The 72,089-nt window shown below is 38.2% G+C and overlaps 4 protein-coding genes across 5 annotated transcripts in view; 3 read left to right on the forward strand and 1 right to left on the reverse strand.

The window, feature by feature from the left end:
* Window positions 1–14,009: 14,009 nt before the first annotated feature.
* Window positions 14,010–45,690, reverse strand: LOC145787845 (methyltransferase HEMK2-like). The gene is made up of 5 exons (XM_082599679.1): window positions 45,566–45,690; window positions 29,022–29,108; window positions 28,369–28,459; window positions 15,659–15,843; window positions 14,010–14,160 (listed from the first exon to the last, which is right to left on the reverse strand). The coding sequence occupies exons 1-5, from the start codon at window positions 45,688–45,690 to the stop codon at window positions 14,010–14,012; spliced, it is 639 nt and encodes a 212-aa protein (XP_082455805.1).
* Window positions 45,691–65,754: 20,064 nt separating this feature from the next.
* Window positions 65,755–66,981, forward strand: LOC145787827 (serine/threonine-protein phosphatase PGAM5, mitochondrial-like). Its single transcript, XM_082599661.1, has one exon. It carries the CDS (start codon window positions 65,918–65,920, stop codon window positions 66,797–66,799), a length of 882 nt encoding a protein of 293 aa, XP_082455787.1. The 5' UTR covers window positions 65,755–65,917; the 3' UTR covers window positions 66,800–66,981.
* A 190-nt stretch (window positions 66,982–67,171) lies between these two features.
* Window positions 67,172–69,503, forward strand: LOC145787828 (U6 snRNA-associated Sm-like protein LSm6). The gene is made up of 2 exons (XM_082599662.1): window positions 67,172–68,309; window positions 68,758–69,503. Exons 1-2 carry the CDS (start codon window positions 68,219–68,221, stop codon window positions 68,913–68,915), a joined length of 249 nt encoding a protein of 82 aa, XP_082455788.1. The 5' UTR covers window positions 67,172–68,218; the 3' UTR covers window positions 68,916–69,503.
* The window catches only part of LOC145787826 (ribosome quality control complex subunit NEMF-like), an 18,568-nt gene continuing 15,980 nt past the window's right edge, over window positions 69,502–72,089 (forward strand). For both annotated transcript variants that reach the window (XR_014291456.1, XM_082599660.1), the window contains exons 1-5: window positions 69,502–69,617; window positions 69,921–69,989; window positions 70,771–70,873; window positions 71,177–71,302; window positions 71,774–71,869. Coding sequence is in view for 1 of the 2 variants with exons in the window: in XM_082599660.1 (XP_082455786.1) it covers window positions 69,559–69,617; window positions 69,921–69,989; window positions 70,771–70,873; window positions 71,177–71,302; window positions 71,774–71,869 (453 nt within the window). In the remaining variant the exon portion in view is untranslated. The remainder of the gene's footprint in view (window positions 69,618–69,920; window positions 69,990–70,770; window positions 70,874–71,176; window positions 71,303–71,773; window positions 71,870–72,089) is intronic.

Raw genomic sequence — 72,089 nt, forward strand, 5'->3', positions numbered from 1 at the left:
AAGACAAAGCAGCGCAGTGTCTTGGATATTCAATGACATGTGGCTTGCTCGTTCCACCAACACTTCAGGATTTGGTCAAGTCAACCGATGATGGGCAAGATGCCAGCAGGAAATTTGCTTCTGGCTGGCTCGATCTTAGCAAATGGCCGTCTTATATCAAAGTGCTGAGGATGCTTGATCACCTGAATATTGCATCGCTTTCAAAAACCGCCTACCGCAAAATGGGAAGGCAATACATACAACCAACCATATATCAACTGTGGCAGGCGAAGCAGCATAAAGTGCTCCAAGCGTTGGAAGATGATGGAGGTGACCTTTGTTTAGTTGGTGATAAAAGAGCCGACAGTCCTGGTCACTGTGCCAAATTCGGCACTTATACAGTGATGGACACACGGTTAAACAAAGTTGTTGATTTGCAACTTGTTCAGGCACTTCCACTGTATGATACTAGCTTTTCCTACCATACCTTATCTTGACATGAGCAACCTGAAAACTTGTTTTTCTGCAGATTTTCAATGTGTTTACTTTTTACACAGAGCAATGAAGTTGGAGGAAGCAATGCGATGGAGAAAGCTGGCCTGATCAGGTGCATGAAGTTCAGTGAAGATTGTGGGTTTGATGTGAGCACGTCCGTGACAACGAGCGAAACTGAGCATGTTTTTGACGTCTGGCATGTTGCTCAAGGTACACAAAGTCCCTTAGGATTAGGGTTATTGTCTTTATCATAAATAAATTATCGGCTTTGAATTGACCGCTTTGAATTATCGGCTTTGAATTGACGCGTAACCCTGACTATACGCATATTAATGTATCAGTTTTGTGTGGATGGAAAAATGACTCTACCGTTTTGTAATGCATTGTTTAATTGTAATAGAATCCGAGGCTTATGGCAACTTCGCTGAACTAGTTGACAACAAGCTTCATTTACGAGACATAAGGATGCTCAGTACTTTTCAGCACACATCAAGTCTCAAAGCCTTCCATAGCCTTTTGCTTCAATTTACACCAAAACTTAGAGCTTTCTCGTTTCGTGAAATGTTAGCTAGGTTTGTCCAATTTCAGTAGGTTTTGATTGTGTGCCCTGGAGTTATTAATTCTTGTCATGAGTTCATAGTTCTAGTGCGTTTGTTAACTGCTGTCACTGGTTGAAGTTACATTGTGTTAGGCCACATTAAAATGCAGTTATTGTTATGCAGGCAACGTTTGGCTGCAATACACTATAATGAAAACAGCGATCGATCTTCTGGCTTTGTGGTTTCGTTCCCAAAATTCAAACATAAAGGAGGCTTTTCTCTCAAAAAAAAAATCAGAACCTACATATCGTAAGTTATTCGTAGGTGCAACAAACTTCAATTTCCTACGTTTGAAAGTGTATATGAGGTACTTAGTGCCAATTAGCACAGATCATTTTCTCATTAAGATTGCTAGTTGAAGATGTTCACTTAACATTTTTGTTAAGGTTACGTTAAAAAGCTGCTGACAACGGATCCGGAGAATATGTCCACCAACCAAAGAAACTGGGAAGCTATTTCTGTTTCAGGGCATTTGTGTTCTGACTTTTCGTGGCCTGATCTTTCAGATGCTGCAGTCAGGGTTTTCTACCGAAATAAGCAGTTGATTTTTTTACACTGCTGTTCTGTGTTGCAGGCTTTGACCTTGTAACACCCAAAAATTTGCAAGAATTGTTAAGTTTCATTTTACAAGCATTCATCTAACAATACTTGTAAATTTTTAGATATTTGCAAGGTTGTAACTAAGCTATCATTAAGTTTTTATTTGAAAATGGCTGAATCTAATACAAGTTTTTCCTTCAAATCCGAAAAAGATCATGGCAGCGATAACGACTACAGTGCAGTACATCCGGAGTCACCTTACCTCTTTGAACCAGAATACATCGAAAGTGAACTTGCACAGCTTGATCTTGCTGACAACACCAAAGCTCCTGTCAATGATGATCATTTGAGAAATACCGAGTGGTAAGTAACTTTCAGTCAATTAAACTTGCTTATGCACTCGCTTATATGCGCAGAGGCCGATGCATACAAATGCTCGTTTTATCAACGCTGACGAATTGATTTAGCAATTTCAAATTTGCAGGTATTCGTGTTCACTGTTCAGGTTGTGTTGCAGGGAAGGAACAACCTGAAGCTGTCTGCTGCCACGAAATACAAACTGAGCGCATGGAAGCTATGCTTGGAGACGTATCTTGCATAGCACAGCATCCTGGATTTGAAGGAGTTTGTCTCAATCCGTGGGTGTTGGAGACCGCCCACATGGCTTATACGCAACATTACAATACTGCTACACAGCCCACGACCCAACACAGGTAACTAGTCATAGTCGATATCAAACAGTAAATAATGTAATTTCATTCAATGTCACAGTGGTAATCACTGTTTAACCTTTGTTGAATAGTCAAAGTTCTTTGTTAACGCAAGTTACTGCTGAAAAAACCTCTTGCTATTTTTGAATGCAAACACGAGGGAAAAAGTTTTATTTTTGCAGACAGTGCAGACACATTGCCTATAGGCAATTTGTTTGATGGGTATGGGGATATCTTGGTCAATCCATCCACGTTCCACTGCCATCATGTGTCGTCCACGCAATTCGCACAAAGTTTCCAAGCCAGAACGATGATTACGTCAGATTTATATTTCCTATTTTGAAATAAAAGTGGCTTTGTAACATCTCATCGCTTTTGTTTTTAAAACGGAATTCTGCAGATGTAGGTGGAGACAACATAGTAGCTATCCTGAAAGACAAACCAGCATCTCATAGGAAAGGAATCATGTACCTTGTGATGTCACCGCGTACAGCGTCACAGCTGGATGCACGCGTGGCCTCGCAAACAGGGATCAAACAAAAGCGGCCTTAGCGAGATGAGGGCAACAAGATCTGGACTTTTTTTTCTAAAACGCATTTTGTACACAATGACATCACGCTAAAACAAAAAAACTCGCAAAAAGTTAATTTGGGTTTCCCTGCCCTTTAAGTGCTCTGATAAATACGGTGATGAAGCAGTACTCATTATTATTGAAACATCATGCAAAATTCCATAAACATTGAACTGAAAAATAAACCAGTTCTGGCAGACTGCTTTGTCGTTACTTTCGTCGAACAACCGAAAAAACAATATTTAGACATCGCTGAAAAATGTGAAGATATTAAACGGCTACATAAAATCAAAGCCATCATTAAAGTGCAACTGCACGATGACTTTAACCACACTTTATCTGAAAGAGCATGTTTCCATCTATAAATACCAACCTCACCCTTACTTTTTAAGGCTATGTTTATTTCAATAAAAATTATCAAAAATATGGTTTTCCACGCGCTTGTATTTTTGGCCACGTTCCTGCAATGGCAGGTTGCATTGCGCAACACGCGGATTATGACGTCAGTTGGAGTCAGACCGAAGCGACAATTGCTTTTGCAAGTCCTTTACTCCTTTAGTTGTGTTTGTCTTAATTAAAGGAAGGAGGTTTTTTTGCTGCTTCGATCTTGTTGCACGTGCTGCTTCGATCTATGTGAAGGCAGGTAGTATAGACTCTTTGCAATCTCGAGTTTGAAAAAAATAAGCCAGGTCTGTTGACTTATCCATTGAAATTGTTAGTTAAGGGACAGCAGTGTGTAGGGGTGCTTAACAGCATGGCAGAGAGCACCTCTTATATCACTGTGTTGGAAGACTTCCATACAATGGTCAATCCAGCAGTCCTACAAACCTTCTTCAGGGTTGATAAGAAGAATTGGGAAAAAGATGGCAAGCCCAGAGGACACGATGGAAAGTTGTCAAATGAGTGAGTTTGCTTGAGCTTGTTTACTGTTCAACAGCCTTTCAAAAGCTGGTTGCGTAATTGTTGCATTCATTATTAAACGAAGCCGTTATATCTCCCAGGCAATTCAGGCTGGTCGCTTATAGGCACGAGCTGGAGTGGCTGTTGGATAGAGAAGTTGTGGGCAAGTCCAACAGAGTCGTGCTGCCATCTTGCATTGTCTCTTTCATCCGCAGAAAGTACCCCAAGACGATGGAGATTATACTGGGTTCCGAAGACCAGTGTTACCATTTTAGTCTTTTTAAAACCAAATCTGGTTTATATACAACCGTTTGGTTTTTTTTCGATTTGGTGTGTTTTTTTGGTTTGGTTTGTTTTCAATTTGTGTGTCGTCAGTATTGTATGTTGGTTTATTTTTTAGTTTATATCTGCTTCAATTTGGCTTATTCTGGTCTTTTTTGTTTAGCTTCATGTGTCGCAATGCGATTTTTCATCAGTATTGTATGTTGGTTTATTTATTAGTTTATTTCTGCTTCAATTTGGTTTATGCTGGTCTTTTTTTTTAGCTTCATCTAGATTATTTAAAAAAAAACTTAGATGTCAGCACTGCCAAAGACAGACCCAATGAATGCTAAAGCGTTATTGCATGATAGTCGACTGTACTATGCCCTACAATACAATACAAAATGTTTTCGATATAACCAACTTTGGCTGTTGTAATCTACGAAACTAGCCTTTGGCGATGGGCTTCGCAAACCACTCTTGGCACACAGGCATGAACAACTAAATTAGTATAATGCTGGCTGAAAGATGCGTCTTCATTATGGATGCCATATGAAGTTGCGCATTCACTAGCAACCAAGCCTATCTCGGCTCGTTTGGTCTCCACTAAGTTCGACTTCAACTGATGTCATATCACTAGGTGGCGTTGACGAGTTTGCCACTTCCAGGTAGCGTGAGAGAGAAGCGCTAGAGAGCGTGAGAAAAGGGTCGGTTTCTCGGCTGTGGGCATCAATTGTAAGGAAGTGAGTATTTTAACAGGTACCGGATGCTTGGCAATGGGTTCTAGCCAATGTTATTTCGATCGTGCAGTTGCACTTTAACATACAGAAATTGATTTGACCAACCACTTAGTATGTTTTATTTCTCCCACGTCATCAACAACCCCCGATTCACACTTTATTTCTTTTGACTAGGGTGTACCTTAAAAAAAGTTGGATAATTTTATGCTCTCACCCCCAACATTTGTGCCATTTGACCTAAAAACAATTTCTGTTAAATTTGAGACAGATCCATTGATATTTAGAGGTCAACCTCAACCTGGAACTTTGAATTTTCATACTATAATGTCATGGATGGACAATTGAACATGTACAAAGTAAATCATGACAATACAATTGATATGAATATTGACAATACAATTAATATGCACAAAATTCTTTGCAAAGAATGATTTTTAAAACGTTTGACCAAAATGTGAACAGAAGACGAAAACAACACCTAGGCTATAAAAAATTAAAGCAATGGCATTGAAGGATAGAAAAGCCTCTTGTAAGAAACTATACATAGAGTTGACGTATCAGGGTGTTGTTGTGGGCAGAAAGATGATCAATAAATGTCTTATAGAGCAAGGACTGAAAGCATACAGGCCGAGAAAGAAGCCTTGGTTAACACAGAAAATGAAGGATGAAAGATATCAATAGACAGTGCTGCATGAAAATTGGACATCAGAAGATTGGTCAAAGGTAATTAGATACATAGCCTACCCATAGGCGTCGAAATAGGGTGGGCTGTGCCCACCTTGCCATGAAACAAGGGTGGGCAAAATATGTTTCGCCCACCCTGTTTTCATGACACTTATGAAGTTTTTGTTACATTTATTTCCGTCTTTGTTAAACGCTGAATTATCCAACCAACCTGCAGCGTAACTTCTTGTTTTACGCTATGTCTCTCGCAAGGTATCCGACAGAACAAAGCAATTCCGCAACAATGCTGCGTTGAAAAAAGAGCGATACTCACTGCATTGTTGTTGCTATGGCAACTGCCACATGCTGGCAATTCTTGGTGAGAGAAAGCCACGTGTGATCTTTTCTCCCAATGGACTCACTTTCGTCACGTCACAATCAAACTTCAGTTCCCGGTCAGCGTAAGGGAATATAAATATGACATCATAATGAACATGACAATAAAATAACCGATACAAACTAAAGACGTACTGATTCTACTGAAACAATCGCTTGTTACAAATCTTTCCTCACAAACTTGTTGCTGGGTATAAATTGGGGCACCGCGCGATGTTGTCATTTCATTGTTGAAAAGTTAAACATGAAGCAAAGTCAAACATCTATTCATGCATTCTTAAAACCAGCTTCCAAAAGGCGTCATGATAACGCTGAAGAAGCCACGTCCAGTACGAATGAACGTACAGATGACATTGTTGAAGAAAGCAGTGCTTCAAGGATGGACAGTGGTGAAGTCAATGTCTCAGGCAATGCACCGGTAGTTGTAGAAGACAGCATGAGCCATGGAAATCTACCTGCTCCATTTGACGTTAGCATGCTGTCGGATCAGCTTCCGGCTCGGAAAGGTTCCGTCAGCACAGTCAGCAGTCACCTGTCCGAACATTTTGCGGCAAATCCGAAGGCGCCACTTTAAAGGTAACAGGTCACAAGTCAGTCACGCTTTTTTTAGGCCGCAAAGGAAAACATAAAAGAAGTTTGTTTAGTTTAGCAGCGCTCATAAGATCGCAAGGCGCAAGAAAGCTAACAACAAACCTAATAAAGCTTAATTGCTGCAGCGACGCTAAACGCAGTCTTTGTGAGCAAGACTAACCATTGCAAATTTGCGAACATACACATTCAATAAAATCTGTTTAAAAACTCTCGCCCACCCAGAATTCCTCTCTTCTAAGAAAAAATCGACGCCTATGAGCCTACCTAATAAAGATAAAAATGGATTGTTGAATGATTTTTTAATGCTTAAAAGCTTACCAAACAACATCCAGTTAATTTTCTCAACCAAAACTGTTCACTAGGGTACTTTGGGAACTACTGAAAACAAATAATGATGATTTTCCTTCTACCAAACCATTACTCATCATAATCATGAGTTTATTGCCTTGTTTCAGGTTATTTTTCGGATGAATCAACCATTGCTTAATGCTTAGGGTAGCGATAGTTCGCCGAAGGTCTGGTGAGGAGTTTCTACCACAGTATTTGAAGAAAACAATCAAATTTCCTGCCAAGATCATGGTTTGGGGAGCAATATCAGTTCATAGAACCAAAAAGAAAATCCGTAAAAATGTTAGAAGGACGTCTGTTACGACAAGTGAAAGAGTGGTTTCCCGGTGGAGACTTCATCTTTCAGCAGGATCATGCTCTATGCCACATTGATAAGATCTCGACGAAAGGGTTCAGAGATAACAAAATTATAGGGTTAACATGGCTTGAAGCCACTTGTCATTAGGGTGTAACGCTCCGACCAACTTACTTGTTGGCTAGTTATTGTGGTTTGCGAAATGACCTAACTTGATCAATGGAAAAAAAAATTTGGAAAAAAAATATTGTTTAAGCAGGCCACGCTCCCCGTTTTTGTTGCGAAATCCCCATTACCCCACAATTTGCTATATCTCGTATTCTGGTGGAGATAGAGAGCTGCTTTTGCCACCAAAAGATGCAGAATACCAAAGTTTCTATCCGACTTATGAACATGCTACAGCCCTAAAACCTTTACTTCTTTCTATAATTGAGAAAAACTGTTTTGAGAGTAAAATCTGTCATTTTTGAAGCAAAATGCTTGTATTTCAGATCTTGGCTTGCACGATTGTCATTCAGTCATTAAAAACATAACCTTTATAAATCAAACTTGTAAGCTGTATAAGAACAGTGATGTTTTATTCAATAATGAGGCAGGAAACAATCAACACAAAACTATACAATACATGCTAGACCAGTGGTTCTCAACCGGGGGTCCGCGAAAGTTTTCGAGTTTTCAGCATGATTGATAAATTACGAAATTTAAAAATTGTTTGTGCTTTGTTTATGTATCATATTAGCTTACAGTGATTCTCAAACTGTAAGTTGCAACCCACTGGTGCGTCGTTTAAAATTGCAAAGAACATTGCACAAAGGTTTGATTTTTTAACTAAAAAATATCATATAAATGACTTAAACCTTTTAATAAAGCAATGTTGGCTATGTTCAACTTAATTCTTTTGAGACAGCAGATTGTTGATCAATGATTAACTTGGAAATGCAACTCACATATTTTGCAATGACTGTGATTATAACGAATTAATATTGATTACAAATGAAAAAAGAGAGAAATTCTTTGTAACGGTCACAAGTATTCTATTAACTTTTAATAAAATTTATAGAAAAACATCCTCAGCATATAGATTACTGATGTTTGATCCTGTGTGCCAACAAATTATAGCTCATAAGTCATAACATAATTTCATCAATCGTCAAGTGCGTTGCGAATTCAGCAAATTCTTCTCAGTGTGTTCCTTCGAAACTTATATAACATATGATTCCATAAGGAGACGCGATATACCAAAATTTCAAATAGAAATTGTTAGGGGTCTGCGACTGCTTCGAAGGCACCAAAAGGGGTCCCACCAAGACAAAAAGGTTGAGAACCACTGTGCTGGACAAAGTACATTGTCCTGTTAATTTCTCATTGCGAATAGTATGCATTGTTAATGTAACTCTTTGTCTTTATGTCAACATCACTTGTGTCACGAATTTTTTGCTATTAATTGTTTCCTTCATGTGGCCTATCAATCGATCACAAGAAGTATTGTTGTTTCGAAACACTTCCTAATCATCCTTACTCCCTGGTGTCAGATATAGTGAAAATGCAGAAGTTGCATCCATAAATGCCGCCAGCGGACGGTTTGACCACAACAGAGCTTTGGTGTCTGCTTTATTTGCTGTTGAAATCCTAGATACATCAATGTTGGCATGCAGTGCACCCAACACAGCTGTCTTTGGGTTCAGCCATTTCTCACTGTGGTCAATGAAGCATTTCTTCGCTGGCTCAGAAGCATTACATGCTTTCATGAAGCTTCTCATTTTTAAGACAACTGATGAACCTTGTACGGCACTGGGATGCAAGTCTTTTGTCTGTTAATTTACAAACATTAGAACTCACAAGGTGTGATGATGTTGAAGCAATTTCCTCTTCACTGCCACTCATACACTCAAATTCACTGGATGATGACTTTGGCATTTCCTCTTCAAAAGATGTCTCTAATTCATCACTGTTACCAGTAAGATCAAAATCATCACTAGCGTGTTTATGGCAAGTTCTGAGAGTTCTGTTTTGTATTTGCTTCAAATGTATTTGCTTCAGACAGCCACATCAACACCACCAATCACCATGTTACGTTCTGAGCGCTGATCTAAAAGAAGTCTTAGCTCTTTTGGATGAACTCTTGAAGACATTGGACAAGAGCAAATAACCTTTGTTCTCCAATGGTCTGTGCACTGTGCAGGGGCGAAATGGCCTGTTTCGGCTAGTCCGATTCGGCTAGTCTAGTATATACATTTAAGTAATGCTGAAAGAGTTTCTATCACAGACATATTGCTGAGTATATTTTGATGTGATATTTAACACCAGCAGTTTTAAAACCTGAGGTAATTACTTAACCAGCTTAAAAAGCATTATTTTGGTGACCTGGGGAAAATTCATTATTCGACTTCTTACATCTTTGTAATCAATTTTGAGATAAACATCATAAAATTTTGTATACCAGTGCACAGTGCTGTATATTGGTGAAGGAAACTTGTAAAATTATACTGATTCAATTCTGTGAAAAAGTTTGAGAACAACAATACTGTCTTCTGTTCAATGACTGTACTAGTTACACAGTTGTGAGTTTGAATAAAGGCTATCTGTAATGGCTGAATGACATTCATCTAAGCCATGACCTTAAATACAAGCATTTGGTTACGAAAGATGCAAATTTTACTGTCAAAAACAGTTTTTCTCAATTATAGAAAAAACTAAAGGGTTTAGGGCTATGGTACATTCATAAGTTGGATATAAACTTTTGTATTCTGCATCTTTTGGTGGCAAAATTAGCTCTCTACCTCCATCGTGGGATGAAATATAGCAAATAGTGGGGTTGTTGGGGTTTCGCCACAAAAATGGGGAGCGTGGCCTGCTTAAATGATTTTTTTTTTTTTAAATTTTTTCCCCCTTGATCAAGTTAGGTAATTTTGCAAACCACAATAACTAGCCAGTAGCAATTTGTAAAAAAAGTGTGTAAAGTGTTACACCCTACTTGTCATGGTAGAAGTTCAATGCGGTTTGACTGTTCTGCAACTAAATCGTGTCAGACCAATCCTAAATTCATGCAACCCAACACTCGTGAAACAGGTATACAATACATGCCCATAATCTTTTATATTTGTTGTGTTTCTATGCCCAAAAGTGACAATTGTATCAGCATCAGCTGGGCTGTGTTATTACGATGTTACATTTTCACAAATAAGTTTCTGGGCAGCCGATTTGTAGCAAGAATTGACAACGATAGACATGTGTTTCGCCCATGAGGCTGGGCTCATCAGTATCGCACCGTATTCTTGCCACTTGGATAATTGACCGCCACTTTACCAGTCAGTTTAACTCTTATCTTTGTGGAAAGAAAAGAGCCAACAAAACCAGCAGGTTCTTCACATTTTCACAAATGTTACTTATATATACATTTGCTTTTAAAGGTGTATAGACATGGCCTTAACCAATGGATATATGCTGGGAAAGGTAGTGATATAACTCCTCTTTGGAGCCCAATTGAGGAGATTCCAAACAAATGTTAACACCCGTTAAACAAAATGCTTCTGCTGTGTTCAGCGTTCATGATGCAACTGTCCCTGATGATTATGACTCATCATGGCACTCTGTGACGTCACAACGGAGAGGTAAACTTAGTACATTTTCAAAAAAAAGTGCAGTTTTGGAAATAGTTTTGATAAATGTAGTGTACCGGTAATTCAGGACAAAATGTAACGTGTTTGCAATGTTTTCAATGAACATGTCTTTGAATTTTTTAAGAATTTTTCGATTATTTAGCGAGTGAAGATGTCAATGAAAACATCGTAGAGGAAGAAAAATACATTGTTTGTAAGAGCAAGCTACTTGCACTTTTCTGAAGCTGCAAGTGATGTTGCGAACCAACCAAAATGACGATGTCGCCTTGTGTTTGTGGAGGAGAAGCGATTGAAGTAACGCAATTGTGCGACTGCAGTTATGTCTATACACACAGCATTGATACAAACGCAGAACATGATACATGGCAGAACACCCACGTTTATTTCCTTACAGGCAGTATAGGTTAGTTGCCTACAGGCATGTATATTGGATTGGAGTGGCTACTACAAGGTGATGCTTTCGGAAGCAACTATCAGATTGTGCTGCCATCATGCGTCATGCATAGTGATTATGAATTATGATTCGATTCGTACGATTTCTACATTTTCACTTCAGTCATATTTTAGGTTTTGTAGGAACGCATCCAGTACAGTTTTATTAAACAGCAAAAAAACAATAAATCTTTGAAAAAAAGCAACCGCTTGACGACCAATTACTAGGGAACAAATTACTAGAAATCAACCAATTACTAGGAAACATTTGATGGCGATGGGTCTACTTGGAAACGTTTGTTTCATCCGTCACCAATGATGCTCACCCAGTATGATGCAACACCACCAAAGTCGTCCCAGAGCAGTGAAATATGGAGTATCACCCGTGGTGACGCTGCGGAGCAGTCATATGATATAAATTTCGCCCTAATCAGTCAAGCTTCAAGGTTACCGTAATTTTAAAAAGTTTGCTAAGCATAATTCTGCGCTAGAAAATGGTCAGGGGCACTTTCAGTACCCTCCAAAATAATGCCACTTAGAGTAAACAAATGTATTATGAAAAAATTGTCGGGTTGCCCCTCTAGGAACTCCCCGCTACCGGGAGTCTAACGAGCAATTTCCAAAATGCATGGGATTTCACACCTAACTTTTGAACCGGTGGTCACTGGTCATAGAAATCTGGGACTAGCCTCAAAAGTTTCATCATGAAAAGTTAAGATAGGAATGTAACAGTTTCAGAAGTGTGAGGCGTATCGTTTGGCCCGGACCGGCCCATTTTGTCCCAAAACGACCCATTTAGCCTAGGCTACCGCGATGATACAAAATCGAAAATTTGGCAATAATTGGCGTTAATAAGTTGAAAATGGGCCTAAAATTTTTGATTAATAAGCTATGATAGGGTTGTAATATTTTTGCATAAGTCATTATATATAATGCCTTTATGTTCAAATCGACATTACCCAAACCAACAATTCTCAGCTCGATGGATGCTTGCTTGCTTGAACAATGTAATGAAGTTAAGAGCTTACTTGCTCTTTTCTTTCAATCTTTTGCTAAAGGGTTGGCAAATCAAAAAGGGTCTTTGTTTGGTTTAGGTCCTTAAAATTAAGTGGAACAGTTACAAATAACCAGTTAGTGTAAAAATAATTGTTTTCTACAATCACCCTATCAATAACACCTAAAATCGCCTTATCATCCCCTTACTCAATATATCTCTGGTACCAACCAAATAAAAACATGAAATGGAAGTTTTAGTCTACTTTAGTCGATTTAGAAGTCAACTTGAATGAGTTGTGATAGTGGCGATGACGAATCTATGCCAAACGTCTAATATTATCTACTGTCACAAAAGTTCAAATTCTACACCATCACATGAGCTGTTTGCAAAAGGGGGTGGGCTTACAATCGAGCAAATATAGAATTATATATATAGTTCATAAACGTCTTTTTTCTGTTAATTATCATTTACGTTTAGATTATGAAGAGAAAATGATATATTCTAATCAAAAACCTGGTTCAGTGGCATGTTTAGTGAAGGTGTAATAATATAAAATTCAATATTGGCCATTTGACACTACTCTCACGACATACCACAAACCAGATCATGAAAAATATTTGCAGTTAACATTAAACACAATACAAGTACAATAGTACATGAGGTACCGTATTCATATTGCACTGCTGCCTTCAAGTAAATATTCAAGAATGCCTTGATGCAACTACATGATCATGAAATTTTAGAAGTAAAAACTATCCCTTCTGATCCCTAAGCAGATATGCGGTTTTGAACTTCAATTCACGATACACTTAGTTTTGTATTTTCACAACACCGCTATCCTTCTATGTGGGCCAGTGTCATTATTCCAGTAACAAAACATAACCAAGTTTGTTTGAGAAATTGGTACATCAGCATTAAAAATATGTTTATTTTCCTACCATTCCTTGCTCTTCAATCCACATGGTTCTGTCTTTGTTTCACATTTATACAAACTGACACAAAGATATTTCTCTGATAACAGAATGCTCATTTGCTCATATTCAATTGTCATATAGCTATCTTCCAACAGAAAGCAAAGGTACGAAACATTCCATTGTCCGCGGACTTTAAAGATTTTTCATTGTAACCCACTCTTATAGCCTGAAAGTGGAAAAGTAAGATATACAGTAGTAAGATCTGCTACTATTCAGAGAATCCGATTCGGAGAGTCCGATTAGGAGAATTTCCTATTCGGAGACAGCTTTTTTCGGAGAATTGTAAAATCACAGCGGCGTTTGTATATTGAAAGGAATTAGCTTACAATAGAGAAATAATGAATGAAATGAATGATTGTTAATGTTTGTAATGCATTGATGGATTGGATTGTTGTAAAGACCATCTGTATGCATAATAGGGTGGATCAAAAACGGTAAAAAAAAAAATTTCTCAATTTTAATTAGCTAGATATGGCAAAAGTTGCCAATATATCACCAAAACACAATTTAAAAAATTGAAGAGGTTTGAACAAGTTTTTGATCTCCCCCACGACATACAAATTTAGGCACTCTTACATACAATAACTGCATGGCAATTTTTTTTTTCTAGTTTAACTCGTTATGTAGACATGGCAAAAGGTTCTAATATAATACCAAATACAATAAAAATGTGTGTACTTAAAGAGTTTTGACTTCACCCTCTTTCAGCATATTAGTTTTAAAGTGACTTGGCGGATGGACCACCCGCGGTTCCAACAGGTAAACTCCTTAACATTCACCATCAGATGGCCGAGAATAAACTCACAAGCTTTAACTTTAACAGTTACCAAATAACAAAAATATTGTTACCTGTTCATCTTCATATCCGCATCTATGGATTGCAACTAAAAATGGCCACTCATATATATCTGAAAAACTTTATCACAGCCAAGTGTTCCGGACCAGCTTTTCTCTGTAGTATGATGGAACTTTGAAATCCATAGTTTTCGAAAAATTTTGAGATATCATGTGGCTTATTTTCTTTGACAACAACCAAGTAAAAAACGCCCCTTCAATAATACCAATGCCACGAATTAGGTAAAGCAATGCAACCAGTGACAGGCCACATTAAGAAACTTCCTATCAGGAATCAAACTTAAAGACTAGGATTTTTTAGTTGTGCAAAAGTGTCAGGATTAAGCTCTCAAAGAAGCTTTCTCAGACCAAGGATAAAAATTCCATAATTGATCAATCACTAATGATGCCATGGTTTTACATAGAAGTTGAAATCATGCAACCATCCAGCAACCAGGTATTGCAGGCAAATCTATCAAAGAACAAATAAAATCGCTGCTGATGGATAGTCTTGAAGAGTATTATAACATTGCGGATTACTTTATAGACACAAAACAAATCATGAGACTAGAGCATAAAAGCAAGTTAATCTACAAATTACAGTAATTCACTGTAAGAGCAAATGCGAAAATTTATGTACATCAGTTGGGCTTGTTATCAGGTAAAAAATGCTTAATGCAATTTGGGTAGAGAGGTAACTCTTTTAAACCATAAACAGACATAACTCAGCAACAACACTACATTTAACATTATAAAAACAAAAAACAAAAAGCAAAAATATAAGTTCACTTGCTCGCATGATGCGAGATCGTCACACATTGGTATGACCCTGGGTTTTTTTTTTTGGTCATTTATCGGTCATTGACCAATTTTTTAGCAAAATGTACGAAAAAAATGTAGTCAATTGGGTCAAAATGTCCGAAAAAATATATAGTCAATTGACTATTAATGACCGAAAATGATCGAAATAAATAAAAAATGACCGAATTTTTTCAAGTCATTTCGGACAAATGACCGAAAAGTCTCAGCAAAAAAAAAACCCAGGTATGACCACATGACATTTGGTGAGTGGTGACGAGAGTGGGAGAACATTTGAATTTAGCTAATTTTAATAAAAACAGTGCAATTAAAGACCATATTAGGAACTGGCAATCGTGCTCAAACAATATACCGTCATTGCAGTCTTTCAAAATTGTTCGTAAGTGTTTGTCTGAATTCGACACCAAGATTCACGAGGCATTGATCATCAAATCTTTAAACCCAGGGCTCAACAGGCAATTATTTGCTTGCGGAGCTTCTTACCTTTTAGCAGTTTTTTGATTGAATTATCACGTCTTGTGCTTCTCGCATTTACTTTGTTTTGTGCCACTATCTCTTGTGCTTCTGTCCTTCTTGCGTAATATGCCTCAGTCCTTGTCTGAACAATCAATTAATTTTACCTCTGAAATACTTGACCCGTTGCGCTGTGTAATTTTCAGTTATCATTTTGTGTGAGCGAGACAGTTCCTCAAATGTTTAGATTTGACCATATTTTTGCTGTGATACTATATGATTCTTTAGCATTTCTTTTAAAAATGTATTTTTCTTATAGGCTTGAAAAGGGCTATATGACTAACCGAAAACGTTCGCTTTTTGCTTTTTGTTTTTATAATGTTAAATGTAGTGTTGTTGCTGAGTTATGTCTGTTTATGGTTTAAAAAATGCTTAAATTACTTGTCTGATAACAGATGAGGTACAAGAGGAAAAAGACGATCCATAACTTCGCGACCCTGACACCCTCCAGCCCAAGCTAATGACAATCCCATTTGTCTAATTTCCTCAGATGGAGTAACAACATATGGAGGGTTGAATAACAGCACGTCAACTTTCTTGTCAAGTCTTGGACGAAGACATGAAACCTTGGATCACAAAAAAGTAAAGAATAAATTTTTAACAATATCCCATAGCTATATTATGTACAAGACAAATACATTGCAATGAATGCTTACAAGATACAGCACAAATGTGAAAAACATATAACAATGTTGTGCTACTTTGCTCAACCACCTATAGCCTTGTACGTCATGATTTATTAGGTAAAGATTAAAGAAAACCTTAATCACAAACCATCGATTGCGGTGTGGTATACACTTGACTATACTAGTTGATGTGGTATACACTTGACTATACTAGTTGATTTCTTTCATGCTTATGAACAGTAAGCTGCTCTAGAGAGAAACTGAATGGCCCGATTCGGTGAGTCCGACTTGGTGAGTTCCCTATTCGGTGAGAGCCTTTTTCGGAGAGTTCCCTATTTGGTGATTTTTTGAATTTTTTTTTAAATTATTGGGTATCGTAACCTAATTATCATTGCCATTTTAGGGTTAGGAGTAAGAGTTATGGTCTTATTTCAACGTTGAATCGCGACATTAAAACGACGTAAAAGCGGCAATGATAATTAGGCTACGGTCGGAATGGCTCGTTTCGGCGAGTCCGATTCGGAGAGTTCCCTATTCGGAGACAGCCTTTTTCGGAGAGTTCCCTATTCGGAAATTTAAAAAAAAAATTTTTTTAAATTATTGGGTACCGTAGCCTAATTATCATTGCCGTTTTTACATCGATTTAACGTCGCTAAACGTTGAAATCGTGCAGTAAAAAATAGAAATAAAATGTGTGAACAGTTAAATCGTCGTCGTCGTCGTGTGAAGCTCTGGGGCCGAGGGTTTATCCTTTTACCACCCCAGATTCATGGTGTTCCCGGACTACACTGGAAGGCTACCAGAGAGCAGCCAGTCTTTGGTTTCATCATCCATGACACGCAGACCTTCCACTCCGTTAGGTGACTTGAAGATGGAACAGTCATTGATAATGTGGTCTGCGGTCTGTTCCTCGGCACCACATTCACAGGAGAAGGAAGAGGCCATTCCCCATTGGTGTATGGTTGAGCGGAAAAGCCTGACGCCCGTACAAAGACGGTTGAGGCGCACCCATGCCTGTCTAGGTAGTGTTAGACCGATGGGGCGTGTGTCGGCGTCGGGGATGAACGAATGGAGTCTGGTGGCGGTTGACTTCCATTCAAAGCTCCATTTATGGTCCGCCCAAGTAGCCGCAGAGATGTCTTGTACATCAGCTTCGTTGATATGAAGTTGAGCGGCTGGCACGAATGGGTGTCTTGATTTCAGTCGACGGGGGTGCTCGTTTGGGAGAGCAGAGATCTTGTGGTGGAAAAGGTGGTTAGGCTCTGGTGCCCGTCGACCGAGGGACAAAGTGGCTTCTTCGCGACGAAGCTCAGCGGGTTGGATGCCAGCGAGAATGGGAAGATTGTCCAATGGTGTGGGACGCAGGCATCCGGTCACTGTGCGCAGGGCGCTGTTTATGGCAGTGTCGATGTTGTGGCAGTGAGCACTGCGGCACCAAACAGGTGCACAGTACTCTGCTGAAGAGTAGACAAGGGCTAAGGCTGCTATACACAAAGTGTCGGCCCTCGTCCCCCAGCTAGAGCCTGCCAGGCGCTTGAGTAGCGCAGCACGGGATGTGAGTTTCTTGCGCAGTGACACCAAATGGTGGCGGTATGTGAGCGATCTGTCCAGTGTTACCTCAAGATATCTTGGTTCGGGGCAGAAGGACAGAGATTTTCCGTTGTTCTGGACGTGTAGCTCACGATCAGCTTCCCGATTGTGGAGGTGGAAAGCTGCTGCCACAATTTTGGTTTCGCTGAGTTTCAGTCGCCAGTTCTGGAGATAGGCTGAGAGAGTTTTTATGTCCTGGCTCAAGGTGTCTTCTAGATTTTCCCACGACTTTGTGGAGTGGAGAATTGCCAGGTCGTCCGCATAAGCGTATTTTGCGGAGACCGTAGTTGGCAGGTCGTGGGTGTAGATGTTGAAAAGAAGTGGAGCCAGGACCAATCCCTGTGGGACGCCGTTTTTCAGGCGTCTCAGTCTGCTTCGCCGTGAGCTACCGGTGATGAGGGTGAAGCTTCGGTTCCTGACAAGTTCCATAATCATATGAACCATATGTCGGTCAGGAAGCAGGCAAAGCAGCTTGCAAGTAAGGCCGCGATGCCATACGGTGTCATAGGCAGCTGTGAGATCTAGAAAGACAGCGCCGGCCTTCTTTTTTGCCTCAAAGCAATCCTCGATGTCTTGGGTTAAGAGTGTGACTTGATCTACGGTGAATTTTCCGCGCCGAAACCCAGCTTGCTCTTTTGGAAGGAGCGGGTCGATGATTGGGTTGACGCGGGCATAGATCAGTCTTTCGAGGATCTTAAAAGGAACACAGAGGAGAGATATCGGACAATAACTCCTTGGGTCCTCTGGTGGCTTGTGAGGCTGAGGGATCGCAACTACTAAATCTCTTCTCCAGATTTTTGGGATTGTGATGTGGTGCAGGCAGGAAGAGAGGAATCTACGTAACCAGGACTGGCGGAGGCGAATTTGCTGGGTTTCACTAGGCGGAGGGCAGTGGCGAATTCCTCTGGAGTGAAGTCTCCAGAGATTGTTTCTTCTTGTGGTGTTTCCACTCGCCACAGGGCAGATACTTCCTTGGCAACAAGGCGGGATGCCTTGGGGTCCTTTGTCTTGTAGACTCGGTTCTGCACTAGCTGGGAAGCGATGGCATTAGCAGAAACGGGGCAATTAAATGAAAATTCGTCATGTCAGTTCAGTTGAATTGTTTTTATTTGTGACTATCATATCAAAAACAATACACGTCAACATAGCAAAGGTTGAGAAAAAGGTAGAAGTGACAAAACGCAAACGTTACTTGTGACCGAAGTAAGTGACAACACCTTCAGAAAAATTTAAGATATGAAGGGAAAATAAAAAAATAAAATGTTACAAAAAAAAAATCATGTATATGTCTATAAGTTAGTACTTTTAAATAGTTAAAATGATTACCGGTAGTTTGGATCAACAAATGTGTGGCCTACAGCTTGGATTGAAAGGAAATTATCGGGTACTGTAGCCTAGTTATCCCGATCAGTAAAAATTTGTTCCAAGAACCCAGTTCATTTTTACATTGTAGTAACAGATAACCAAATGTGTGGCCTATCGTTTTAACGTCGCTAAACGTTGAAATACCATAGCCTAGTTATCCCGACCAGCAGAAATTGCCATTACAACATCGTTTTAACGTCGCTAAACGTTGAAATCGTGTAGAAAAGAGAACTTTTGCTGACTAGGATACGCATACTAGGATATTCCACAATATCGTTTCTTTTATAGTTGAAATTCTCGAAGCTTTAGATGAGTGGGGTTTAGACCTAACCATTGAGATCTTAAGACTAAAAAGCAAATTAAATTTATTTTTAAACTATTAATGTTTGCTCAGATAAAATTGACATGTATCCTGCGTCGCCTTCTGCATGCAAACTTATAATATATTAGAATCCTCAACTATAACAAAATTCTAAATCCAACGACGCCTTCTGTTTATTTACAGTAGAGAATTTTGTATTCTATTCCACAATATTGTTTCTTTTATAGTTGTCATTCTCGAAGCTTTAGACCTAACCACTGAGATCTTAAATCATATTTATGACACCGGAAAGACCCTAGTGATATGGTACGTTCCATATTCATAACTTTACCAAAGAAAACCGGAGCAACAGAATGCTTCTTCTTCGTCGTATGAGCTGTTCTTCTGGACTATATGTTTGGGCATGATGTCATCAGCCACTCGACAGTCTCGTCATCCAGGGCCTTCAGTCCAGGCGCTCCATGTGGTGGTTGATGGATTGGGCAGTCATGGACGACATGATCTACTGTCTGGTCTGTGGCGCCACACTCGCATCCCGGTGAGGAAGCCAGGCCCCATTTGCACATGTCTGAACAAAAGCGACCGACGCCGGTTCGTAGGCGGTTAAGCCGGACCCACGCAAGTCTTGCGAGGGACATTCCCGGAGGGTGGGGATCGACGTCGGGTAGGAAATCACGGAGTCGGGAGGTGTTGTTTTGCCACTCCATGTTCCATGTGTAGTTCGTCCAGTGTGCCGCACTTATTCCAAGATCTTCAACGTTGTTCAGAAGCTGTCGTGCGGCGGGCACAAATGGGCGTCTTGATTTCAGTCGCTGCTGTCCTCCAGGTAGGCGTTGAAATGTACTGTGGAGGAGGTGGTCGGGGTCCAGTGCGCGACGAGCAAGGGAAATCATGGCTCCTTTACGGCGAAGCTCAGCAGGTTGGATGCCTGCAAGGATGGGAAGGCAGTCCGTTGGAGTGGGACGCAGGCATCCAGCCACAGTGCGTAGTGCGTCATTGATGGCGGTGTCAATGTGGTGGGTGTGAGAGCTGCGGCACCACACTGGTGCGCAGTACTCAGCAGTAGAATGGACAAGGGCCAAGGTAGCTGTGCGAAGGGTTTTCGCATCAGCTCCCCAACCGGAACCCGCCAGCCGCCTCAAAAGTGCAACGCGCGCAGATAGTTTTTTGCGCAGTGACTCCAGGTGTCGTCGGTACGTGAGTGACCTGTCCAGGGTTACGCCGAGGTAGGTGGGTTCGGCGCAGTAGGGGAGGTGTTCGTCATCGGTGGTAATGTTGATCTCACGTTTTGCTTCCTTGTTGTTTAGGTGGAAGGCCGCCGACACTGTCTTTGCCTTGCTGAGCTGTAGCTTCCATTTCTGGAGATATGTTGATATAGTTGACATGTCCTGGCTTAGGTTCCTCTCCATTGACTGCCAATCTCCGGCTGGATGCAGGAGAGCCAGATCGTCTGCATAAGCATACTTCCTGGAGATGGTGTCAGGCAGGTCATAGATGTAAGTGTTAAAGAGGAGGGGAGCCAGGACAGAGCCCTGTGGGACGCCGTTCCTGAGTCGACGTAGTCTACTTCGTCGGCCGCTACCGGTGGAAAGGGTAAAGCTGCGGTTTTGCACAAGTTCCATAATCATATGGACCATGTGCCTGTCAGGAAGGAGACGGAGTAGTTTGCAGGTAAGGCCGCTGTGCCATACAGTGTCGTAGGCAGCCGTGAGATCGACAAACACGGCGCCAGCCTTCTTTTTTGCCGAGAAGCTGTCCTCGATGTCTTGGGTCATCAGAGTGACCTGGTCTACAGTTGATCTTCCGTGGCGAAAGCCGGCTTGTTCCCGAGGGAGCTGAGGGTCTATTATCGGTTCGACACGGGCGTAGATAAGTCTTTCGAGTATCTTGAAGGGGATACAGAGCAGAGAGATGGGACGATAGCTCTTCGGATCCCCTGGGGGCTTCTTCGGCTTTGGGACTGCAACCACTAGGGCTCTTCTCCAGATTCTTGGGATGCGCAGGTGACGCAAGCAGCAGGAAAGGAATTCTTTTAACCAGGACCTCATAGAGGGAGCAGCTTGGAGTATTAGTTCCGGGCATAGGTGGTCAAGGCCCAGGGATTTGCCTGGCTTTAGGTGCTGGAGGGCGGAGGCAAATTCTTCTGGGGTAAACTCACCAGAGATGTTGCCCTCGACAGGTGTTGGGACCTTCCAGAGGTCCGTCATTTCCTTGAGGACGGACTTGTCTGATTCACGGTCTCTCGTTCTGTACACTCCATTTTTCACAAGTTGTGAGGCGATGGCATTTGCTGAAATGGGGCATTGGCGACGAGAGGCACGTGATCTGCCAGTGAGGTTGTTGAGTGTACTCCAAGCTGTGCGGCTGGAGTGCGTGAAGTCGATTGAGTCTATGGCTTCTGTCCAGCGCTTCTTCCTCTTTGAATCCAATCTTGCCAGCAGGGCTGTTGCTGAGTTGGTGGTGGCGGTACCCTGGGGGGAACGGAGGAAGTCGCGGTAAAGCCTGTCGCACTCCACATCCCAGCAAGGTATGTAGTTTTTCCGTCGACCTCGCGGGATGGAGTCTTTTGCCGCAGATATGATTGCATCACAGAAGTCCTGGTAGGCTTCATCCACTTTGATGGTGTGTGGGGATGGGAGGTACTGCGTAGCTTCGTTTGTGAGGAAGCTGTAGTATTCCCAATCGGCCTTTCTGAAGTTCCATCACTTGACAGGCTTGCTCGGAATAGGTGTGGCAAGCAAGGGGGCCGTGATTAGCGAGGGTCGGTGTTGAGACCTTGGGAACTTCTCTAACACACGTCTGTCCGGCTGGCGATCATCGGGGTCATCACTTGCGAAAGCCAGGTCTGGGTTCGTGCCAGTGTTCCAACGACCGGAGTGGAAGCTCGGTGCGCCCTTAGGATCGTATAAGAGGGCGAGGTTGTTGTTGGTTGCCCAAGCGGCCAGACTATCTCCGTCGTTGTTGATGGAGTTGTACCCCCAGTCAGTGTGGTGGCAGTTAAAATCGCCAGCGTAGAGGCTGGGGTGGGGGAACACTGGGATGGCTGTTGATGTTATCCGCGAAGGTGGGGGCTTGTAGACATTGACGATGTTGTAGCCTGCTACATCTACACAAAGCCACTCGATCTCCGATTGAGCTTGGGATTGGTCAACCAAGGACCAGCTCAGCCGGTCATGGACAAACGTGGCGAGGCCGTGTTTCCTGCTGCAGGTTGCGCCTGCGAGTGTGAAGTTGGTTATTACCAACTTATCCACAGATGTACAGTGAGTCTCCTGGAGGAGGATGATGAGGGCTTGATGCTTGGTGGCCAGGTGCTCGATGATGTTGAGCTTGCTGGCAGTGATGCCCTCGGTGTTCAGCTGCAGTACGGTGGGTCGTCGGTACTTTTCGACAGTGCGAGCACTGCCGTGCCCTGAAAAGGGCATTTTCCTACCCACCCTGCGCTGAACAATCTCATTAGCTCTTGTTTGACAAGCTTCGTTTCGCATACGTATTTTGTATAATTTTGTATAGAACAGAATGCTCACTCCACAGAACAATTAGCCTTGTGAATCACCTAACAAACATCTTACTCCGAATCATGATGATGAGATTGAGCCAAAACTACAATCGGAAATTTCAACAGCACAGTTTTTATTTGTTCCAGACAAAGGGACCACAAAAGGAATTTTTACATTAAAAATGATAACAGAGAGATGTATGTCCGATTCTTCTGTTTATTTAGAGAATTTTGTAATTTATTGAACAATATCGTTTCTTTTGCTTTCTTGCATTTTATCTAGTGTTTATCTCTGCAGTTCCCAGACGGCAAAATCCGTCATTTTTACTTTGATTCAACGTCTGCACACGTTCGAATCAATGTAAAAATGACGAATTTTGTTGTCTGGGTTCGTTCAAAATATGTGTTTTACATCAAGTTAATTAGATAAAGTCTCAGCGAAAAACGTGTCAACTAAAAAAAGACAGTTGCCAAATAGCGTTTGCCATAAAAGATGAAGTTAAAACCTAAGTGGCAGTTTAGAGTAAACCTGGGTTTCGGCGTTACATCAGTGATTCTCAACGTGGTCCAGGTGGACCACTGGTGGTCCACCTGGAATTTCTGTTGCTCCACAGAGAGTTCTGTAAATCCTTGATAAAACATTCTTCAAAATTGCATCATTTACTACAGTAAATTATGTAGCATGTATGATTGCATGTCAGCGTGGCATAGTAATCATGTTTAGGCTACTTCGTGATTTTTGATCAATTTTTCTGGAAATGCTAGATAAGCATAGACTCAGCAGTTGTTGAACTTATTTTACTAGTTGACGAGTAGACTATTGAACTTTTCAAATCATAAGTCAAGTGCTGGTAGGCCTAATCAATATCAATAAATCATATTATGTTGCTGTAATTGCTGCGGCGTTGTCGATGCACGAAGACTGCGCTTCTTTGGTACAAAGTATCTTAAGGGAGAGTAGAGCTATTCACAGTTTCAATGAATGTTAATTAAATTATTTTATGAATGTCCCATGTTATATTTTTTAAGACGTTAAATTGATTACTGTATTCTGCAGTGCTTTCAATGTAACAAAATGTCAGAAGCTCCTGTTGCTAAGAAAGCAAGACTGAGACATTACCATGACACTACCATTCTATTGAAACAATATGGTGCATGATGTTTTGTTAAAATAAAATTTGAAATTAAAATTATGTGTATTCAAGTAGTTAACGTTGAGTGTGCAAATTAAAAGGGTTTGTTTAATTAGTTAATTACGTATTATTTTATTAAGGACTAAGATTGAACACGCCCTTGAGTTTTCTGACCTATGTGCATTTGTGCAATACAGTTTCGACTAGCGGCGTTCATGAGGCGTCAACATAGCAAAGTGGTCCATCGAATTTTTTTTTAAATATGGTCCATGGACCAAAAAAGGTTGAGAATCACTGCATTACATGACCTGGAATTCCTTTGGTTAGATCTTTCGTTAGACCCTCAGTTGATGTTACTTGATCATGGCAGAGGAATCGATTAGTACGCAACGCAAAGGTGAGGTTTTTCTACATGATGGCTACATGTTTCAACTAGATAAACATAGTGCAGACAGGCTTAAGAAATACTGGCGTTGTTCTCGATGTGATGAGAAATGCAAGGCTCGCATCCACACTTGTGCGGCAACAAATCAGGTAATAATGTGTGTTATGATGACTATATTTTGATCATTTGAGAAAATGTGCCAAGAAATGTCAAGTACTTGAATTGTAATAATCGCAACCATTGTTTACCTGCATTGACGCTGGACCTGGGAATGCACCACGGACTGGCCTACCCTAGTAATTACAACTGCTTTGATAGTGACGTTGTGCTATTACTTATTACTAGGGCCATTTTTTTTATCTAAAAAATTGAAAAATATGACTTTATTTTTTGAAATATATAATAATATATGACTTTGTTTTAAAGCATCAAATTTATGCTAATCTCTGTAATTAATAACTCGTATGTAAGTTTTTACATGTATTTTGAACAATCACACACTAATGCATGTAGGCCTACCTACCAAACCAGCTACTTAGTAAAAGTCAAAGCTCTGTACTCGAAAAGTACCCTTGGCTCTTGAGGTCTCAGCACTGGTTGACCTAGTCGCCGTTAATAAGCTGAACTATTGTAAGTCCAAATTTTTCAAAATTGCGTTTTTGATTGATTTGGTATCTTTATAGACTACAGTGTATTTTGTTAAAGCATCGTAAGTCCATCTGCTTTAGTTTTGATGATACAGAACGATGAACTATCGTAAATTGGAGTTACGGTAGTTTTACACAAAAAAATAGTAAAATGGGACTTTTACGATACTCTGCTCTGAAAGTAATTTTACACGTTTCACGTTAACACTGCCTTTTCTTTTAGCTAATTTTTCTTTCAATTGTTTTTTTCATGTTGATGTTTAATTAAGGCTTAGTTATATTTGAAAAAAATTAAAAGAGAATTTCGACAATTTAAACCCTGATTAACGTAAAGTCAATAGAGGATCCATTTAATATTAGTTATATTTCTTTCTATTTCGCATAACAATTTTGCTGTATTATTGTAACTACATTTCGACAATTTTTTATTGTTAAACTATCGTATGTCTATATTCATTTTTCTAACGTTCAATTTTTGCAAAAAAGAATTATCTTTTTTTCAACAACAAAACTCCATGAAAAACAATGTTTAGTTTTTATGCTTTTCCGTTAGAGAACTTTTAGAAAGATCAAACAATGTACAGCAAACACAGCGTGAACTTTAAAATTCAATTTTCTCAAAACTGTATTTTTGGAGTTACGATGGTTCAGCTTATTAGCGAAGTAGTGGCCTACTGCAAGTGTTTATAATGTTCAGAGACTGGATTGTGTGTTGCAAAATAATGTGTCAAGATGATGTCACAATGCAAATTAACATCAAACAGCAAGCGCTATTACTAGGCTACAGAAAGTAATAAAAATGTTGCTTCCAATGCTTCGTGAGACTCAGCGTGAGAACTCGCATTGCATCCCTTATTGACAAATTATCAAATTTCAATGTCTACAGGAGCTGTTTGAACTGCATTTACAAAGTTACTCGGGCTCAATCTTTGTATTTTATAGTAAAAATTAAGTCATATTTTATGATCTAAAACAGAAAATATAACTTTTTATGACTTTATAACTTCTTAAATAGACCCCGTAGAAACGTCGTTGTTTCACTGTTATCGGTTTGACAACTTTCTGCATTACAAAAAAAATATGACTTTAATGACTTTTACTGGCCCTACTAATTACACAGGTAGTGAACACTGGCAAGAATCAGCACAATCATGATGTTTGTGCGAAGTCGGTGGAAGTCGCGAAAACAAAAACCGGCGTTAAAAGGCGGGCTATTGATACAATGGAGCAACCGGCGCAGCTCATCAATGCGGCGATTCAAAATCTAAGCGAAGCACTTTTGCCATCGCAAGTTATAGTGTACCCAAGATATTTCCATTTATCAACTTGTTTCACTGCAACACCATTGAGTGTAAGGTTGCAGTTTGGATAAGTTTTCTTTTTTGATACGGTCATACATTCTGTTTTTGAGTTTAACTCTAAACCCATTGGTGTAGTACTGTTATTGACAGCACAATTTAATAAGTCCTGTAGATCGTTTACAGATTCTGCTATCAAGACTGTATCATCATTCATCAGCGTATCTCAAGTTTAAATACTGAAAAGTTTGGGTGTTCATCAGGACAATTATCGTTTCTAGCACTAGTTGCTACGTTCATCTGATGAAATTGAAAGTAAAATTAACAACAAACAAGATGGTTTATTGCTTCACTGACGTTTTGCGCACCATGACAATGCGCATCCTCAGAGCGAACATACAAAATAAATTTTCACCAGGTTATATACTGCAGTGCGATTGAAGGCAAGAAAAAATAAAACACGCAATATTTTAAAAATTGGCCAATGATGTGTGAGCGGTTACTTTCCATGTTAAATTACGTAAAAACTTCCAACAATAAACATAAAAATTCGAAGGGGTGATGACCAACAGAAAAAGTGCGATTGAAGGCAAGAGAAATAGAACACAATGTTTTAAAGATTGGCTAATGATGTGCAGTTCCTTTCGACGTTAAATTACGTAAAAACTTCCAACAATAAACCTAAATTCGAAGCACTGAAGACCACTAGAAATTCGAGACAAAATTAGATTGCAATAACGTTTCCAACTGTGTTTAAGTAGGCTTGAAGCAATGAAGCATGCACATCGAGACAATAATGATTTATGATATAAGGTTTTGGTAAACGGTTAAAAAAACAAAACTTTTGAAAAAGGAAAGTAATTATTATCAACGCACCACCCCAGAAAGTTGCTTCATCAACATCACATCCAAACATTGCAATGTACTCAAGCGGAACGACGGAAACCTTTTACCAAAACCTTATAAATCATTATTGTCTCGACGTGCAGGCTTCAAGCCTACTTAAACACAGTTGGAAACGTTATTGCAAATCTAATTTTGTCTCGAATTTCTAGTGGTCTTCAGTGCTTCGAATTTATGTTTATTGTGGGAAGTTTTTACGTAATTTAACGTCGAAAGTAACCTCACATCATTAGCCAATCTTTAAAACATTGTGTTCTATTTCTCTTGCCTTCAATCGCACTTTTTCTGTTGGTCGTCACCGCTTCGAATTTTTATGTTTATTGTTGGAAGTTTTTACGTAATTTAACATGGAAAGTAACCGCTCACACATCATTGGCCAATTTTAAAAATATTGCGTGTTTTATTTTTTCTTGCCTTCAATCGCACTGCAGTATACAACCTGGTGAAATTTTATTTTGTATGTTATTCGCTCTGAGGATGCACATTGTCATGGTGCGCAAAACGTCAGTGAAGCAATAAACCATCTTGTTTGTTGTTAATTTTACTTTCAATTTTATCAGATGAACGTAGCAACTAGTGCTAGAAACGGTATCTCAAGTTTGTTACATTTTGTCCCCCAACCTTTACTCTATTTATATGTTCGATGTTTCTCAAAACCATCCCACTGTAAGTGTTGAAAAGATCTGGAGATCGGACACATCTCTCTGTTTAGCGTGCCAAATTTCTTTCAACTCAATAACTTACTTCGGTCACAGCACGTTTTAACGTTCGCGTTTTGTCGCTTCTACCTTTTTCTCAACCTTTGCTATGTTGACGTGTATTGTTTTTGATATGATGGTCACAAATAAAAACAATTTAACTGAACTGACATGAAGAATTTTCATTTATATAATTGTTCAAACATTTTATTTCTATTTTTTTCTGCACGATTTCAACGCTTAGCGACGTCAAAACAATGTAAAAACGGCAATGATAATTAAGCTACGGTACAACATAATTTTCAAAAAAAAATTCAAAAAATTTCCGAATAGGAAACTTTGTGAAAAAGGCTGTTTCTGAATAGGGAACTCTCCGAATCGGACTCGCCGAATAGTAGCAGACCTGGCTACGGTACCCAATAATTTTCAAAAAAAAATTTCAAAAAATCACCCAATAGGGAACTCTCTGAAAAAGGCTCTCACCGAACTGGAAACTCACCGAATAGTAGCAGACCCAGAGAGAAATGCCTATGGCCTTTTTTAGGGCTTCGCTTAGTCTTCTGAACTGATATACAATACATGATAATAATTGTTTTAAATATAACTGCTTTCATATTGCACCTACCAGATCAGTCACTACAGTTTCAATTTGAACATTGTTAGCATCACTGGTTTCCAAACAACACAATGCAGCATCTGGATTTAAATCAGTGCATCTGCATAAAAACCATCATCTCAGTTTTATCTATATTAACCAAGCAAAGTGAAAAAACTTAGCCTAAATTAATAGAAATAATAGGCTAGCCTACTGATAGAAAAATTATTGCCTTTGCAATAAATACAAACACAATCGACATAACAACCATCTATCGGTCAATTAAGTAGGTTTTTAAGCACATATTATATATACCGCAACATTTCCAACAAGTGTTCATAATACATAAGATATATAATAATATGTTTGATGTAATTGTAAGCACTTAGCAGAGAGATGTTTTTTGCCATTATAGCTCAGCTGTTGTTAAGTTATGTTAGTGTAAAAGCAACCAGTACTAAAAGTTAGGCCGCCATAAAATGATTCAAATGGTTTATTACATATATATATAATATCATTTTGTATGTCTGTTTCTATTATTTTAAGTTGTAACAGTTATAATACAACTTTTATTTATATGTATAAACTGTTTATAACAATTTTTAGTAAGACAATACAAATTAGACAATGTATCAGAAAATGCATTTATTGCTTTTTGTATATATACAGTACACAACACATACATGAAACAGGTTGACGAAGGTAAGATCTTGGACAAAAATGTAGTTACAAGACCAGAACCACAACCCACTTCCATCACTATGCCCGGTCTGCAAACCAAAAAAAAAAAAAAAAATTAAATAATGCGAAAATAAACTTTTGCAGGACCACTTGTTTTAATGACAATGTCTTGTCTTCATCTACCAGTACCATTAAAACAATCAGCTGCAGCTATTTACCAGCCAACTACTGGCTGAAGACTGAAGAGCTCAGGAAAAGCACCCGATGCTGACAATTTAGAAACATATTTCAAAACTAATCAAGGAATGAACAGAAATAAATTGCATTAGCCATGCTCGCCTTTTATGCAATATTTAAGTGAAAAGTATATGCAAAGTAAATAAATTTCTGGGCATTTGATGCAAGATTTAACCTCCCGTATGTAATCGAGTATATAGGTAAAAATTTTCGCCAGTGGTTTTTACTTCAAAAAGCAGGGGTTGATCTATACACGAGACAAGATTTGTCAATTTTGATTGATTTGTATGACTTCTCATCACTCGCTTTTGGTTGGCATCAGCAATTCCCTAAATGATCAAAAAAAATAACAAAAAGTGCGAGCAAAAAAGTGACACGCAAGTCTCTAACACTGCTGAATGCAGAACCCATTCAGCAAAGCAATGCTTTTTTGCACTGATTTAATGCCTGCAGACATTGAAAAAGCGTGTTTATTCACAATGTAAAAAGTAGGCTATAATAATTCATGATGCCAGCGTTTGATATCTTTCAAACAGCTAGAAGTGCCGGCTTGAAGTTGCAAGATCAAAACCACTGAATTCAAACAAAACTAGGCCAGAAAAATGTACGATAAGTACGGTACTCTTTATGGAGATAGTTACTAGTTGTATGTTACTTGAGAATTAAATCGAAAACTGATAAAATACCTATGTTCACTGGCGCCGACTTACGGGGTTACCAGGCCACCCCGTAACCGCTGTGGCGGGGTGGCAGCCACCCCGTTTAGGTTACATTACTTACTGCAAATAAATGTAATTTGAACGGACGTTTAAATCTTTTTTTGATCAATGGTTTTCGCTTCAAGTCAACGTAAATCAAGAGGTGAACCAACGCAGTATTGCGAAAAAAATGATTGTTTTTGTCACAAGCATGATACTCGCGTAACATCAAGCAAGCTACGTGAAGATTACGCAACACGTGGCTACGAGTTTTTTCCTTGTTGTTGCGATCGCTTTATTTGTTACTTGTCATAAGTCATTGTTACATTTGTTAGGTTTACAATGGGATTTATTAATCAATAAAATACGGTCTTTCCATTGCCTCCCTCAAAAATTTTTTTTTAAATTTTAACCTACTTGCGATCTACCATGACGCAACAGCGATTGAACCCCGTCCTAATTTTAAATGTTTATCAAGCTGAAGCTTCACGGTTACAACTTGACCAGTTGATTAACAGTTGGATTGACAGAGCTGCTGTTCGCAAAATTACTTTTGTCAAATGTTAAGTGTCAGAGCAGCAACGTAACAATCAAATTCACGACATACCTCCTGTGCTTTGTTTTAAAGTTGCTTCGTAAATTATCGAGCTACAAATCAGGTGTGAAAAAACAATTGCATCTACGAAACACGCTCAGTAAAAATCAAACAAAAACATGCAGTTTGAAAGTTTTTAGGTTGCCATATTGTGCTATCCGCCACCCCGTGCAAAAATGAAAGTCGGCGCCTATGCCTATGTTTAAGCCGCAAACATAAACATTGCTGGTTTGCCGTTCTCATTTACCATATTTAGGCTACAGCATTCGATTTTGGTGCCAAAAATGACACACAACTTGAAAATGGTTAAGCAGGGTACCGTAACATTGCTGTTTACAAATCGCTCCATCTGATAAGAAACCCATCCATGCTGTTGCATCCTAATTGATCTCTAAGTGGAATGATCTCACATAAATTGCCTGTCAGATTCAGCACTAGACGAAATCGGTTAATCGAATCACCTATTTGCCAGACGTTTTGATACGATTATACGATTGATTCGTTTAACCAATTTACTAAAAAAAAAGGTTTATTGTGAATGGGCGTAATTGTTGGGAAGATGTCTGTGCTGACTAGGCTGCAACGTACATTGCAACTGATGCTTCCTACAACTGTTTACAATTCTGGTTAAACTTTAAAGAGTCTACTAGTTCTGTGTTACAGGACACTATGCTGTATGTTCCAGCCAGCAAAACTGGTCCTTTTTACATTGATTTATCATCTGCAGACGTTGAAACAATGTAAAAAAGACCAGCTTTGCTGACTTGTCTGAACAGGTATGATCAAAGCATTTTTCTGCAAACTGCGGCAAACGGACTTCTTTTAATCTCACCGATCTCTGTGACGTCACAATGCAAACTTTGACCTTAACGTTTTTGATTCAAGCGTGCTATTTTTAGCTCATACCAGCTGTGTAGTTTTGAGTATGGAACATGGCCTACGAAAATAGTGGTATGGTAGAAAAATACGGCTCATACTCATTGTTTTGAAATCGCAAAGTTTTTTTTTATCAAGTTTTTTGCGCTGTCTGGTAAAATAATTAATTTGCAATGTTCTTCAACTGAACGAAACTGCACAAATGAAATTATGCACTGCATTTCACAACAGTAGGCTACTTTTTTTCAGCAATTTAAAAAAATTCTTTTAAGTTTTCTGGTAAAAACTTTTGGCCATGCTTTCCAACACTTCCCTCTTAAGCCAAAATAATTTGTCCATGTCCATTCCTTGGAAGGTCAGTCGCTCATGGATGACATCAAAAGCATTTAAACTTCTTTAGTGTGATTATTCCTTTTGTGTGCTCTTCTGTTTCAATGAAGCCCAGCTGTGCGAAAATTGGTTCTTTGTAGTGCGATGTCTAGTACATAAGATTATGGCTTGGGATTACAGACACTTGTCTTTGTTTTGAGCGCATGCGTCTGTCGTACCTTTGCTTCATTTCGCCTTTGAACATTGCAGACAACAATGCGAAGCAAAAAAGAGACACTCTCTTTTCGCTAATGGGTATAATTATACGATTAAATGAATAAAGTATGCAAACTAGAAGCAAATCCTGATGCTTTTATCCGACTTATTCTTTTAAGCGGTATGCGCTTAACCGATACTTTTTACTTAACATCAGATTAGATTTGGTTTGGGATTTCAGGTTTTGATTCAAATAAACGATTGATACGTTTAAGCAGTATACTATTAACCGATTTCGTCTGTACTAGTTATTGCGATAAATAGTAGTTGGTGATTATTCAGGTTGACATATCCCAGTACCAGTAGCCAACTATGAGGTTAAAATGAGCTAGGAGTTATACTTTTTGTGATATAAACATTTGTAGTGCTTCGATAGCATGGCCGATTTCACCATGCGGCCACACATTTTTTTCAAAATTTTTTTGATTATTATTATTAGCATAGATGTTATATTCCAAAAATATCTTTTAAATCACTCACAATTCACAACCTCATAATAAAAATTGTGCACAAAAATGCAGAATTTTTAAAATAGTCAAAAACATTGGATTTTATTTTTTTTGGAATTTTGAGATAAGACTTTAGATTTCATTACCACTACTTGTATTACAACTATTTTATGAGCAGAACTGTAGTCAAGCCTTTTTCTCAATACTAATATTGACGTAGATAACTGACTCCTATTCCAATAATTCCACTTTAATCACTTACAATTCATCAGCCCATACTGGGTGGTCCGTCTTCCCCTTCCCCCCCTTACTACGCCACTGTATGTCAAGCAAAGAATAGTACAGTAGTATAATACACTATTACACAAAGTGAAGGAGTCAAGACACAAAGATGAAGGAGTTTAATACAAGGATGTAATGAGCTTGTCCGATGTGGGACATAATTATATCATTTTCCAAACATGTCTCGCTGCTACTGGTAGGACAGTGTGCATAGTACAATTGTGTTACTTTAATTTGTCAGAAGTTACATTAAAGAACAGCGACAGTCTTAATGGTAAAGTGAGCTATATGCAACAATCTAAGAAATACATAACAATCTGAGAAAGAAAGTACATTGCAAAATAAAGTCACACTATTCTGACGATATAACTACAAGTCTATACACTTCTGCTATCATTTCTGAAATGGAATATATATATAGGCTTTGTCTGCACTGATCATTGTAAAATTACATACATACATCATTGTAAGATTATTAATGCCAAGAAGTGTACGAAACATTAAAGATAGTTTTAAGTGACTTTCTGCAATAAAATACAATTAAAAAGGATTCAATAAAGTAAACCTATAGTTTTGCATGCATAACTAGTGCATCCCATTTTGCATTTAACATTATGTGACACTGGAAAAAATATGCTCACTGCAGAGCCATTACAACAATACAACATGTGAGGGGCAACAATCGGAATGAATAAAAAGGCAAGAACAAGGGCCGCCATGCATGTAAATAAACCGACAACCACGGTTTCTACCATGTAGCTAAACATGTGAGAGGCAACATAAATCACTAGACAATTGAACACCGGTTGTCATGCATGCGAATAAACTTTAAACCACGGTTTCTAGCATGTACACTGTACAGCAACCAAGGACTGTCCAAAATCATCATGATTGAAGAAATGTGCATGTAACACTTATCTTCATGGCCAGGCCAATTGAAAGATGGAGAGGGGCCACAAGGATGCATAAAATTGACCAGAACATCATTCTTTTCTTTGTCCACAATTTCAACAAGCCCAACCCACCACTGTCCGTCATAAACACATGCTACATAAGACATGACACTTACATCTTGGATGTTTATCATTGGGGCTGCATCAAAGAAACAATGTGTGCCAGCAAATTGTGAATCATCTGATACGCGCTTAAAACTGAAAGAACCAATACAACTTGAACTGAAGTAATGGTATCTACGAGTACCAGGCACAGTGCTTCCACGCTGGAATCTTTGTTCAAGAGTGGTCATTCTTTGCACAAGTCATAGTAAATCTCCATGTGACGGGATTGATGGAGTAGTAAAAAGGAAGCTGGGTAACGAAAGTCTAGACAGACCAACTGCTAACCAAATTTTGACTGCTGCAGCTGCCTATCAATACTGCTCTGAAGCTGTAACAAGTGTAACTTTCTTCTATATAAAAGCTGAGGAACTGGTGCCAGTAAGAAATACAGTAAAAATACAGTAAGATTCCAGCGTGGAAGCACTGTGCCTGGTCCTGAATTTCTTCAATCCTGATGATTTTGGACAGTCCTTCCACTACAACTGGTAGAATATACACATTTTCGGCTCCAAACATGGAAACTGTGAATCGTCGCTTTATTTGCATTCAAGATGAGCATTGATTGGCTTCTATTATGTTGGGTTTGATTGCCTGAAATTGCTGTCTAGGTCTTGACTAATGTTACAATAATGGCATGCTGTTCTATGTGTCCAAGTGTGCAACAACCTTTGTTCATTTATGTTGTATTTATATTTTTGCTTCCTCTCACAATGCTTAGTTACTGTACAATGCATGCTAGAAACTGTGGTTTGCCGTTTATTCGCATGCATGACAACCGGTGTTCAATTGTATAGTAATTTATGCTGCCTCTCACATGTTTAGCTACATGGTAGAAACCGTGGTTGTCGGTTTATTTACATGCATGGCGGCCCTTGTTCTTGTCTTTTTATTCATTCCGATTGTTGCCCCTCACATGTTGTATTGTTGTAATGGCTCTGCAGTGAGCATATTTTGTCCAGTGTCACATAATGTTAAATGCAAAATGGGATGCACTAGTTATGCATGCAAAACTATAGGTTTACTTTATTGAATCCTTTTTAATTGTATTTTATTGCAGAAAGTCACTTAAAACTATCTTTAATGTTTCATACACTTCTTGGCACTAATTATCTTACAATGATGTATGTATGTAATTTTACAATGATCAGTGCACACAAAGCCTATATATATATTCCAATTCAGAAATGATAGCAGAAGTGTATAGACTTGTAGTTATATCGTCAGAATAGTGTGACTTTATTTTGCAATGTTATGTACCGGTGGGGTGTTGTACAATGTACATACTTGCTCAGATTGTTGCATATAGCTCACTTTACCATTAAGACTGTCGCTGTTCTTTAATGTAACTTCTGACAAATTAAAGTAACGCAATTGTACTACGCACACTGTCCTACCAGTAGCAGCGAGACATGTTTAGAAAATGATATAATTATGTCCCACATCGGACAAGCTCATTACATCCTTTCGATGTATTAAACTCCTTCATCTATATGTCTTGACTCCTTCACTAGGGTGATTCAAACGCCCCTTAAAATTTCAAAAACTGCCTGGGACTGCCACAAATTTTTTTATAGTGGAGGCTTGACCTGAAATGTATTTTGCCATCACAATTTTCAAGATTGATTAACTTTTCACACTTGCCCTTTTCGTTTTATCGTTTCCAAAAATTGTGAAAAACAGTGAAAATACTGTCAATGTTTAAAGTAAATATAAAATATTTAAAGCAATATAAAATGAATTTTATTTCAACCAAAGACTTGTTTTGCACTTTTATTTCTCAGGAAAAATTTGCTTTACTAGAAACAATTATGTCCATGTATATACGTGCTCTAAATTTTTCAAAAAATTTGAATAAAAACCATAAATTTTTCATTTTTTTGTGATTTAAAAAAATAAAATTGAACCATAAATATCATGTTTAATGGAACATAATATTTTCAACTATCAACACTATGCCATTTTGAACATGAGGTGAGGAAAGGATTAGGTACCTAGTACCTACACACAGTATATACAGACATAGTTCAGCCAAATCATACAGTGGTTTTAAATGCACAGTGCACGACACAATAAATGGTGGTTTATGAAGTTACCATTTTATTCATGCATTTAATGTCCATGTTCTTCCTGATATTTGTTACCAATTGTCGATTTTCTTCAACTTCTTGAAGAGTATTTTGGAAATTTTCTTCTTCCCAACAGGATGAAATAAAATCTGTTACCAACTTCACCCCTCGTTCAGCGGCGTCATTAACAACCATGATATTGTTTCTCGGCAGACACGTGTAGTCAGGTAGTGCTGACGCCAGGAAGATCGCTCCTTTTCAACAACCATGATATTGTTAGCTCGTTTCTGACAATCTTGGAATGATCTATGTTCCAACCATTTGTCAGGATCCTCAGATAGAAAGGAAGTGTCTTGTACACCCAGAGCTTGGAAGAAAATCCATGAACCTTCACCAATAAGACAGGATACATCCGATACTGAGCTTGTGAGGGTATCTATTGAGGGGAACAGGGGCTTCCCATATCCCAGACCATGAGGTCTTACATTTTGTTGGTCATTCTTGACCAGAGACTACTTCTTGGCTACAGTGACCTTTTCTTCCACTGTTATTTCTTGACTAAATAGAATGATTGGTGCAAATTCTGTTGTTAAGCTCCATAAGTGGCGTTTCAATGCATTCATCGCGGGCGTTGCTGCCTTTCAACTTTAACTGAATCGTACATCTGAATGTCTTTGAATAATTTCAAATCGTTTATTGGAGCATCGATGGCACTTGGACACTTAAACCAATACTTTGCATATAGACAAGCACTCCAAAATTTACAAATCGTTGTAACTTGATTATTCTTTTACTGGTAATTATTTTTTTGTTCAATTTGAGGACCTGGTCTTTTAATAGAACCATCTTAATTGCATATATCAGTTTTGCCATCCACCTAGCCTTGTGAATGGCACCTGGTTGTCGAAAGGTAAAGTTAACACTGTTTTCTCTTTCACTCAGATACAATTTGGTCTATTGGATTAATTCATTGTAATCGTCACGAAGTAAATACTTCTTATCAATGTTTCAAGATCGATGACTGTTGTTTCTTTTAATCTGTTAGCTGCATCATGAATGCAGATATAGTCATCATTATTCATGGTGAATATTGGCACGGATTTGGATTCAATGAAATGCCAAGAATCTCGAAATTTCGTAAATAGGTTAACTTCTGCCGTTCTGGAGAGCTTGAAACTTCAATTTTCATTGCGTGAAAAACCGATGACAGAATCACCTCAAATACGTTGTGGCGACATGCTGACCACAATATTACACTTTTCCCAATCGCTCTTGTAGTTGAATACATGCCCCCGATAGGTGACCAGTATTTATAAAGGTGGTATCAAAACACATTATAGATGCATAATCAGTACATTGCCATGTTTCCAACAAGTCATAAGTGGCATTTCCAATTGTAACTCCACTAGCTTTCAGTTTTGGAGCACCCAGTAGTTTGACTCCGTCACTTCCCGAAAACAATACCGGAAGCCGCTCCACAGAAACATGCTTGTTTTTAAGATCTTCCATCATCTTACCATCATCTTACCCAATGCGCAGTTCCTACAATGAAAGGCACCCAATTTTGCATAATGCGGTCTGATATAGCAGACTTATTGGATGAGTTTGCTCTGTAATTGGATGAATTTGATAAAGCGACTTTATCAGGGTCACCACCACATGCTTGGATGAACGTTGAGATGATGCATGTTGTAGCAGAATTTGTGACTCCTCGAAGTCTCTCTGTTATTGAAGTAATTCTGTGATCTTTCATGATGTTATGTGGTATCATTATTTCTTCATCGACCTTTTTGCACCTTTTATGTGATCGCGATGATAAATCTCCCTGGTCATAATCTGTCGGTGACTCAGTGGAATCTGTCATAGACTGAGTGTCATCAATATCACCATTATCAATGTCATTCTGATGTGATTCTGAAATATGAACATCTTCTGCAACTGGACGATGTCGCTTTCTTTCCTGATCATTTCGCTTTTCTTCTTCCTCCTTCCGCTGACACCTCTTCTCTATCACTTTCTTCAGCTTTACATCTCTTGCTCCGAAAGTTGCTGACCTGTCGTTCATCATGCTCTCCAAAAATTTTCTGTCTTTGTCGATCTTTATTAAGGTAAGCACACAACTATGGCCAAAAAGGCATAGTTGTTTTTAACTTTTCTTTGAAGGAATTGAGGTTGTCAGTCTTTTTTCCTTTTGCATTATATAGTTCTGAGCATAGGCGTCGAAATAGGGTGGGCAGGGTGGGCGACGCCCACCCTGCCGTGAAACGAGGGTGGGCAAAATATGGTTCGCCCACCCTGTTTTCATGACACTTATGAAGTGTTCGTTACAATTATTTCCGTTTTTCTTAAACGCTGGACTATCCAACCAACTGCAGCGCAACTTCATGTTTTACGCTATGTCTCTCGCTAGGTATCCGACAGAACAAAGCAATTCCGTAACAACGCTGCGTGGAAAAAAAGGCGGTACTCACTGCATTGCTGTTGCTACGGCAACTGCTACAGCTGGCAATTCCTGGTGAGAGAAAGCCACGTTTGATCTTTTCTCCAAATTTGCGTCGGCAATTTAATCTTTTCTCCGAATGGTCTCACTTTCGTTACGTCACAATCAAACTTCAGTTCCCGGGTCAGCGTAAGGGAATGTGAATATGACATCATAATGAACATGACAATAAAATAACCGATACAAACTAAAGACGTACTAAAACAATCGCTTTTACAAATGCGGCAAATCCGAAGTCGCCATTTTAAAGATAACAGGTCACTAGTCACGCGCTTTTTAGGTCGCAAAGGAAAACATAAAAGAAGTTTGTTTAGTTTTGCAGCGCTCATAAGATCGCAAGATGCAAGAAAGAAAACATCCTCCTATTAAAGCTTAATTGCTGCAGCGACGCTAAACGCAGTCTTTGTGAGAAAGACTAACCACACTTTTCGAAATTAGCGTCGGCAATTGCCGAGGTGATTGTAATTTGTAAGGACAACAAGATTACAAGAAAAAACTAATTTTCTTAGACTACACCAGACTAGAATGTTGATTCAATCTTACTATTGCTGGATGTTTTATTTGGGTTACTTCCTACTTCGCCGGCGCTTAGACACGTGCCCAGCTGGGAGAATCTTTTATAAAAATATCATTGCATTGAATTATTGAATCAAATTAATCAAATATTGAATTAATCAAATATTGAATTAAATACAATTATATGAATCAAATTATTGTAAGCATCTACTCCTTGTTGAAATTATGTTGGCTTATAAGCTTAACGTAAATCGAGACGATCTTCTCGCAGGGAGCTATTAATATGTTACCTGTACCTGGTTGAGCAATTAACGTTATTTTCTGATAATTCAACGTCGCTAGATGTCGAATTAATGTAAAACAAACGTAAATTTCTTATTGGGCATTGTTGTTATGCAATATAACCCGTCGGAAAAATTAAATCGATTTGTGCTGACTCGAATGTTGAATCAACCCAAAATTAACTTACTTTCCCCTCCCGGTGAGTTTTTTAACGTGAATTACCGTAACAGCGTGCGTATCGCGTTGCTCGCTTTATCACTACTTTTGGTATTATTACATCACAACAAATCAAACAATTCGTTCGTAATAGACTACTCTAGTATATTTTTCGCTTCTTGTTTTACATGTTTTAGTACAATCTTCTCCTAATAAATATTCACAGTAATTGCCGAGGCAATTTCAAATTTTGCCGTTTGGCCTCGGCAACGTTTTTGCCGAAGTAAAAATATGCTCATTTCGAAGACTAAACCATTGCGAATTTGCAAACGTACACATTCAATGAAATCTGTTTGAAAACTCTCGCCCACCCAGAATTCCTCTCTTCTAAGAAAAAATCGACGCCTATGGTTCTGAGTAAAATGATATTAAAACCTGTTTATCACATAATAGAATTTAAGCAAAAGTGAGCATGAGGTCATTTTCAAATGTTTTTATCAAAACTTTACACAGGTTAAACATTTTCAATTGAGTGTTTGTATTTGATAACATTTTTCTGGATAACATAAAGCAAAATCCAGGCTTTTACCTTCACCAAGATTTTATTTCTGAGGCTAGAAACAAGGGGCGTTGAACGTTTTTTGCTTAAAAATATGAAAAAAGTGAAAATAAGGGCAATTTCAAACGCATTTTACAAAAATATGAATAAGTCAAACATGTGCAATTTATTGTTTATATTTAAAATAATTTTTCTAGACAACATAAAGCCAAATCCAGACTATTGTCTTCAACAAAATTGTATTTATGAACTTGTAAACTAGGCGAGATAATGGGTCATTCCGTGTCAAAACACCAAGGGCCTCCCACCCGACCCTCCCAGATTTTGCTCAAACTTTATCAGAATGTTGGTAAACATAATTAAGCAACATATGCAAAATTTTAGCTCTTCATCACTTTTCCTTTAAAAGTTATGCCTCCTCAAACTTTTGCATCCCGCCAAATCACTCGTTTTCATCTCATTTTATAGCGTTTTTGAAGGATCATATCTTCGGATTAAAGTGAGCTACAGTGCTGAAACTGGGAATTATGGTAGACATTTTTTCATTGATTTTAGACATGTATTAGGTAAAAACGTAGTGTGTTGCAAATTTGAGTTACATTTCTTTGAAAATGGTCCTTTCTACACATGCGGACGTATTTTTTGCAAACTTTGAAGACCTGTATCTCCCGCAACAAGTATGACAATGCAACGAAACTGCTGTTGGTTTTCACTCATATATGTAAGATTACTCTGATAAAGTTTGAGGCTTCTAACTGCAGTGACTTTGCAGTAATGAACTTGAACAAACCAGACATTTTGCGAAAATGGTGAAATTGCGCCATCTTGTGTGGACCGTTTTATAATGTGGGCAATATTTCAGAAATTTGAAAATTTCACAAGAGTGTGCCTTTGACCCAAGCTTCAGCATATACAAATTTTAAGAATGTGTCTCAACTATACAGTTATTTTTTGAGGTCATGAAAGTCCACCTATTTTGCAGAATTCGCTTGCAAATTTTCCCTAGCAACGACACTCTGCTTGCTGTAAACCCCCACTATCGTTACATTTTTGGAATTTATATTGAAAATTCAGCAACTTGCACCTGCTATGAAGCAAATTCTCATCAAAATGAACAACATGCATGTACAAGTACAACAAGGGGAGGAAGTTAACTGTTTAAACCAACAGTGGGCAAACTGCAGCTCGCGAGCCACATGCGGCTCGTCAACATAAATTTTGTAGCTCTTGTACAGTATTGAATCGTAATATTACAAAAAATTAAGATTATACATTACAAATATGTTATCTCGCGCTGTCAACTGAGCAATGGCATATCTAGGGTATGGTAGGCATGGCTCGCATTGATAAGGGCGCGAAAATCGGTTGGTAAAAATTAATATTTGTTACCTACACTTTCTTTAAAATCTAATTTGCACCCAATACAATACAAAGATCAAAAAGGAGTCTCTCTTTTACTGGTAGCTATTGTTAAACAATGGAGTTGTGATGTTGCAAACGCAACATTATGCCTCCCCTGGCTCATTTTGTGTTCAGTCAGCAACAATTGGAAGTTTCATAAAGTCGCTAAGCAGCGATTAGTTGAAGCTTACAAGTAGCACCAGACTTTTCTTACTCATTTTTGTAAGAATTTATAACTTTGTAAAATCAAAACATCGTGCAACCTTGACAAATAAACGCTTGGAAGAATTAAGTCGCACAACATTAACAATTTATCGTCCAAATTTTCAGAGATTTGCGAGTCAAGTAGAAAACTAATATGAATAAACAATCATTGTTTTTATTGCTGTTATTTTATTTGGTGTCAAAGTGATTTGCGGCTCGCCAGTGTTTATGGTTTATCCGCAAGCGGGTCTTTCCTTGAGCAACTTTGCCCACCCCTGGTTTAAATGTTTGCATCATATTGAACAGCATGAAGCATGACAACAATGCAGTTCATGCTTTTATCCAAATATCCATACAGCACTTCAATACAATATCGAAGAACTTTGTTTAACGTCGAAACTGATTTATTTTAGTGATGGTGTTGCAAGTCAATTTAACAACTTCAAGAATCTGCTAAATATGTGTCACCATAAACATGATCATCATTTTGAAGCTGAGTGGCATTTTTTTGCTACCAGCCATGGTAAGTCACCATTACAAAATATGCAACAGTGAACCATTATCTTGCAAGATCTCCACCATGAGATGGAACATGTTTGGACATATTCTGAGACTTCACCAGGACTCACCTCCGCAGAAAGCCCTTGAATTTGCGATAATTGGCAGCAAAAAGTACCAAGGCCAAACCGGACGTCACCGTACCAACTTATTACAACTGCTGAGATCTGACATCAGAAAAGCTGGCCTGGGATCCCTACTCAGCAAATCACATCTCCATCGATTGCAAAACATCGCAAAGGACAAAACAGAATGGAGATCCTATCAACCTTGTTGAAAGACTGATCGAAGCCAGCGGCTGCCAAACGATTTGGCTACACTGGCGGCAGAGACAGTTACAATAATAATAAGTCACCATGCGATAGTTTGGTTGGTACAACCAAACGGCTTGTGGCAAAAAGAGCAAGCTTGCAGGCAATAGAATTAATCCAAATTTTGACGCCCTTTCAAATGTTTACATGGGTTGGTCAGCATATTACTGGCGTAAAATACATATTTATATGTCAGTGAAAGTAAAATCACAAGCAATTCCCGGGACTTTGACCTAGAAGAGCATTATTGTAAATTTATGTAACATCATTCCTGGAACTCGTTCACATCACAGTTTTATCTCTGTTTCTGAGTATGTCATGGAAATGAAGAGACTTTCTTCTGACACTGCTGGTACCAAAGTTTTACTTGGAGAAGTTGAAAACGCAGCAGCATGCTCTTCTGGCATAAGATCAACTCAAAATAATATCAAATTCCAACATTTACAGTATGTAGCATGCACATATGATCAAGAATGGCATGTCGGAATTATTACAGAGCGGTGTGAAGAGCAAAATGATGAATATATTAAATTTATGCATCTTGACCAAAACAACATGTTAGCATGGTCCCAACATGCAAGAAATGAATGCTGGATACCGTTTCAAGAATATTATGCATTGTGGATGCCCCGTACTTCAACATCAAAGTGGTCAATGCTACAAGCTGAGCAGCGTAGATCAAAGCCGAATAATTTGATTATTTAGATCTGACTATTTTTTTCCTACCAGTTGGAAGATTGAAAAACGCACATTCGCAAAACGCACATTCTTAAAATTTGTATATGCTGAAACTTGGGTCAAAGACACACTCTTGTGAAATTTTCAAATTTCTGAAATATTGCCCACATTATAAAATGGTCCACACAAGATGGCGCAATTTCACCATTTTTGAAAAATGTCTGGTGTGTTCAAGTTCATTACTGCAAAGTCACTGCAGTTAGAAGCCTCAAACTTTATCAGAGTAATCTTACATATATGAGTGAAAACCAACAGTAGTTTCGTTGCATTGTCATACTTGTTGCGGGAGATACAGGTCTCCAAAGTTTGCAAAAAATACGTCCGCATGTGTAGAAAGGGCCATTTTCAAAGAAATATAACTCAAATTTGCAACACACTACGTTTTTACCTAATACATGTCTGAAATCAGTGGAAAAATGTCTACCATAATTCCCAGTTTCAGCACTGTAGCGCACTTTAACTCTTTCGCGCCCAGCGATTTTGCACGGTTTGACCGCAAAACCCAGGCATTTTTGCTATTTTTTCTCTAACTTTAACGAGTTGACACGCGTGACACCGATTGCGTATTTTGACATGGAATATCTCACTGTAAAGATAATTTCAAGTTCTGACTATAAATGTAAGAACCTACTTTCCTAATACAACACATTTGAAGATGCAGTATTTTCAAAATGTGTACTTTTTTAACTTTTTTTTTTGTTAAAAATTTTGTGAAAATGAAGGATCTTACAAAAAAAATACTCCCACCTTTTCTGTAGAACCTAAAAAGATTTTTTTTCTTCAGTGGACTTCCTAATGATATGAAGTATCAAGGAAAAATCAAACATGCCTTGTTCCTTTAGTACATACTTTTCTTTTAACTGTTGGCTAAAAGTAACCACACTTTGTCAAATTTGAGCATTTTTTTTTTTTGAAAAACACAAGAATATCAATAAAATAAGCATTTTAAAAGGGACCTGTAAATTTGTAGATATTCTGCTACAAAGACAAAGTTTTATATCACGCTTCAAACAGCATCATTTTAAAATGATGCTGGGCGTTTAGCATTAAACCTCAAATCATTTTAAAATGATGCTGGGCGTTTCGCATTAAACCGCAAATCATTTTAAAATGATGCTGGGCGCGAAAGAGTTAATCCGAAGATATGATCCTTCAAAAATGCTATAAAATGAGACGAAAATGAGTGATTCGGGGGGGATGCAAAAGTTTGAGGGGGCATAACTTTTAAAGGAAAAGTGATAAAGAGCTAAAATTTTGCATATGTTGCTTAATTATGTTTACCAACATTCTGATAAAGTTTGAGCAAAATCTGGGAGGGTCGGGTGGGAACTTTTTTGAAATTTCGGTGTTTTGACATGCAATGACCCTAATTGTTTTTTTTGCAACATGGAGCTCTTACTTCAATCGAAAAGAGCAAATGTGAAAATTTATTATTACTCAATAATTTTGATACCAATATTCATTTTAGAGATAACCTCCATTGTAAAAAAATTTGTGGCTATATTTAAAAGGGTCGGGCGTTTGAATCACCCTATCCTTCACTTTGTGTAATAATGTATTATACAACTATTCTTTGCTTGACATACTGTGGCGTAATAAGGGGGGAGGGGGAAGACGGACCGCCCAGTATGGGCTGATGAAAAAAATCAAAATCCAATGTTTTTGACTATTTTAAAAATTCTGCATTTTTGTGCACAATTTTTATTATGAGGTTGTGAATTGTAAGTGATTTAAAAGATATTTTTGGAATATAACATCTATGCTAATAATAATGATAAAAAAAATTTTGAAAAAAATGTGTGGCCGCATGGTGAAATCGGCCATGCTATCAAAGCACTGCAAATGTTTATATCACAAAAAGTAAAACTCCTAGCTCATTTTAACTTTCATTTTTGGAAAGCCCACCCCTGAAAATGGGGGATAGATACCAATTTTATGAAGATTGGGCAACTAGGTCCCAAGATATGAGCATTTTTATGCGACTCACTAAAAAAATCGCCACCTGGTGGTCAAACATTAAAATAGCAATAAAACAAAAACCGCTCAACCAATTTTGACAAAATTTGTGCCAAATAACTCAGATTTTCAAGCATTTTAAACTGAGAAAAAATGGGACAATTCTAAATTCTATGGTTCCAAAATTTCAATTTTATGGATGAATTATAATGAAATGACCCGAATAGCAATTTCAGCCATTTTCAGAGCCCCATAACTTTTATTGTATATAATTGCGGTAAAAGACAAAAAATTGCAGTTCTATTTCAGTATAAACTAAAAACACTACACAATTTCAATAGTAAAAAACAACATCTCTTGATGCATAAGTGTTAAGTGGGTCATCAAAATCCTGGTTTTTGCCCCATATAAGTGGTTTTTTCAATTTTCAAATGCTTCTAATAGAATTTTTGGTCGTTTGACAAGAAATAGCAGCCTTGTACACCAGCTTCCTTTAATTAAATATTTTTGAATAATTACCTCAAAGACTTGAGAAATGTATGGTCCAATTGCAAAGAATCCAAAAAGAGAAATGTATCTTCTGCAGGTTCATACACACTTTTATACTTATATACATGACTGTATACAGGAGTAGTAAATGCCATTCTGAAACTAAATAAAAATTTTATATAAGCAGCATTTTAGATAGAAATCAACAACTGCCACAGTAGGGTGGATCAAAAAAATGAATTTTTGGGTTCAGCTTAGTGCATCTGCCAAAATTTGCAGTTGGGGCTATCTTTTGCATTGGTACTTGAAAAAACATTTTTTGACATTTTTCGAACAACCTTCCAATCCAAGAGTTACTTAAGCCTATTATACAGCCACAGACGCAATGTTGATGATGGATCGTAACACGAGCAAGTATCCTAAATTGTTTAAACCATTGGCACAGTTGTTCCAGGCTAAGCTTGACAACCATATTTGGTACCTGGCAGAGAGACTTGTAGTCTTTAGCTTGTTTAGCCAAGAAGTTTCCATAATTGAAAAAAAAATCTGCTTCGCAAATCATGGTTAAGTATCAATGGAGTCAGCATCAATGAACTCGAACAACCTCCCAATCCAAAGAGTTACTTAAGCCTATTATACAACCACAGACGCAAAGTTTAAAAGATTTGTTTGGTCCAGGTTCATTTACTTTATTTTCCCTCTTGGAGGTCTCTCCCGACTTTTTGCACTTTTCTCCAAGGCTAATGGAACAAAATGAAAATTTTACTTCTATCAAGCAGAAACTCAGCCTCCTCCGTGTCACAAACGATGAAGATAAGCGAGCGTTGGGAATGGTAACAAATTATCACTCTGGTAAAGTAACCAAGTCTGAAGAAAAAAAAGGCCCATATGTACAGAGTTGTACAAGATCTACACAAGCAACAAACCATGCTGGCTGGAAGTTCTGCACAAGATAAATGTACAAAAAAAGTTATGTATGCCATAAGTTGGTGAACTGAGCAACAAAATAGTAACAGACTGATTTTGCCTGAACCCGTTGTCATGCATTTTGTGTCCATTATTGTAATGCTATGGATAATTGGATGTACAAATTAAAGGCAGCATTTTTGCAAAACTTTATATGGTAATTGTTTGCTTTTATATGTTTGCTTCAGTGTATTATACTAACAGAAATGCCTTTAGCAGCATTATAAATTTGTTTTTCTTTGCCCTTTTTCTAAAAAACCCCATAAATTTCCAACTGTTTTAAGCATTTTTGCTGAAAAAGGGCTCAGATGTCATTTTGCTAGCCCATAGATGATTTTAGATTGCAGAAATGACTTCACAAGCCTTGATTTAGTGGGGATAGACACCAAAACCACTAGCCTGCACCCACTAGAAAAAAAATTATAGCCAATTTAAGGAATTTTGGTTCGGCGGCCACTAGAGAGCTCTTGGATAGGGGTCAAACGGGGTCAAAAAATGTTTTTTCAAGTACCAATGCAAAAGATAGCCCAAACTGCAACTTTTGGCAGATGCACTAAGCTGAACTCAAAAATTCATTTTTTTTGATCCACCCTATGCCACAGCTTGAGAAAAAAAATTGACAGAAATCATTTCTTTAATCTTCATTTTTTTTAATTAATTTTATCCGTTATGATAAAATGTATGATCAGGCCTCGAAACTGAAGGTGGCCATCGCGCCAATGGCCACGATTAACCTACAAAAGCCAACATTTTGTCCGCCGGGTCTCGCCCTTCCTCGGCCGCATTTGTCCGCCATGAAGTTCCAAGAGAATTTTACGCAAATGGCCTTGTGAATAAAGTACTTTGCCACTTATAATCACAAAGGATTAAAAAGCAAGTGGGTTTGACACCTATCAGAGGATAGTTTATTTTCTTGATACACGCTGATCTTTGAATTGTTATTATTGATTGACCCAGCAGGACGGTGATGTCTGACATTAGCAGGATGCAAGTGACATCACAATATACTTTATTGATGCGATACATTCAGTCTTCGAAATTAGCATCGGCAATGGGTGAATGGATCATTCAACGTTGTTAGATGTCAAATTAATGTAAAACAAATGTAAATTTCTTATTGGGCATTGTTGTTACGCAACATAACCCGTCGAAAAATTAAATCGATTTGTGCTGACTCGAACGTTGAATCAACCTAAAATTAACTTACTTTTCTCCCCATCATCTACTGTAACAGCATGTGACGTGCGTATCTTGTTGCTGGCTTTATCGCTACTTTTGGTATTATTACATCACAACAAATCAAACAGTGCGGTCGTGATAGACTACTCTAGTATATTTTTCGCTTCTCGTTTTACATGTTTTAGTACAATTGTTTTGTAATAAACGTTTACAGCAATTGCCCAGGCAATTTCAACTTTTGTCGTTTGGCCTCGGCAACGTTTCTGCCGAAGTAAAAATGTGCTAATTTTGAAGACTGTACGTTGATGCGTTTCGAAGTTTCGATGGCCGCCATGTGCTTGTGATTGGCCGACATGTGCTTGTGATTGGCCGCCGAACAGCTTGCTTCAGTCGGACATGTTTGGCCGCCGGTAAAAAAAAGTTGTTTTGATGCCTGATGATACAATACATTGTACAACTTAATTATATAGTGCAGCAGCAGTGGCCGAGTGGTTAGCGCGTTGGGCTCGCAGTCGAGAGCCTGCATGTTCGACTCCAACTACCCGCACTTGCTGTTGTTTCTCTGGGCAAGAAACTTCATGATAATTGCCTCTACCCAGTGATCGATTTCGAGTTATGGGTAGTACCAAATTTAAGTCATAAGTAGAGTAGACAACAGGAAACAGACATTGCCGTCGGCTGCAGCGTGGGTCAGGTGTAGGTCGGAACGAAGCAGGACATTAAGGCGCGAACAAAACGGCGCAGAAAAAACGGCGCAAAGACAAAATGGCGCAGAGGCAAAACGGCGCCAAAGTCAACATAACAATTTTTTTTCTTTTGAAAATACTTAACTCAAGCGCTATTATAGTTGATCAATAATAGTTTTGATTCAAACGCGTTGCTCACTTTAAGTTCATTTGAGAAGCACGAAATAACATTATTGCAGGATGGAAGCAAGGGAAGCATTGCTTCCCTTGTCAAAATTGAAAAAAGAGAAGATGATATTTTTCAGTCAAACGATTGCGTAATTTCTTTACTTGAATACGAATTAAAACAGCTTCTAACTCATGTCCCCGTATGATTTCAGCTCGGTTTTAATTTTAAAAAAAGTTGGAAGCTTGGGGAAGCGGAGATTCGTATCGCTTCCCTTGCTCTCGCTTTTGCTATAAGAAGAAACAAGTGAGAGAGAAAGGAGCAAAGTAACTGGTGCCCACCACTGAATAGCTGTTTATTTGGTAATAAATTTCATACAAATATTACCCTAAATGTGTCTCCAGAAAGCATTATAATCCACTATTTGAGTGTAATTTTGCAAAAAATTTCCGGGGGAGCATGCCCCCGGACCCCCCTAGAATATGCGTGCCTTCGGCACGCTCTAGCCCCCCACGAGTTCTATTGCTTCCCTTGCTCAACCAACCAGGATACGCCACTGCATTATTGTAAGAGAAACTACCCTGCAATAATATCTAATTTGTGATAATTAAATGAGTTCAATAACACTCAATGACATTCTTAATTCAAATGCGTTGCTCCTTATAGTCGAAGTCAAGTTCAGTCGGGAAGTAAAGACCACATTTGGTCGAGGAGCAACTTGAAACAGCGTAAATTTGTTTGCAATAAGTTCAAAGATTATGTCGCATCATTTTCAAGACAAAACACGGCGCGATTAATATTCCCGCATCACACTTTGCGTTCTGTCTCTCACACTAACAACCGTGACGGCTTATCAACTGCCAAGAAACTATTTATTCTGTAATTATCCAGCTGGCAAAAATGCAACCACAGTGCTTAGACGTGAAAATTGTTTGTTTTGAAAGGTAGGAAGATCGGAAACAACTGTTTGCTTGAGATGTAGGCAGATTTGGCTACAAGCCGCAAAAATATATTATTACACAGCTAACAATTCCATTGTTTTTGCATTGATGTTGATTCAACGTCTGGCAACGTTGAATCAAAGTTATAATGGCGGATATAGTTACCTGGATAATTGCTTTGTAGTACAGAATTAGCGCACGTGACAGTTCAGAGAGATGGGTGTCAAAGATAGGATGCAAATCAATATCACAGTTGGACGGAATCTATGGCAAACCAGACGGGTTTTATTTTTACTTTTCGAGCTGGGTACAAATTGCAACGGTTTGCCGATGATTAGCGAAATCAGGAATTGTTTATTTACCACGTTTCTGCAGTAATTGTGAATGGGCGTAATTGTTGAGAAGGTGTCTGTGCTGACTAGGCAGCAACGCACATTACAACTGATACTTCATACAACTGTTTACAATTCTGGTTAAACTTTAAAGAGTTTACTATTCTGTGTTACATTAACACTATGATGTATGTTCCAGCCAGCAAAACTGGTCCTTTTTACATTGATTTATCGTCAGCAACATTGAAACAATGTAAAAAAGACCATCTTTGCTGACTGGGACAGCATGTACGATCAAAGCATTTTTCTGCAAACTGCGGCAATCGGACTAGTTTTCATCTCACCGACCTCTGTGATGTCACAACGCGAACTTTGACTGTTGAAGTCTTTGATTCAAGCGTGCTATTTTTAGCTCCTTACCAGCTGTATAGTTTTATGAATGGAATGTGGCCTACGAAAATAGTGGTATGGTAGAAAAACACGGTTCACACTCATTGTTTGTTTTGAAATCGCCAAGGTTTTTTTTTTCAAGTCTTTCGCGCTGTCTGGTAAAATAATTAATTTGCAATGTTCTTCAACTGAACGAAACTGCACAAATGAAATTACGCACTGCATTTCACAACAGTAGGCTACTTTTTTTCAGCAATTTTAAAAAAATTTTCCAAAGTTTTCTGGTTTAAACTTTTGGGCATGATTTCCAACACTTCGCTCTAGCCGAAATAATTTGTCCGTGTCCATTCCTTGGAAGGCCAGTCGCGGACGGATGACATCAAAAGCATTTAAACTTCTTTAAGGAGCAACGCATTTGAATTAAGAATGTCATTGAGTGTTATTGAACTCATTTAATTATCACAAATTAGATATTATTGCACGGTAGTTTCTCTTTACAATAATGTTATTTCGTGCTTCCCAAATGAACTTAAAGTGAGCAACGCGTTTGAATCAAAACTATTATTGATCAACTATAAGAGCGCTTGAGTTAAGTATTTTCAAAAGAAAAAAAATTGTTATGTTGACTTTGGCGCCGTTTTGTCTGCGCCGTTTTGCCTCTGCGCCGTTTTTTCTGCGCCGTTTTGTTCGCGCCTTAATGTCGTGGACCGAGGTCGGAAGGCGTACACCGATGCATAGCGCTCAAGTCCGCTTTTCCGCAATGCAGGATAAAGATATGAAAAACAAATATATATATTACATATTGGCTACTGAATCTTAACTAGCCTAGACAATTCGTTAGCTTACGATACTTTCATACAACTTCAAATAAATAGACTTTTCCTAAGGGTAAATGTTGTAATTACCGCATGTACTTACCGTAACTGTATGTACCGGTACCGCTAGTAATTACCGCATTACAGGACTGCTCTCCATTCAGCGGCACCTAGTGAATGGAATAATTCCCTAGCAACAACAGTTTAATAATCAAAAACTTCACGCCGCCAATCTCTGTACCTGCCCTGTGTCAAGAGCCTCTACAAGTCTACAACGTCACACATTTTCATGACGTCACTGACCAAGGCGGCCGATGCTAAACCAGCACTGAATATTCTAGAATAGCCAGGTATGCTGTATTGTGCATCCTTAGTTAGAGAGCATAGATTACTCGATGGTTAGAGTTAGGGTAAGCGGAAACTGCGGTTAGCGAAAACTGCGGAAAAATGTTTGCGGAAACTGCGATCAGCGAGGGTTAGAGCATACCTTAGATTACTCTAGGTTAGAGTTAGGGTAAAGGTTAGCGGAAAATGCGGAAAAATTTTTGCAAAAACTGCGATCAGCGAGGGTTAGAGTGTAGATTACTCTAAGCCAGGTTAGGGTAAGGGTTAGCGGAAACTGCGGTTAGCGGAAACTACGGAAAAATGTTTGCAAAACTGCGATCAGCGAGGGTTAGGGTTAGAGCATAGATTAGTCTATGGTTAGAGTTAGCAAAAGGGGATGCAACCTAGTTCGTACCCTGAACAGTTTGTACCCTCAGTTCGTACCCTGAAAAGATCGCAAGAAAAAAATTAAAAAAAGCCGAAGTCGCTGATCGCAGTTTCTGCAAACAGTTTAAAAGTTTCCTTCTGAAAAGATCGAGAGAAAAAATAGCACAAAGCCGAAGTCGCTGATCGCAGTTTCCGCAAACAAACAAAAACTCTCAGGATCATTACCAGAAATTTTTAAATGTTTGCGGAAACTCCGATCTCAACCCTAACCTTTTAAAATGTTTGCGAAAACTCCGATCTCAACCCTAACCTTTTAAAATGTTTGCGAAAACTGCGATCAGCGACTTCATCAATTACCGGAAATGTTAAAATGTTTGCGGAAACTGCGAAAAAACGGAAACGGCGATCAGCGACTTAGGCGTTGTTCTATTTTTTTCTCTCAATATTTTCAGTTTGTTTGTTTGCGGAAACTCCGATCAGTGACTTTGGCTTTTTTTAATTTTTTCTCTTGATCTTTTCCTAACCCTAACCCTTTTAAAATGTTTGCGGAAACTGCAATCAGCGACTTCGGCTTTTTTTAATTTTTTCTCTAGATCTTTTCAAGGTACGAACTGACGGTACGAATTGTTCATAGTACAAATTAGGTTGCATCCGCCTACTACAGTACATGATTTTCTATTCAGGCACGTTTTAATTTAAACCTGTCAAGGTATTGCCACCTTTTCCCGTTTATTAACGTGTTGGTAGGTCTATATCGACTATTGTAGTTAGTACCGGTAGTACCTATGTTTTTCATCCCAGACGTTATATGATGAAAAATAAAATGATTGATTTTTTGCAACTACTTTCAGCGGTACTTCAGTCACTCACAAAAAAAAAGAATTTTGGTCAAAAAGAAAGCATTCTAAGACGATTTAACCAATTTTTTTGATAACGCATGCCTCCTTTTTTCTTAAATCAGTTTTTACTCACTTTCGCATCTACTGACACATCATACAAAATCCTCGTGGTGATGCAATGCAATCAGTGCTTTCACTTTTACAAAGCTAGATTACCACTTGTATTACCACATTTGTCCTCAGATTACCACATTCTTTACTGTGATTTTCTTCCCGATTTTAACCGTATTTTGACGGTACTTTTACATTAACGAAGTGGTTATTTTTACTCACTTGTTGCCGTGGTTACAATCAGGTATTGCCAGAGTTAGGATTAAAGTTTGGAAGGGTTAAGGTAAGGGTTAGACTTAGGAATAAGGTTAGGGTTTTGATCTTTACCCTGAACTAAAAAAACATTCCAAAATGCAAGTTTTTCTTTTCAACAGCTTTAAACTTTTCTCAAATTAGGACAGAATTCCTTATCTGGCAACACTATCATTTGACTATATTTACACTACATAGAGTAAAATAAGGTACCGTTATAAAACAACTACTTAGTTTATTAACAGTATTGTTAGTAACATTTATAAAAACGTCCGAAATAAGTAAGCAAAGTACTGTACTTGACACCGCAGCTAGAACCTGAAAGACATCTTGACTGAATATGGATGCAACCTAGTTCGTACCCTGAAAAGATCGAAAGAAAAAAAGAAAAAAAGCGGAAGTCGCTGATCGCAGTTTCCGCAAATATTTAAAAATTTTCCCCCTGAAAAGATCGAGAGAAAGATAGCACAAAGCCGAAGTCGCTGATTGCAGTTTCGGCTAACCACAACCCTTACCCTAACCCTCGCTCATCGCAGTTTCCGCAAACATTTTTCTGTGGCAGTGGCTATTTGACCGGCGCCGGTCTTTGAATCTGAAACACTATTTGACCGGTCATGACGTCACTATACAGGCATTTTTTTCTTTTTCTGTTTTAAAGCAAAAGACGAGAAGAGTGCTAATATAAGTTCATTATTTTTTTGCGTCGTTCGGCAAACACGGTCACATCCTCTTATTACGAACGGAAAATTATCCAGAGAAATTCTTAAATTCAAGAAAATTAAAAAATAAAATTAAGTAGGCTAATAAAGTTAGAGTTTTTAATTCTCTGGAATTTGAGAATTTCTCTGGGTAATTTTCCGTTTGTCATAATTTTCCGTTCGTCATTACATTTTTGCGTCGTTCGGCAAACACGGTCACATCCTCTTATGACGAACGGAAAATTATCCAGAGAAATTCTTAAATGCAGGAAAATTAAAAAACTCTAACTTTATTACTCATATTTGAAAAGACATAAAAAATTGGGCTGTAGGCTACTAAAATTAAAAATTGACCACAAAAATGCAGAAGCTTAACGATTGAGTCACTTCGGGTCAAAATTTAGTTAAAAATTTAAAAAAAAACGCTCACGCGTAGTATCGAACTCATTTCCTCTGGAGCACCAGCCCGATACGTATCCTACGCGCCACAGAATTAGTTGAACATAAGTGTTGAATTTAGAACTTAAATTGGCACTCTTCTCGTCTTTTGCTTCGAAAGAGAAAAAGAAAAAAATGCCTGTATAGTGACGTCATGACCGGTCAAATAGTGTTTCAGATTCAAAGACCGCGCCGGTCAAATAGCCACTGCCTTTTTCTGTAGTTTCCACTAACCGCAGTTTCTGCTAACCCTTACCCTAACCATAGAGTAATCTATGCTCTAACCCTAACTGATCGCAGTTTCCGCAAACATTTTTCCACAATTCCCGCTAACCTTTACCCTAACTCTAACCATAGAGTAATCTATGCTCTAACCCTAACCCTCGTTGATCGCAGTTTCCGCTAACCGCAGTTTCCGCTTACCCTAACTCTAACCATCGAGTAATCTTATGCTCTTTAACCCAAACCCTCGCTGATCGTACCGGTAGTTTCCCCAAATATTTTTCCGCAGTTTCCGCTAACCCTAACCCTCGAGTTTGTTTGCGGAAACTCCGATCAGCGACTTCGGGTTTGTGCTATTAAACAGCGATCAGCAACTTCGGCTTTTTTTTTTCTCTCGATCTTTTCAGGGTACGAACTGAGGGTACAAACTGTTCAGGGTACGAACTAGGTTGCACCCACTGAATATAATCACATGGTCACCCTATGTTCAAAGTCAAAAGTCAGGACACATTCCCAATATCAAACCGAAAACAGCGAAACATGCTAGTCGCATGCTGTTATAAGTAGTTTTTTGCATATCTGTTCGATTTTGGAAGACAACAGTTTAAAGGCTCTTATTTATTGATAGTATTTTATGTCAAATTTTCAAAATTTATAATTTCCACATTTTGGCAACATTTCCACACAAAATTTCCATATTACCACTAAATTACCACCAATTTTTCATTACCACATTTTTACCACAACCATGATGAAAATTCCACAATTGTGGTAACTACTAGTGATGCAAGCCGCGCCGCGCCGCGCCGCGTACGCGGCCGCTTTTGACTTTTTCGCCGCGTGCCGCGCCGCGCCGCGTGGAAGGTTGAAATGACAAAGCCGCGCCGCGCCGCTTGCCGCGTAAACTTTCAAGAAATTAATTTTTCGTAAACGTAAACTTTCAAGAAATTAAACTTTCGTAAACGTAAACTTTCAACTTTTCAAGAATCAGCTATGAAACTTCAAATTTAAATTGGAAACACGGATCAGTTATTTTTCCCTTCGGAAACCCTAAGATGGAAAGCTATGCAAATGCAAATTGCAAATGGCTTGCAGTTGACAGGGTTTTAGGGCTTGCTTGTCAGGGAAGCTGTACGAATGTTTTTGGTTAGTAGCCTAGCTGATAAGCTCAGTTACCAGGCTATAGGCCTAGCGCAACTACCGCATTATTTACTATATCAGTTAGCCCAGTGAGTTCAGGCTATAAGTTTTACTCTTGTGTGAGTAGTTCATATAGCCACTGGCATTATAATTGCATTATTGCTTACAAAAAGTGTTCAAAAGTCCTGATACTGGATCCAGGAACATTCTATTTGTCTTAGTTTGTATTATGTCTTAGAACTTAGATGCATTGCTGATAAGAGAATATGATCTGGTTAGCCTGGCCAATTAGTGCACAACTGTATTGGTACTAGGTTACCAGTTATATGCCATGGATGCTTTTTCCTACAATTGACTTTCTAAACAATAACTCGTTAAAATATTTTTTTTTAATTTTGTAATTTGCGGTGTGCGGTGCGGTGCAGTGTCAAAGTTCCAGATAAATTGCGGTGTGCGGATAGATGAGTCAGTTGCGGTGCGGTGTGCGGATAAAAATTTTGGGTTCGCTGCATCTCTAGTAACTACCACCAAAGTGGAAGCGCTGAATGCAATGCAACACGATTTTTGCACACGAAACTCTTTAATGCTTCTTATCACTGATGCGTAAAAATGGGGTTTCCAACTGAAAGTTTTTATTGGAAAATCAAGCTTTTGTTACGACTAACAGTCTAATTAAGTTATTGATTAATTATTAACATCGAGCTTCTATAGCAGCTTATTTTTCAAAGTCAAAAAACATGGAAAAACTAAAATGAGTGATCCTCTAAACTTCTCTAGGCCTCCCAGCTGGTGGGAGGGGGAGAAAGGGTGATGGTCCTAAGTTGTATTGTTTATTTTCAAGGTAGGCCTACAGTTGGATCACCAGAATGCGGACATTTTTTAGAATTGCTCTAACTTTGGACTGGGTGATGCTAGAACGCCGTTTTTTTGTAAGATTAGAAATTTCCTGTTCTAATTACGTGTAGGCTACAATGTAGTCAGTTTTCTTGGTTTAGTAATGCCATTTCTTTTACTTTCTACACCTTACTCTGAGCACGAAGCTGCGGGCACAGGCTGCCGACTGCGGTAACGACTAGAACATCACACAACTCAGGCGAAAGAGAAAATTGAAAAAGGAAAACTACGGGGAAAATGATGGTTTGCGAAAATAAGAGAATTGAAAGTATTGTGAAGAAAGGGGCGTTCTTCCAGAGAAACGAATTGAAAGTAGTTACTTTTAGCGCCAAAAAACTCGAGAGTGCGATGTTTTAACCACAGTCTCTACATTGTGGTTTTAACTATTTCCCGATTAGTTTTCTTTTTTCAATTTTCTCTTTCGCCTTAGTTGTGTAATGTTCTAGTTGTTACCGCTGACTGCCTACAATCTCTACAATCACTGAGCTGCGGACATAAAATATGACATTATCATTCTCAAAAGTTTTAGCTAAAGTAAAAAATAGTTCAGTTTTGTCTTTATTTCTGACCATCATAAGCAAAAAAACAGTGTGCCAAACATAGCAAAGGTCTAGAAAAAGGCAGAAGCGACAAAACGCGCACTTTAAAGCGAGCATGATAGGGAAAGGTCTAGTTAGTTGAGCCAGAAATCGATGTTTTTGCAATAAAAATTATTCGAGGATTTTTATTAAAATTTAAAAATCCGAAACCACCATGATAAACTTCAGTCTTTTGTGGTTCTTGTGAGCATGTATGTGTTTGCGACTGACCCCGAATAATGTCATTTATCGGCATTTTAAAACTGACACTCAGCCGGCTGAAATGATAGCCTACCCTAAATTTCACGGTTGAGCCACCCGTTGTTCACAGTTGATCCACCATTATTTCACTTCCAAAAGGTATCCCAAAAGAGAGCTCAATCAAACACAATAAACTCCTCTCTTGAACATCTTGTAAATAAACAATCAAGAAATGTTGAAACTGTGTCATGTGTATTGTGACTGTAGCGGACGCTGTACTCAAAACGCGCGCTCATATACAGCCGTCAATGAAAACGGCAACATTCCTGGGCATAACTGGCGAGGAATGACTGGGACACGAAGTCGTCTTCTCTACTGCCTTGTTCATCGACTGAACTTAACAAAACAATGCTTGATCATAAGTAGAGTTCTTCAAGGCTGCGTTATTTATTAACTCGACTTCTAACTTTCGAAGAACAGAATCCAAACACACCAAAAATGAAAACACTGAACGACTAATAACTCCACCACCAAAACTTAGTTCAGCATACTGGCGTAGGCTGTTACATTATTAACTGCGTTACAAAGGAAAGAACTTTAACTTCTGAATTGAAGAACTTCGTTTTCACTTTCATTTACAATTGCATCTCGATTACAAATAGAATTTTACATATAACATCTGGAACCCTAGTTTCATAGTTACATTTTGCATATTAATTTTTACAAGTTACATCTTCCCGGTTACATTTCACAAGCCACATCAGAATCAGGAACATAGTTTCAGTTTCTTAAAAAGAACTCTGGTTTTGATTGGAAGGCGCAGCCACAAGCATATGCAAACTCTACACGTGACCATATAGCCTAACGCAACACAACGGTAGATCAAAGGGTTGATGAAGTACAGTAGGCTAGGAATGCGATTCAGGCATAATGCAACAACTGATTACAAGCCTGCATTTCGAGAGCACGCAGTATTTTAATTGTTAATTGGAGCAGAATATTCCAGAATTCGACTTGACGGCAGTAAAGTGACACGCGTTACGTCAGAGAAAAAGAACTCACGAGCGCCACAGTGACTTAAAAGGAAATGGCAGTGAACACTAAACTAGGGATGGTAGATCATAGGGATGCGAAACTTCATCCGCTTTTGGCTTATCCGCAACACTAAAAGGGTTACGTTTTTTTGTAATTTACAAAACATTTTACTTTTTATGGGTTATATAAGAAGAGTGATGTTGGTTTTAAAGTAATTTAAGGTTTTTAGTTGAAAGCAAGCCAGCAGTAAAGCGTAAAAAAATGTCAAATTGGCAATTGACCCTTCTAATGTTGAAGGAACAACGGAGTTGCGCGTCCCGTAATGTACCGTCCCTACACTAAACGAACAGAAATTTATAGGCTAGGCCACTATTGAAAACAGCAAAAATCATTGAATAAGAAACTTTGCACGAAAGTACTTTTACTTTTCTGAAACGCTTTCGCGAAGTTTATAATAAAAACGAACATTAGCAACCAGTGGCGTTGCCATCACAAGATATGGTAGGCACTTTGACATACGACAGTTTTCCTTGCGAATCAGCTGATTTCAGTCATGCGACTCAGCACGTGATATTCTGATCGATCTACTCGAAAGATTTTTGATACAAAAAAAATTAAGTGAATGTATCGCCAAAAGCAGCGTGGCTTAATGGGTTAAGGTTAGGGCGAGGGAATAGTCATTTCGATTGCGTGGATTCGATTCCCAAATCATGCAAGGCCGTATTTTGGTTTCCTAAACAAATAAATTTTAACATCAAACGGAAAGTATTAACTTACCCTTCCAGGGATGTGCACCAATAGGATGGCATTTGGAAGGAACTCCCAGCAGAACGCTTCAAAGATGCAGGAGGATATATTTCCGTGAAACATTAAAGTAATACGATTTTTTGCAGAATTGACAGCCCTTCAAACATTATTGAATAAAGCTATAATCCCCAACACGTGCCACTTAAATTTTACATGCATCGGATTCAGTATTAAATTACCTTTTCAAGGATGTGTACCAATAGGATGGGATGTGGAAGGAACTCCCAGCAGTACGGTTCAAAGATGCTGGAGGATAAATTTACGATAAACATTAAAATAATACAATTTTTGCAGAATTGACACCTTTTCAAACATCTTCGAATAAAACTATAATCCGCAACACGTGCCACTTAAATTTTACATGCATCGGATTTAGTATTAAATTACCTTTCCAGGGATGTGCACCAATAAGATGGAATTTGGAAGGAACTCCCAGCAGAACGCTTCAAAGATGCTGGAGGATATATTTACGATAAACATTAAAATAATACAATTTTTGCAGAATTTACACCTCTTCAAATATCTTCGAATAAAACTATAATCCGCAACACGTGCCACTTAAATTTTACATGCATCGGATTTAGTATTAAATTACCTTTCCAGGGATGTGCACCAATAGGATGGCATTTAAAAGGAACTCCCAGCAGAACCCTTCAAAGATGCTGGAGGATATATTTAGGGGAGACTGGGGTAAAGTGTGCAATGGGGTAAGATGAGCAACCACTGTTTTTGGAAAAACGAGTCGGCGGAATTTTTTTTATTTTTATTCTAGATGTATCACTCATAATGCCACTTCATTCAATGTATTTGTTATGTCCACTGAGAATTGCATTTTACAATGGCACGCAATTATATCAGATTATATTGCTTATGACGAAAATTCGAAATTTTTATTTTTTTGCCAAAAACTGAATAACTTTATTGTTACACTATGTAAATCAAATCTGTTTTTTTGTATTGGTAAGCATAAAGTGTGAGGATATTCAATAAAACGTTCAGGTTGGTTAGTCTTGTAATTTTGTCACAAAAATCTTTGTAATTTAATATTTGTAATTTTGTCACAAAAATCAGGATGGGGTAAAGTGTGCAATGCTAGTTGAAGTACTGTATGTTGGAGCAGTTGCTCAACTTACCCCAAAAGAAATAGCCTTAGCTTATTTAATGTTTGAACTGTTGAATTTGTGTCTTTTTAGGTTCGTATTGGATAAAAAAACAGTGTTGTGTTGTGAAGCATAATGCCTCGCAATTATACAAACAAACTGACAGGGGAATACTTCAACTTAATCGAATTGCTCAACTTACCCCAGGTCATTGCTCAATTTACCCCATACAATTTATGCCGGGGTAAGTTGAGCAACACGTGAATAAGTCGGCAGCTGTGGCCGAGTGGTTAGCGCGTTGGGCTCGCAGTCGAGAGCCTGCATGTTCGACTCCAGCCACCCGCAATTGCTGTTGTTTCTTTGGGCAAGAAACTTTACGATAATTGCCTCTACCTAGTGATCGATTTCGAGTAATGGGCAGTACCAAATTTAAGTCATAAATAGAGTAGACAACCGGAAACAGACATTGCCGTCGGCTGCAGCGTGGGTCAGGTGTACGTCGGAAGGCGTCCACCGATGCATAGCGCTCAAGTCCGCTTTCCCGCAATGCAGGATAAAGATAAACAAACAAACAAACAAACAAAGTATCAATATAAAAAAATATAAAAATTGCAAGGTGATAAAACTCAATCTAAAATGTAGCTGATTCACTAGTGCTTTAAGTTCACCCAATTAAAATTTTCCAAAACAAACTGTTCTTTTGTAAAAGCGACTTAAGCAAAAAGGTGCTCATCTTACCCCACCCTCCTACGATAAACATTAAAATAATACGATTTTTGCAGAATTGACACCTCTTTATACATCTTCGAATAAAACTATAATCCGCAACACGTACCACTTAACTTTTACATGCATCGGATTTAGTATTAAGTTACCTTTCCAGGGATGTGCACCAACCACCAAAAGGTAAATATATCCTCCACGTGTTGCGGATTATAGTTTTATTCGAAGATGTTTGAAGAGGTGTAAATTCTGCAAAAATTGTATTATTTTAATGTTTATCGTAAATATATCCTCCAGCATCTTTGAAGCGTTCTGCTGGGAGTTCCTTCTAAATGCCATCCTATTGGTGCACATCCCTGAAAAGGCAATTTAATACTAAATCCGATGCATGTGATATTTAAGTGGCACATGTTGCGGATCATAATTTTATTTAAAATTCTTCGAACGTATGTCAGGTCGCATTTTATGCCTCGCACTTATTCACGGATAACTTTTTTAGGCGGAAAGCGGAAAAATTATTCTGCCTGAGTGACGGTGGTTGTGACTGTGTGTCAGGATGCCAGCGCGAGGTTTTTCCGGTTGCAACCTAGTTCGTACCCTGAACAGTTCATACCCTCAGTTCGTACCCTGAAAAAATCGAGAAAAGAAATTAAAAAAACCGGAAGTCGCTGATTGCAGTTTCCGCAAACATATTAAAATTTTCCCCCTGAAAAGATCAAGCGAAAGATAGCATCAAGCCGAAGTCGCAGTTTCCGCTAACCCTCTCCGTAACCCACCCTAACGCTAACCTTCGCTGATCGCAGCTTCCGCAAACATTTTTCTGCACTTTCCGCCCGGCTTTCCGTTAAATCTAACTCTAACCATAAATTAATCTATGCCCTAGCCCTAACCCTCGCTAATCGCAGTTTTCGCAAACATTTTTTCGTAGTTTCCGCTAACCGCAGTTTCCGCTAATGTTATGCTCTAACCCTAACCCTCGCTGATCGCAGTTTCCGCAAAATTTTTTCCGCAGTTTCCGCCAACCCTAACCCTAACCATAGAGTAATCTATGCTCTAACCCTTGCTGATCGTAGTTTCCGCAAACATTTTCCGCAGTTTCCGCCAACCGCAGTTTCCGCTTACCCTAACTCGGTTGCCACTTTAACAAGTCAAAATTCTGCCACTGCGAATGACTACAATGCAACCGCCAACCAATCAGAACATGATATAAGAGACTACCGTCCAATTGTGACCCTTCTAACACTCATCCAGAGAGTTAATGCTTGTTTTGAACTTTATTTGGTAATTACAGAAGATAAAGCTTTGGTAGAGAGTTTGCTTTGTTGAACCATAGAGAAATAAAACATAGTAACTTTAGCGGGTTTAGCATACTTTATAATTATTTCACACAAAATATAACATAATTAAAATAAAATAAACTCAAACGTTTTCGACACGTACGTGTGTCCTCATCAGGAATTAAATCTGCAATACATAAAATGAAAAATCGTAAGATAAATTTGACTATGCACTGTAACGACACTCTGGACTGAAAGCACAAACTGAACAAATGATACGAAAATGATTGCGAGTAAATTATGCGGTGGGAAACAGCGGTTATTACAGAAGAAAAGAACAATAGCAGTGGTGGGAATCGAACCCGCGTCAATGAAATAACTACTTTCTAGCCCTAACCCCTAAGCCAACCAGCTGTCAAACATTCTATCACTTAATTTGCTTTCTATCATCTTCTTTTCGCCATATTTTACGTCACTTAAACAGTAGCTGATGATTGGTTGGCGGTTTCATTCTAGTCATTTTTAGTGGCAGAATTTCGACTTGTTAAAGTGGTTACCCCCTAACTCTAACCATCGAGTAATTCATGCTCCCTAACCCTCGCGGATTGCAGTTTTCGCAATTATTTTTCCGCAGTTTCCGCTAACTGCAGCTTCCGTTAACCCTAACCCTTCAATTCAATTTATTTTCTTTGTCAGAATGCAAATTAAATGATATTGTGAAAAAGAAATACAGTAACAAAACTAACAAAAGGAAAAGGTGGCAAAACCTTAATGGTTTAAGACGTGCATGAAAGGACCTAATATTGCGGTATATGCATCAATAAATATAGTTAAGCACGGCCACCAAACCTGATACTTTAACCGTGCTTTAACCCTTTAATTACTTTAACTTTCGAGTTGTGTGCGGAAACTCCGATCAGCGACTTCGGCTTTTTTAATTTTTTTCCCTTGATCTTTTCAGGGTACGAACTGAGGGTACGAACTGTTCAGGGTACGAACTAGGTTCAGTGCTTCCACTTTGAAGGATTTTATCCCGAAAAAGGAATTTTTCAACTCTTCGAAGGATAAAAAAGGGAAATGAAGATCGGAAGGATTTTTTGAGGATTTTTAACAATTTTACAAAAAAATTTTGTCTTAAAGGGAATTGTTGTTTTTAGCAATATTAAAGAAAATTTTATTTATATTTCCATTCAAAAGTTTTAAAAACAACTGGAATAACGATGATCAGCTGGTTTCCGTCGTCACTCGCCATCCGAAACCCCTCTCACTCTTTTTCCCATTCTCGCCTTTCCGTCACTTGATTTCTATTCTCGCCATTTCGGGAATAGGACTAGGAGTGAGTGCGGTGAGTGAGTTAGCTTTCAGGGTACGAAATGAGGGTACCGTACCAAGTGTTCAGGGTACGAATTAGGTTGCACCCATAATAGAGCTAGCTAGGCTGTGTATATGACATGTATAATTGATTGATTGATTGGATTTTTATCCTCGGACTGGGAAAGCTTCTTGCAGAGCTTAATCCTGGCAGTTTCGCATACTTGTAGAGGCTTTGAATCAATGACGCAGGCCCGGTCACCGAGATTGACAGAGTGAAGTTTCCGATTGTTGAAGTCTTGTTGCCGGGGAAATATTCCATCCATTAGATGCCGCTGAATGGAGAGCAGTCCTTAACGTGCGTTGCTCAAGTGCACACCCCGTGAGTCGAACCAGCGCCGCTTGATCTTGAAGCTTCTTTGTTCCAGAAGTGACGCGCTAACCAATTGAGCTATCGGGGCGGATTTGTAGGGTATGGTGTACACAGTCAGACTGAGTCAGTATCATTAATAGGCCTGGTATCCTAAAGTTTTTCTTCAGTCTCAGATGATTGTGAAGACGTTACTGACAAGGAGAAAAATAAGATAGCCTCGCCTTATAGAGTTGAACAAATTAGCGCATCAAGGAAAACCGAACTAAACACAAAAATAAATTTGCTAATTTGAAACATCATAATGAACATGACAAATACAAACTAAAGACGTACTAAAACAATTGCTTTTTACAAATCTTTCCTCACAATCTTGTTGCTGTGTATTAATTGGGGCACCGCACGATGTTGTCATTTCATTATTGAAAAGTTGAACATGAAGCAAAGTCAAACATCTATTCGCGCATTCTTAAAACCAGCTTCCCAAAGGCGTACAGATGATAACGCTGAAGAAGCTACGTCCAGCATGAATGAACGTGGAGATGATGAAGAAAGCAGTGCTTCAAGAATGGACAGTGGTGAAGTAATGTCTCAGGCAATGCACCGGTAGTTATGTATATAGAAGACAACATGAGCCATGGATCTCTACCTGCTTCATTTGACGTTAGTATGCTGCCGGATCAGCTTCCGGGTCGGGAAGGTCGTGTGTTGCAAAGGAAGCTTTTTTCAGAATTCCAGTGGATGCGTCTTAACTCTGATGGTACTTGTTATTGTAGTCACCTGTCCGAACATATTGTGGCAAATCCGAAGGCGCCACTTTAAAGATAACAGGTCACGCGCTTTTTAGGTCGCAAAGAAAAACATAAAAAAAGTTTGTTTAGTTTAGCAGCGCTCATAAGATCGCAAGGCGCAAGAAAGCAAACATCAAACCTATTGAAGTTTAATTGCTGCTAAACGCAGTCTTTGTGAGAAAGACTAACCATTGCAAATTTGCAAACATACACACATTCAATGAAATCTGTTTGAAAACTCTCGCCCACCCAGAATTCCTCTCTTCTAAGAAAAAATCGACGCCTTTGGATGTGGCGCTAAATAAATTTTGTTACCGTATATATTATTAATATTAAATCATTCTCATTTTCAGTGGATTCTTTTAATTTTACGTGCATTAAATTCAACTTAAAAATGCAATTTTGATTAATCAAAAATAAGTTCAAAAATAACTTTAATAAAAAAAAAAATCTTAATGAAATTTGAAACAAGCTGAAAGTTCTTGCCCAAGTTTGATATCTCAAAAGATGTTTAAATTATTTTTCTCTGTTTTGTTGCAAATTACTATAGCACCATATGATTATGGTATGTGACATCATACTTAGGCTACATAAGCTAGAATAACGGGCATGCAAATTTTAAGACGCTTGTTTCAAGTTTTAAGCCATAAACCTAAGTTTATGAAGTGTCATTATTACTCAAATTTATCTTTCATTACTCAATCAGAAACATTTTATTTCACAACTTTGCTCACTTACATGGGAAATGTTAATAAAGTTTTTGTTTCATAAATGCACAGCTGCACACATCTCACATATGGAAGATGTAAACTACCACTATTGCTGATAGAGAATTGCGAACTACCATACTTAACGGAATGGCCCGATTCGGTGAGTTCCCTATTCGGTGAGAGCCTTTTTCGGTGAGAACCCTATTCGGTAAGTTTTTTTTTTAAATTATTGCGCGCCGTAGCCTAATTATCATGTTTGGGGGTTTGGGGTTTTTGGGGGTTGGGTTTTTTGGGGTTTAGGTTTTTGGAGGTTTGGGTTTTTGGGGTTTTTTTGGGGGTTTGGGTTTTTGGGGTTTTGGTTTTTGGGTTTGAGGTTAGGGGTTTAATTAGGCTACGGTACTCGTCAATTTTCAAAAAAAAATTCAAAAAAATCATCGAATAGGGCTCTCACCGAAAAAGGCTCTCACCGAATCGGACTCACCGAATAGTAGCAGACCCCATACTTAAAGCAGGTTTTCCAAAGGTTAAAAATTTTTCAAAACTATTTAATTCTTAATTTAATATAACTCTTGATTCCAGTATTTTAATAACAATTCTCAACAAATAACCCAATTTTTCTTAAATATATTCCGATTTTTTAGGCTTTTTTTTCGAAAGAAGCCTTCATTTGTTTCAAATTAATTAGTTACAAGTTTCATCATGCAGTCTGTTAAGATTCTGTTTTCTCTTGGTGCTGCTGGAGCAGCCTTGTATGTAGCAACAAATAGTAATGAAGATGTTGGAAAGTACACGATTTCAAAGTTCTTGCAGACGAATTATGTCAATGCAGCAAGTGCCATTCATTCAGCTGCAAAGGATAAAGAATGGGATCATAATTGGGATAAGCGAGACCCTTTTAACTTAATCAATCCATCTAAACTTGATACTGTAGATTCAAAAGATCCTGAAAGTGCCAAAAATGATTTAAATCGTCATTTAAGAGACCACATGCCAACTGCAACTCGTCATTTGCTGTTTATTCGTCATGGACAGTATAATAATAAAATTAAAGAAGATGAAAAACGCACTTTAACACCACTCGGTCAAGAACAGGCGTTATACACAGGAATTCGACTTCGTGATCTAAATCTAAACTATGACCAAGTAGTGGAATCTAGTATGACTCGAGCAATTGAGACTTCTTCTCTTGTCTGTGATCAACTTAATTACCCAGTCAAAGTTATTCGGACAGATCTTTTGCGTGAGGGCTCACCAATTCAACCTGAGCCACCTTTTCGAAATTGGCGTTCTGATGTATCAACCTTCACTGATGGACCAAGGATAGAGTCTGCTTTTCGAAAGTTTGTTCACAGAGCAGATGTGTCACAGAAAAATGATTCTGTCGAGATCATTGTCTGTCATGCTAATGTTATTCGTTACATTGTTTGTCGAGCATTGCAACTGCCCCCTGAGGCTTGGCTTCGAATGAGTTTACGTCATGGGAGTATTACTTGGCTTACCATTCAACCCAACGGTTTTGTTACCTTAAGATGCCTTGGTGAATCCGGACATATACCTCCAGACAAACTAACCGTGGAATGAATTGTCTATCTCAAAACTTTTCATTTTATATTTTGTTGAATTTGCTTTGTACACTCTTGCATAAGTTCACCCAACTGCAGTAAAATATCACACTTTTAATCTAGCAAACTTTCAGTGCAACATGAGTATCATCATCATCATAATCCATCGTCGGTTTGTTTCCCATTAGTGGGGGTGGCCGATTGTTTCCGCGCAGCAATTGTCTTAATCCCTTTTCTCCATTTCACCCTGTCCCTTGCATCTTCCTCCTTCAGTCCGACTTTTTTAAACTCATCCTTCACTTGTTGTTTCCACGTTCTTCTTGGACGACCGCGTTTCCTCTTCCCATCCACCTTTAGATCTAGTGCCTTTCTAAGAAAACTTCCTTCCTCCCTCCTTCCTCCGAGTATCATTCTCGTTTCAATTGGTTGCCTATTACATCGCATTCAGGTGGTCCAATCATATATCCAAACTTTAGTGATAGGCCTAGTTCATCAAAAAATGTATGCATGTAAGAATTATGACTAGGTTTAGTTAATTCATTCACGACTGCAATTTACAAAATTTAGTTGTTATGTTTATGCATTATAATATGTTTTGCAGTGACACCATTTGTCTGAATCAATTGTTGTAAGCACAATAGAGTTTTGTTACTTGGTAGAAAATATATTATATATACCGGTATACATGTTTTGCTGCAATATTATAACGAGACATATTATGATATGCATTTAAATGAAAAATGAATTCAAAAATCAAAATAGTGGTTAGTATCCTGGATTACTACATATCTTAGTTTGTTGCTGCTATGCTGTATTTTAATTGGCGAATTTCACTGTGTCATTGACACTAGTTTTCAATTTTTATAGTATATACCAGTCAATCATTGTTTTGTTGTGTTTAGTGAATGTGCTTCCTTAGTCATCACAATGAAAGCAAATCGTATAGCTAGAAAGTTGATCCTGTTATAGGACAATATGTTTCATATAACTTAAAATTCATTGCTTAAATTTTAAATTACGTGTTGTACACAATGTACAGTACAGTACCTACTAGTACTATAATTTATTTTCATTGGTATACCGTACACTAAAAACGATTGTGGTATCAAATCAATTATAAATTTAATAGAGTAAATTGAATTGCACTTATGTTTGCACACTTTAGGTAACAATTAGATGTCTGTTCTGTAAATAAACATTATATGAGTACCCTTTCAGTGCTATCAAAACTAAACATACATTTAATGGTTCAAATAAAAGGTTCATACGAAGAAGAAGACTTAACCATTTTTGCAAGCAATTTATTACAATTGACACATATTGGTACATAGTATATGACAATTCAGAGCTGTAAAATTTCTTGCTTTGCATTAATTAAAAATTTAATTTTTCAGTTCATATAACCTATTGTTATTTAGCTTGAATTTAAGCCTAAAAGATGAGCAGGAAGCAAACGCCAAGTGATTTTCTGAAGCAAATCATTGGTCGTCCCGTTGTTGTTAAACTAAATTCTGGTGTGGATTACAGAGGTGGGAATATTATCAACTGAATTTTTCGTTTGTGGAATATTCTACTTCACTTTGAAATGTCGTCTCTTCTGGTTTGAACTGGCCATATTTAGCTATGCCCAACTGTAGTTGTTGCTATGATTTTCAGGGTATTTAAAATGTAAAGACAATCTTAGGCATTGAAATTACTTTTAGGAATAATTGAGTATGATGTTTTAATCACCATGAATTGAGTAAATTAATTGTTAGCTTATAATTGCAAGAGTTATGCTAAGTTGTTGGATTTGTGTCTTGGCACTGCAATGTTTGGCAAAAAAGTCTCCTTCAAAATTTCATAGAATTTTTAAGCGCCTTACTGTTTTATGCTTGAGAAAGAAAAGCAGAAAAGTTGTGATATTTTTTCCCATGTAAATAGTGTATGTCATTGTCATACTATTGTTGATAATTAATTATATTTGCCTCTTCACAGGTGTTCTGGCATGCTTGGATGGATACATGAACATTGCATTGGAGCAAACGGAAGAATATGTGAACGGACAATTGAAAAATAAATATGGAGACGCCTTTATAAGAGGCAACAACGTATTTTACATCAGCACGCAAAAACGGAAAGGAGTCACTGCTTGAATGCATAGTGGAACTTAAAGACTTTCGGCAACGTGGCATAGATCTTTTGTACAACAGATCCAAGAGTTACATCACAACCTGTCATTAAATTCTACTTTTTTTAACCTATGGTAGTTGATAACACCATTCGTGTGTGACTGTGTTTTGCATCCATTACAGATGGGTATCCTTCTCAATGTTGCTCAGTGCAGACAGCTTCTTCGCATTAAGCAGGCTTATAGAGGCTTATTCATTTAGTCAATTATGTTGATAGCACTGCCATACTGGGTTATAACTGGTCTAACTTGTCAATGATACTTTACACCTTCCTTTACGCATTTAAATCATGGTCGTTATGCATCTGTTTTAAGCTATCTACGTTTAAAATTGCTGTATTTTGTGTTGTGTTGCTGCATTGTTTGTTCAAGACAAGATCTAGATCATTTTAGCTTACAAGATGCCCACAGCTGCGTCAAACATTTACTGTTACATACTTTGATTCATAAACTTTTTATAGTACGGTGCCCTCGTTTTGAGCCCTTGTCTGTTTGCAGTGATGTCACTGACAGAATACCGCTATGTTTTGTTTCACGATTTTTATTGTGACAGGGTTGATATGTAGCCTAAGCATTATCTTAAGCTTTAAGTTATCAATTCAAAGACGATGAAGACACGATTTAGTACTCTTGATATATGTGCAGTACTTGCAGAAATAAATGAAAAGTAAGTTTTTGATCACGTTAATGGGAAATTTATGTTAGCTAAAATGCGAGCAAATTGGTTTTTGCTTCTAATTTTATGGTTGTACAACTTGTTTCAGTTGAGTTTATTTTTTTATATAAACGTTGAGTGCAGTGATGTTACAGAAAAAAATTTAAGTCGCATTTATTTGTACAATCATATTGTACTGATTCGTCCAGAGATTTTGATGATAAGAATTGTTACTGGACTCGTTAACTCTGCACTAATTTATTGCTTGCAAATCACATATCTAACTTATGTTATGACAAATTGTTTTCTTTTTAGAGCGGTGGGAATGAGGCTTGTTAATGTCTATGATATAGATAGCAAGACATACCTCTTCAAGTTAGCCAAGTAAGTTAATTTCTTGTTTTTATTATTCCGGGAAACGATAATTTAGTTTTGATCGTCTTGATATATACACTATACAGCTAATTCTTGAACATTAAAATACTTGAATACGGTACTGAAAAGTTTGGCTGTTCATAAGGACAATTATCGTTTTGTCTCCAATTTTGTTGGTCTCCACTCCTTCGAATTTATGTTTAATGTTGGAAGCTTTTACGTAATTTAACGTGTAACTGTAAAGTAACCGCTCACACTACAGCTAAGCGTTCATTCCGCTGCCACCATGGCACATAGTTCCAACCGCTGCTTTTGTCAGTCAATTGAATAACTACCATTGTGGAAAGAAAACAACTAAACTAAATGTCGCCAAGGATATGCACTGTTGAGAAGAAGCGATCTTCCTGGCGTCTGCAGTATCTGACTACTCAGGAAGATCCCTCCTTCTCAACAGAAATATTGCTGATAAATGTTTGGCAATAAGGCTGAACGTGGACGTATAAAAACTCAAAAAGACGAGTTTCACGCCTAGGCCTACTTGGGAAGCAGTGCATTTAAACACAACAAATATGTGTCAGAGCCTTGTTTACGACAGTAATCAAGCAATTTTTAAAAACATGAATTATTAACAGATTTTTTATTTTGGCTGCTGAACGCAATAATTTAGCCGCCCGGAAGAAGCTCTGTCTGGCCACGTTTGGTCCCCGGAAAAATAAACGACATTAAAGTCCTGCATTGTTTATATTGCTGTAGATTATATTAAATGACAAATGATGCATTTATATGGCAGGCCAGACTTGAAGATGATGTTGCTTGTTGAATCTGGTATTAGAATCCATCTGTCAGAATTTGATTGGCCGAAAAATTTGATGCCTTCCGGGTTTGCAATGAAAGTAAGTAATTTTTAATTAACCCTGTTGAGTCATACCAAGGGCTCCTTAAAGTGGTATTGAATCTTATCCCTGATTAGCACTCAAGAATGGATTCGTGTAATAATGTACTCGGCTGCGCCTCCAGCCCTCCACCCTCCATACGACTGCACTGACAATGTCTGCTTTGTAAAGCGCTGAGGAGCAGTGCATTTCTGTCATGGATACAGCGCTAAGTATATAAAAACACACATTTTTGTTTTTATATGAAATTACTTGTACCTTTTTACCTCTCCTAGCAAAAATAGACGACGTTTTTTGATTTAGATGCGAAAACACTTGCGTGGTCGACGACTAGTATCAGCCACTCAACTTGGAATTGACAGAATAATAGATTTACAATTTGGATCAGATGTAGCAGCATTTCATGTCTTTGTGGAACTTTACGATCGGGTTTGTGATTTTTCATGTGTCAGTACCGAAATTTAACGTACAAATCGCGTGATTTCGACTTTTGAATTAAACTGTTGGCTTGGACCACAATTAAAACTAATACTTTGTCCAGTGATTGATAGTTTTCGATAAATTTTGTAGAAGTTGAACCTTCAAGACCAGGATCGGCATTATGTTGTAGATCCTTCTCTACTCAGGATTATGAAATTTTGTTTCCACTAATCAGTCGACAGACAATTGCTTCTGAATCACATAGAACATAGATTAATTATTAGATAACAGACCACATGTCTAGTGTCCCAGGGTTGTATGTTTAAAACCTTATGCGCACTATTACGATTTTAGATGGTCAATGATAACGCTATGCTTGAGAAAAAAGGTATTAGGGCAATTTTATTAGTGTTTTCATGTACTGCATGTGATTTTGTCAGTGTGATGCTTAGATTGTCAGTAATACATTTCTTGTTTCAGGGCAATATTGCTTTAACAGATTACGAAGACGTCATTTTGAATTTATTAAGGTTCCGTAAGGACTTGTCAAGCAAGCCTGATCAAGGTTTTAAAGAGGTAGACTAAAATCTAGTCATTTTTATCTTAATATTTTCAGTCTAACTAAGTTTAGGTTTAAGCGACGTAGTTCCGTAACTCAACCTGTTGAACAAATTATTGACAAGTAGGCTAGGCCTATGTTTTTATGTTTCTTGGCACTAGGCACCGAAGATTGAGCATCTCGAAAACGCAATTGGTAAATCATGGTTTAAAATTGAAGTGCGTATGTTGGATTGCT

Source organism: Aplidium turbinatum, chromosome 18 (assembly GCF_918807975.1).
Source record: "Aplidium turbinatum chromosome 18, kaAplTurb1.1, whole genome shotgun sequence".
Taxonomy (NCBI): domain Eukaryota; kingdom Metazoa; phylum Chordata; class Ascidiacea; order Aplousobranchia; family Polyclinidae; genus Aplidium; species Aplidium turbinatum.

Excerpts from the sequence above, each read along its gene's own strand:
- LOC145787827 (XM_082599661.1), top strand. The coding sequence starts at position 65,918 with ATGCAGTCTGTTAAGATTCTGTTTTCTCTTGGTGCTGCTGGAGCAGCC.
- LOC145787828 (XM_082599662.1), top strand. The coding sequence starts at position 68,219 with ATGAGCAGGAAGCAAACGCCAAGTGATTTTCTGAAGCAAATCATTGGT. Across the intron at positions 68,310-68,757 it reads TTCTGGTGTGGATTACAGAG|GTGTTCTGGCATGCTTGGAT; the intron begins GTGGGAATATTA and ends GCCTCTTCACAG.
- LOC145787845 (XM_082599679.1), bottom strand. The coding sequence starts at position 45,690 with ATGGCATTTACTACTCCTGTATACAGTCATGTATATAAGTATAAAAGT. Across the intron at positions 15,844-28,368 it reads AAACTGTAGTGACTGATCTG|GTTTCATGTCTTCGTCCAAG; the intron begins GTAGGTGCAATA and ends TTGTGATCCAAG. Across the intron at positions 14,161-15,658 it reads CCTCATCTGTTATCAGACAA|GGGCGTTTTTTACTTGGTTG; the intron begins GTAATTTAAGCA and ends GTATTATTGAAG.